This window comes from Engraulis encrasicolus, chromosome 17, assembly GCF_034702125.1.
Source record: "Engraulis encrasicolus isolate BLACKSEA-1 chromosome 17, IST_EnEncr_1.0, whole genome shotgun sequence".
Lineage (NCBI taxonomy): Eukaryota > Metazoa > Chordata > Actinopteri > Clupeiformes > Engraulidae > Engraulis > Engraulis encrasicolus.
This window is the reverse complement of record NC_085873.1, coordinates 2056340-2128428: the sequence shown is the minus strand read 5'-3', so window position 1 is coordinate 2128428 and position 72089 is coordinate 2056340. Positions and strand designations below refer to the sequence as shown.

At 42.8% G+C, this 72089-nt stretch overlaps 2 protein-coding genes across 4 annotated transcripts; both read right to left on the bottom strand.

Annotated features, from left to right (window-relative positions):
* Positions 1-19732: 19732 nt before the first annotated feature.
* LOC134467594 (5-hydroxytryptamine receptor 1A-like) lies at positions 19733-21062 on the bottom strand. The gene has a single exon (XM_063221436.1). The coding sequence runs from the start codon at positions 21060-21062 to the stop codon at positions 19908-19910; it is 1155 nt and encodes a 384-aa protein (XP_063077506.1). The 3' UTR covers positions 19733-19907.
* A 2887-nt stretch (positions 21063-23949) lies between these two features.
* Positions 23950-71564, bottom strand: LOC134467686 (5'-3' exoribonuclease 1-like). Of its 3 annotated transcripts, none has more exons than XM_063221540.1 (40): positions 71347-71564; positions 70057-70289; positions 66682-66779; positions 66222-66331; positions 65640-65750; positions 65153-65238; positions 64946-65033; positions 63703-63871; positions 62599-62666; positions 61914-62051; positions 61363-61432; positions 60217-60325; positions 59624-59713; positions 56747-56903; positions 54938-55057; positions 54579-54748; positions 53548-53665; positions 52773-52868; positions 51666-51769; positions 50636-50764; positions 47854-48016; positions 47153-47272; positions 46724-46822; positions 46381-46496; positions 45113-45256; positions 42858-42947; positions 42475-42610; positions 40862-40918; positions 33111-33243; positions 32769-32838; positions 31305-31515; positions 30632-30730; positions 29878-29970; positions 29431-29523; positions 28977-29093; positions 28130-28265; positions 27528-27706; positions 26621-26734; positions 25509-25620; positions 23950-24258 (listed from the first exon to the last, which is right to left on the bottom strand). In XM_063221540.1, exons 1-40 carry the CDS (start codon positions 71419-71421, stop codon positions 24035-24037), a joined length of 4845 nt encoding a protein of 1614 aa, XP_063077610.1. In that variant the 5' UTR covers positions 71422-71564; the 3' UTR covers positions 23950-24034. The 3 variants fall into 3 exon arrangements, with proteins under 3 accessions (XP_063077610.1, XP_063077611.1, XP_063077612.1); XM_063221541.1 differs by having other exon boundaries at positions 29446-29523; XM_063221542.1 differs by lacking the exon at positions 28977-29093 and having other exon boundaries at positions 29446-29523.
* Positions 71565-72089: the final 525 nt, after the last annotated feature.

Here is a 72089-nt window from a genome sequence, read left to right as displayed (position 1 = left end):
AACCATATCTGGTACCAGGCAGTAACAGTGCTATCAGGTTCATGCCTAAAGTCAAGGTGTGACTGAAATAATAATGATACCTAATGATGAAGTAATAATAATATTAATAATAACATTTATATATTTTAATATAGGTTAAAAAAAAAAAAAAAAAAAAAAAAAACGATGCCTGGATTCCAGAACTGTTTTAATTGCAACAGTAGAATGCCAGTGAAAGATGGACATACACTGTGTGTGACATGTTTGAGCCCTGATCATGCACTAGCTTTAAGGGCAGGGAGAGCGGTCTCCCCTTCTCATCACATACTCTACTGAGTAAGGTGAATAGGGCTACATGAGATAATACACCATCCTCCCAGGCGTCCACGGACTCAGGTTCGATACCAGCTACTCAACCCTCTCCTCAGCAACTGTCTGAGACCTATGATGTTCTAGCAATAAAATGGCGTCTCTGGTGAAGGGGAATTTGTCCTTGGCATCCGGTCAACAGTGGTTGATGCACCAGCTGGCTGAGCGCCATTAGCGCCACTAGGGCCTGGGCACCAGGCAGCCCCATTAGGGCCCGAGCACCAGGCTGCGCCATCAGGCACAGAGCGCCAGATGGCCCCTTCAGTGCAGCCTGCAAGGGTGTCACCACAGCAGCTGTCCCCACAAGGTGGTAATAATAGTGTGGAGCTGCTATGAGTGCAAGCATCCGATAACCTTGATGCTGGATACATAGATGGCTTAACATCTCCCCATCATTCTGATTTGAGCTCAGACCTCTTCCCCCGGACTTTGTCAGGGAAATGATGACTGTGTGGGAGCAACCAGAGGCGGCTACCCCCATGCGACAGTGGGCACAGTTTGCCAACATCCACGGAGCAGATAACGTTGGTTTTTGGCAACTATTTTGCGATGGATGACTATTGCTGCTCTCGTCCTCCCTCCTACAGCTCTTGTGGGGAAGGTGGCCCTGCCGCACGTTTTCTCCCACACTCAATTGGAGGTGTGGGAAATGTGTTCTCCCAGTTCTTGGGTTGTTTCAACGGTAAGGTTTGGTTACCGGCTACAGTTCAGGCGCCGCCCACCCATGTTCAAGGGTGTTCTTGTTTCTCATCAGCCAGACCCAGAGCGGCAGCTGGCCTTACAGAGGAGATAAATACTCTGTTAAGGAAAGGAGCAATAAGGGAGTTAAGTCGCAACGAACGGCGGAGTGGCTTTTATTTGAGCTACTTCCTAGTTCCGAAACTAGATGGTGGATTCCGTGCAATACTGGACCTAAGGCCACTAAACCAGTATTTACGCCCGTTGCATTTCAAATGCTGTCACTGACCCAAATCTGTTAATTGATTCAGTGCGGGGATTGGTTCACGAGTATAGGCTTCAGAGGTGCCTATTTCCACATTGCAGTCCACCCTGCTCATCGCCAGTTTCTCCGATTGCGTTGGAGGACAGAACTTTCGAGTTCAACGTCCTTCCCTTCGGCCTATCCCATTCACAAAATACATGGACACAGCCTTGAGCCCGCTGTGTCAGAGGGGCGTCAGAGTCAATTATCTATCTCAATTACGACTGGTTAAAATGTTCCCAGTAGAGTCAGCAGGCAGGGCAGGACACAGCAATGGTAATGGAATACTTACAAATGTTGGGCCTGTCTCTCAATTCAGACAAGAGCCAACTGCCTCCCTCACAACAAATCACCTTCCTTGGAGTGAAACTGGACTCTGACGATGGTGGCATGTCTCTCGGATCAGGAGGTTATTGCCCTGAAACAATGCCGGTCACAGTTCATGGGACGGAGGAATGTGCATGCTCACCAGTGTCAGAGGCTGCTGGGCCTCATGGCTGCTGCATCCTAGGTTGTACGCCTTGGCCTTCTAGATATGGGTCCAGTGCAAGTGGTACCTGCCCAAGTACACCCAGTACTGGACAGGGGAAAATCTGTCCCTCTGCCACCTGTGTGCCTATGAGCCCTCCAATAGTGGGCCATACCCCAGAATTTGTGCAGAGGTGTACGACTAGGCAGAATCTACCAGCGCAAAGTTCTGACCACAGACGCATCGCTGTCAGGCTGGAGGGCAGTCTTGAATGATGTAGGAGCCAGAGGAGTGTTGGAAAATTGTCCACATAAATATTCTCGAGTTGAGACTGATATATCTTGCCCTCCGGCACTTTTTGCCAGTACTCCAGAACAAGAGTGTCTTAATTCGAACAGACAACATGTCGGCCATAGCATATGTGACCGCCAGGGAGGCCTGAGGTCCCAGGCGTTACGCAACATGGCCCGGGAACTCCTCCTCTAAGCAGGCACTCGACTCCACTCGATCAGAGCAGTGCACCTGCCGGGCACTCTGAACACAGCAGCATACCTGCTGTCAAGGGGTAAGCCACACCCAAGTGAATGGCGATTGCACCCGGAAACAATGCATCTGATCTGGGTTCATTTTGGGAAGGCACACAGCAATCTTTTCGCCTCAAGGGAGTCGACCCATTGTCCACTCTGGTTTTCCTTAAACCAAGACGACGCACCACTGGGGGTGGACGATCTTCCTGAGAGTTGTCTTAATGGCTCCATTTCGCCCCCATGTGCCATGGTTTGCAGAGATTCAGATCCTCCTCTCGAGTACCCCATGGCAACTCCCATTGCGCAAGGGGAGAGTTGTGGCACCTGACACCAGCCGCCCTAAATTTGTGGGTCTGGCCGTTAGAAGGGACACCCTCCTCGCTCGGGGGTTGTTATTCTCAGTTACAAGAACCTTGCAGTGTGCTAGGGCCCCATCGACAAGAGCTGTGTACTCTTAAAGATGGGCAGCCTTCAAAGCATGGTGCGAACAGTGGCATGAGTGCCCCCGGTCCTGCCCTCTAGCTTCAGTCCTGGAATTCTTGCAAAAGAAACTTGGTGAAGGCAAGTCCCCTTCAAAGCTAAAGGTTTTTCTCTGCAATATCCGCCTGCCATAAGCGAGTAGATGGCAAAACGCTCGGAGCTAATCCTCTGTCTATCCAATTCATGAGAGGAGCTCAAAGACTGCGCCCAAGGAGGCTTCAATCTGTGCCGCCATGGCAGTTCCACATTGTCCTCAGTGCTCTGGCGAAGCCCCCATTCGAGCCCGTTGGGAGTATCAACCTAAAATGGCTGTCTCAGAAGGCGATTTTTCTTCTCGCCATCACCTCAGCGAAGCGTATTGGAGAGCTACATGCGCTGTCCACTCATCCTGACTGCTTCCATGTTCAGCCAGAAGGCACCGGTGTGGTCCTACGCCCTAATACAGACTTTATGCCGAAGATTCTTTCAACACAGAATCTCAACCAGGCGATTGTGTTGGACTCCTACCGCCCTCCTAACTCTGAGCCACCTCATGGTCGCTCCTGAAGGGAGTCCTTTTACAAGAGGTTGCCCGGTGGCCTGCTGGGCTTCACCGTCGATCTTCACAAGGTTCTATAACCTCAACATGTTATCTCCCACATCCTTTGGGAATTCGGTTCTAAGCTTGTGACAGATGGTCACATATTCGACTGTGTTTAACTTGAGTTCTGTTAACCAGTCACTCTAGCCCTGTTGGTATGTGGACATTCAATAAGGGTCTTTGACTCTTGCATTGTCCAGTGTCTTTATTCAATTGTCGTATGGTTGTCCGCCGCGACGTTTGGGCATACATATTCCAGCCCCTTGGGCTAGCCGTCTGGCAGCCTTTCTTGAGTGAAACAGAACGTTGGGTTACGGATGTAACCTTGGTTCTGTGAAGGAAAGAAAGGCTGCCAGACTTCGTCGTCGCTCTGGACTTCGCGTTCAGGATTTTTATGAGGACGAAGTATGCCGCGCTGGGACTTATATACTGTGTACAGTAGCGCGGCATACTCACGTGATGAAGTTTTGATATAAGTGTACCTCAGAACTCGCGCATGCGCGGATTATATTCCAGCCCCTTGGGCTAGCCGTCTGGCAGCCTTTCTTTCCTTCACAGAACCAAGGTTACATCCGTAACCCAACGTTCTGCTTATGCTGCCCCAACCGCCTTGAGTGTCGTGCCACCTGCAAACAGAAATTGAAAAATAGTAATGGTGCCCCAGTGCCATCATTGTAACCGTGGATAATACGCTTCTTTTTTAGTTTCCTTCAGCATCAACAAGAACAATCACAGACAGCAGCCTGGCCCCCTGTCCAATGCTAGAGGCATGTGATGCTGTGTGTTTGACACAGGTAACAGAAACATAACACAAGGTAACACAAAGCACTGCAGGCGGACACATCACTCCCATTATTGTGAAGTGTTTTGAAAAACTGTTTCGGGCTCACATCACCTTCAGTCTCCCACCTTGGGTGGACCGCCATCAGTTTGCCTATAACCGGGTTGGCAGGTGAGGTCCACAGTCGCCGCCATCATAGCAGCCCTTAATGCTGCTGTGTCCCAGCAGGGGAGCTATGCCAGGCTGCTCATTGTGGATTTTAGCTCGGCATTCAACACCATCCTCCCCAACAGACTGGTGACCAAGCTGCTAGACCTGGGGCTGTCACACTCCATCTGTCGGTGGATCCTGGACTTCCTGATAGGCCGTTCCCAGAGGGTAAGAGTTGGCTCCCACCTGTCCTCAGCCCATAAACACTAGCAGGCACCCCCAAGACTGTGTGCTAAGCCCACTTATTTACACCGTATACACTCACGACTGCAACCCCTCTCTCACCCAATCAATAGTATCATCAAGAGAGATGATGACTGATTACTGATTACTGATGACTGATTAAACTGATTACCAGGAGGAGGTACTGCGTCTATCTGTCTGGTGCAGGGAGAACAACCTGATCCTAAACATTGCGAAAAGACAGGAGATGATGGTGGATTATAGAAGGATGAAAACTAAAATCCAGCCGCTGCTCATTGATGGGGCCTATGTGGAGAGGGTCTCTGGGCATGCATCTGAGGGACAACTTGACCTGGAACATCAACACCACTGCCACCATCAAGACACACCCGAGACTGTTCTTCCTTAGGATCTTAAGTGTGTATGTGTGTATGGTTTGTCTGTGTCTGTTGTTCTAGTTATTTATTGCAGTTTTTTATTCAGTGTTTTAGTGGGCCGTTGGTCTTACATATATACTAATTTCAATTTACTAATTTCGTTTTGTCTGCAAATGACAATAAAGACATTCATTCAACTGTACTTTACTCTACTACAACACATTCCCACACAAGAAATTCAATTTACAAATCACATTGCTGAGCTTCTGCAGAATGATCCTCTGTGTTGCTGCTTCCCATGTAGATCGTGTCGATATGAAACACTGACTTGTCAGTGATATGAAATGTGGAAATGAATGCTAATTTACAGAAGTTTGTGGTTAATGATGTGACTTAAGCCTCCTTCTAAGAAACTGTATTATCCGGCTCATCCTTCCTGCCCTGGTGCTGACCTTGAACTCCTATTTAGGCAATGTTCCGTTCCCATAACTTTTGGCACCTATTGTCTACATATGGCCATATCTGACACAGGCCTCCACTTTGCCCGGTCTGTACAGTAAATAATTGCATTTAATCTCTATAGCCTACTTACACTTGTATAATAACAATATGGTTGAATCTAAAATTAAAAAAGAAAGAATCTAATGTAATTATTGACCCACATTTTTTTGTTCGACTCAGTATTCAATATGTACTCTACAACTAAAGGCAGTAGGGAGTTCCAGGCTACCTGATTGCCACTCCATATATGGATTCGATGAGCGATGGTCAGAGAAGTTTCAGGTTCGTGATGACGCAGTTTCCTGACTTCATCCATCTAAAGTTCTCATGAATTTTATTTATATTTGTCTGCACTGGCTACACAGAAGGTGTGAAAGATGTCATTAACACTGCACATCCTGATAGACCACAACGCCCCCATTGCCTGCTTTGTTTATCATACACCTATGGTTGATCAGATGACCTGATAGACCACAACGCCCCCATTGCCTGCTTTGTTTATCATACCCCCCCCCTGTTTCCAGTCAGAATCTTCACTGTGCTATATGTACTGTTCAAAATGCAAGAGACCAGAAAAAATATAGATTACAGGACATTTGAAATTATTTTGCCACATAGCCTATGTGACACATGGTGTATTTAGATGGTTGGATTTGACACAACATTAACAAATAAATGCAAAAAAAGCAAAATAACTTCACTTCGCACATACAGTAGGCTACATACCTTGAACCTCATTACGTGCACCCTTCCACCACTGGAACACTATAGTCATTGAAAATAATTTACATGTATGGTGCACCATACGTAGTATTAATTCTGCTACGGCATCACACAAAGCCATTAGCAATACATCAATACATTGCATTTAGCAGTTCTCTGTAACCTGATCATTGTCATTCAGGTACAAATTTCTAACAGGGCCCAGGGGCCATGTCTTCACAGACTATTTGGAAGAAAGAGCACAGGAAGACTACAGCAGGTGTCAAGCCTGCCAAGAGGCACAGGAAACTGATGACACGATTTATGGTAAGGTTTCTAAAATTAGACCCTAAAAGATTATTTTAAAGTCTTAGAGGAGGAGGGCTGTGGGTGGTAGATGGCAAGTCACTCTACTCTTCACTATTACCTGCCCCCCTGGTTCTGTCTGTGTGCGCCCACAGTGTGCCACCTGTGTGCCACCTGTGGCTGGCGCCAAACACCTCATGTGCATCTAGCCTTGGGCAGGGGACAAGACTGCTCTTGTTTTAAAGTGAATGAATGTGCCTATAGGGCTTTCGATGTTTGTGTTACTCTTTTAGGTCAGCAGTCTAGCCTAGTAAGCCAGACTGGAGCATGAGCAGTACAGCCTGGCACCACCGCAGCATTAGCGAAGCCGTGGGACCTATGGTTGACATTTAACATTTGTGCAGAACCTCTCTTATAACCAGTCACCAAGCTCATAATGATCAGATCTTAATCTGTTATTTCAGGCTCTCTGTAATGTCATAGCAGTCATGATGTATTTGAGTCTTTTTTGGCTGAGAGCGAATGGGGCCACTGACGAGCCCATCTGCACAAAGAGGCTACACTGTTCCAAACGGGGGGCAATCACTATTCCGACATAGCGCTATTCCGACATGCCGCTATTCCGACACTTTTTAGGGGTTAGGGTTAGGGTTAGGTTTAGGTTTAGGTTTAGGGTTAGGGTTATGGTTAAGGTTAGGGATGTCGGAATAGCGGCATGTAGGAATAGCGGCGGACGGTGGAAAACGTGTCGGTATTCACAATAGACATTAACGTCGGAATATCGACATGTCGGAATAGTGACATGTCGGAATAGTGCCACGTAACCGTTTCAAACTGTTCAACTGTACTTATAAGCACTTGATAGGCACCATGTTAAGTCTTCCTCAATGACTCATAGATTCAAACAGAAAGAAGAACCTTGTTATCAGAGGACATATTTTGGATTCTTTTGGATTGTCTTTGATGGTGCAATGCTAGACCAACTCGCAAGTGGGTTTGTCTATGAGCAGCAGCCGACAGGGTTTTCATAGCCAATGAAATTAAAATTATGCTTATTGAGAAAGGTAAAATAAAACCCTCTATTTAAAATAGAGATGTACAGGATCCAAGATCCGGTTCCGGATCCGGCAGGATAATAGGGTTTTTCAGACTATCCGGATCCGGCCGGATCTTAAGCAGTGGATCCGGTATCCGGCAGTTACCTAAAAATCAGGATCTGGGGCATCTCTAGCCGAGGCTTTTCAGTCAGTCTTTCACAACCCCAATCGCTGCATGGAGTGAAAGCCCTTTGGAAGCGGCCGTTGAAGGCAGTGTGGCAGTAAACCAATGAGTCTTAAAAACTGATTGCGCCAACGTAATAAAAAGGGCCCACATGTGCGAGTTGGCTATGTGTTTCAACCATTTCGTAGGATCCGGTATCCCGTTCCGGATCCGGCAGGATCTTAAGCAGTGGATCCGGTATCCGGCAGGATCCTAAAAATCAGGATCCGGTGCATCTCTAATTTAAAAGCTATTTATTACAGGACTCAACGTTTTAGCCTCTGGCCTTTCTCAACGCACACACAAAGGTGCACAACACACGTGCGTGCACACACACACACACACACACACACACACACACACACACACACACACACACACACACACACACACACACACACACACACACACACACACACACACACACACACACACACACAAAAGTGCACAAAAACGTTACAAAAACAATGTGTTAGTGCGTTACAAAAACAATGTGTTACATACGTGCAATTGAACAAGTTTTGAATTAGGTTTTCTGAGTGTGTACGTCTCAGATATTCTACAGTTAACATAAGCACATGGTACAAAGAATTCTTCATTTTGCAATTTTTAGAAACATTGACGTATTTCTTCTCTGTTGTCTTTTTCACTTCCTTTTTTTTAGTGTTTTTTTCTCCGTCCTTTGGTTTTCTCATGTAAGCTGTCTGTGTGGGACATATTTTAAAATACGGTCATGTGGGTGGTGATGGATGTGTGGTATTTCCTTTGCACATCAAAAACTCCCTGCTGGCTACCTTTCTGATCATGCCTATTAATATTATACAGTGGTGATGTGGTTGTGGTAGAGACACAGTCACAGTTGTTAGGCACAGTCAGGGTGTGTGGGTGGGCAGTGCCCTAAACTGTATACTGTACTGTATAACTGTTTAACTGTATCATGCGATTATATCACCACAATACATTATAATTATAGGGCTGTCAAATGATATTTTTTTATCCCAATTAATTATGAAAGAGGAGAGAGAGCAAGAGATGTGCTTAGTCTTGCTACGTCTGGTGGAACGGTCTTCCAGAGGCAGCAAGACCAAGCACATCTCTTTCAGCCTTCAAGAAACAAGTAAGACTCACCTCTTTCGTGACTATCTACTTCACTAATGCTTGAGCTGCCCTAGCCCCAGGCCAGACTCTTGACATTATGTGTGTGCGTGTACTCTACTTTACTAAAGTAAGGAGGGGGTTTGATTCTAAGGGCCCAAGCACTGACAGGGGCCCTTAATGGGGCCCAAAATTTAAATCTTTCATGAGGCCAAAAATTTCTGGCAGCGCCAGACATACCACACACGCACACTAGGCCTAGCGTAGGTGTAAATGGGGCATACGCTATTCAGCGTAGGTGTAAATGGTACATACAGCCTTTTGGCTCCAACACTGATGCCAACTTCTGAGTTAGGTTGTTGATTTGTTGTCTTATTCAATAAAGCACTGATTCTTGAAAGTTTGGCAAAAACATGTCCCTGCAGTAAAATATTAATTCTGTTGAAAATCAACTAAATTTTCACAAACAAAATGAACCCAGGTAATGGCCAAGGGGTCTGTCACACGAATACACAGTTGTTTGAAATATTTAAGTGTAATTTTATTACTTTTCATGGCTATAAACCTGTCCACACCCTGTAAAAACGCCTGTCCCAAGGACTGGCATCATCATTTCAATTGACTTAAAATACAAAAATCACTAACAGAATTGAACAATATCACCATGATGTGGAAGACCATATTAAAGTGGTTCTACAGATGTGCACATAGTGGATGTAAAACAATATTTACTATTATTTACTGATTGCTCAAAATATGTCCAGCATATTGGTCACCACCGTCAGATTTTTTCTAAAAGACAATAAAATCAGGTATGCACAAGGTCATTTTCATTACTGAGGACCCCTTTTCAAACCTTTAGCTCTACTGCCTACTTCACCATCACTGAAGCTCCTGTAAGTTTATTATTTTGTCCTCAATTTGTTAATTTGTTTGGACACTGGTACTGTCCCAACCATAAACTGTCAACACCGTCGGGGGTTTTAACAGTGTTGGGAGTAACAAGTTAAAGTAACTAATTACTGTAATGCATTACATTTTTGAGTAACGCAGTAATGTAACTGATTACAGGGGGAAAAATCGGTAATATGTCCTCGTTACAATGCAAGTAACTTGCACATTACAACGCATTTTTTCACCTACATTTTGTGTGGGTATTTTGTTTTCTTTATACAATGTTCGTGGATCACCGCGAGATCAGCTATTGCATCTGATAGTAGGCCTACGTCCGCGCAGAGATTTTAAAGTTCCACGCAGAACATTGCTTCCTCTTTCACGCTTCGTCTCTCGAAATGGCAGGCTGACAAAGGATGACCGATCCAGAAGATCCAGCTTGCTCGTTTTCAAGATGGGTATATGCCCTCTACTTTGACTTCTTTGAAAATAAGGACGCCAAGAACATTTCAGTTAAATGCACACTGTACTTGAAACCCAAACCGCGTTCCACGTCGAAAAACAGTAGCCTACAAACAATTTGACGATTTGAAGAGGTGCCATAGCACCACCAAATTAGTCAGGAAAGGAGGGGATGCATCCCATTCTCACGAGACAGGGACACGGCAGGGTATCCGACGGGGGGATGAGTAGGCCTACGTTGCACCCCCCTCACTTTTGTTCAACTCAACATCGCTAAAATTGAAATAAATCCATTTGAAATAAAATATTATATGTTCGCCTGTCTAAGTAATGAAATTGAAAATGTTGTTGTCGTTGCATCACTCTGTAGCCTATCACTGTAAATTCCAGCGTAATAGTTGCATGAGTAGAACTAGCTGTTTGCGCAAAGTCGCAGAATATGCTGGCCGTGGTGCTGACTGAGCGCGCATAAAGAATAATAGTTCTAGAGTTGTGAGTGAGTGACAAACTGATCTCCGCACAAAGTCACATGATTCAGGCGAGCCACGAGCTTGCAAACTGACTGGCTGGTATCCTCGCAATCATTTTTTTCGCCTATAATTTTGTTCATTGATAAGACATTTTCCCCGGTGTGCTGTAGGCTATATAATTAATATTCAAAATGGGCCTACTGTAGCAATGCATGCATCTGCTCTTTTATCAATAATAATTTTCAAACTCGTAGTGCAGTGAGGTGGCTTTATGTTTCCAAGTGCAAAGGAGCCTGTGCTGCATGCGTCCGTAATAGATTTTTTTTTAAACGGCGCTGGTGTGGTAAGGTGTGGTAAGAAGAGAAAGGATTAATCATTGTATTGGTGAATCAATATTGTATGTGGGTAAGATGCAATTCCTGAAAATGTTGGTTTTCAGTCTGCAGGCTTCCAAAACGATTTGTGGATGGTAGGTGAAAGTCATGCCACCTCATAGATGTGCACTGTAGATTGCCAAATCCTTATTTCCAGTCATTTTGGCTAAAGTAACTAAAAGTAATGCAAAAGTAGTGTAATGCCTTACTTTTCAAAAAAAGTAATGTTGTAATGTAAGGCATTACTTTTAAATGACAGTAACATGTAATAAGTAGTGCATTACAGTTTTTGAGTAACTTTCCCAACAGTGGGTTTTAATAGTATTGTATTACATTAATGTTAATAAATATAATTTTTTTCAGAAAAGGTATGAAGCACCCAAGAAACAGAGCGAAAATGAAATGGCTAATGTGAACAAACAATGCATAATATTTAAAAGAGCGTTTTTTTGTCTCACACCGTCAGATGTCACCACCGTCAGATTTTGTTCTGCTCATCATGTTGTTCCATATTTTACTAAATTGTGCTGGTTAATGAAACATTACTAGGCATGTTAGTAATAATTGTGATCCAAAATGATACTCTAGCTACCACTGAGGTGCATTTCGTCACCTTCTTAAAATAATCGCCTAAGTCATTTTTTTCCAGGTTTGTCAGGGAACACAAAAAATCCCTCAGAATGGGGGAGGACATGAGTTAGGCGAAAACGTGAACTTGACCAAAAAATGACTTAGGCGATTATTTTAAGAAGGTGACGATTTGGAGGTTTTTTTGTCAGAAAACCTGACGGTGGTGACATCTGATGGAGTTCACCAAAAAACACATGTTTTACGTGTTTTTGACATGTTTTAAGAATATGCATACAATAAGTATCTACAGTTATGTTGAATTGTTAAAGTAATTCACTTTAATACAGTAAACATGTGTTTTTACTTCTAATTTTGTCTGCCGCTGTTGACAAAACAAGAAAGAGCCCATTTTATGAAAAATGTTAAACATGGGGAGCTTGGCCAATGCATTCACTGCACAGCCAAGACCTACATCTATGATAATACACCTCTATATTTTGGATTTGAACAACTTAAAAGCTGTTTTTACCACATATTCAACAACCAGTGGCTTACTTCCTAGATAATCTAACTAATGAAGTAAAAACACATGCTCATACTGTGCACACACAAAAATAAAGTGTTTATGCAAGATGCCATTGACTTGAGAGGGCTATTTATTTTGCTAAATGCAGGTACTAATTAGGCCACTTTCACCACTCTCAGATTACTGTCACCACTGTCAGTTCTTAAGTCACCACCGTAAGAAGGAGTTTTGGACATTTTAAAGGAATGTGCTTACAACATTTTCCTTAGGAGTTGTTGAAATATCAAAGTAATAGCCAATTTAAGCCTACACAAATATTTGTGAAATTACAAAAAAATGTTTGTTGTATTTAGGCGTTAAGTAAGCATCGTATGACGGTACATATTTTAAAATTAGAACACATGAAACAGTATTAAAATAGAACAAAAGTGAATTTTCAACATTTAAAGGCATATGTGTGAACCAAAAAATACACATAATCACTTAAAAACTCCAGATACATATGCAACCAAATCAATACAATTTTAATAACTTATAATTGTGTCTGACGGTGTTGACAAAAAACAAGGTATGATCGGAGAAAAGCCTGATTTCTGAAAAAAATACATAATGGGGAGATTTCTGAAAAGCCAAGACCTTAGTCTACGAGGATATACCATATAATTGTGTAATTCACTTTGTTTTTTTCTGTCAACATTACAACCTGTTTTAGCCACTTTCTCAAGAATCAGTGAAAGGTTGATTTCTGATGTGTGAGAATTCATTTTTACCACTTTAATCAAGACTAAAAAAAATTAATCACATCGCGATTAACACGTTCATTTTGACAGCCCAAATGATAACATTACAAAACTATTACTACAATGAATACTATGTTATCATTACATTATCACTGTTGCAAAACGGACAAGTATTCCCAGCCGATCACACTCAGGACTTCAGGGTACTAGAATACGCTCTGGCCACGATGCCAAAGCACCAAGGTTAATGCCCTGGTTGTCGGAGAACAGACAATGATTACTCCATCACTCTTTGCTTCTCTTCTCTTTTTTTCTATTCTGCTCAATTTTTCTACTCAATTGCATTTTACTCTATTCTACTCTATTTTCCGATTTAAAGCAGTATGACCAGCATTCCTACTCCTCCTATTCGCCCTTTCATTCTATTCTATTCCATTCTATTCTATTCTGTTACTCATGTGAGATGTGGGCCAACACAGGTAAGGATAATAGCAAAGCTTAGCCCCCTAAAGGACTTGTGACTGGTGGGAATGGGTGTCTTTGGCCTTGTGAAAGATGAAAGATTCGTAGAGAGCATGCTTGGTAGGTCTCAAAGGGTCCCTGTCAGTGCCAGGCACTAAGACAAGGCCTAACCTTCCCGAGGCGCTGCCCCTGCCTGGGGGCGGTGGTGTTTATCAACAGAGGAATGTAAATACAGTACAGCACCTCCTGCACTAATGAATAGAGCCACGACCTGAGAGCAAGGGAAACAGGGCTGCCACTACAGGTAGGCATAAGCAGAGTAAGCAGAGTGCTTAGGGCCTCAACCACTTTGCCACCAAAATTGATTTTTGATGATTTTTTTTTGTTAAAATTACATCACAAAACATAAAGCTATTAGTTGTCAAAAGGCCCATCATTTTTTGGGCATACTGGAATTGTGAATACTGGAATCATTATTATTATTACTATTAAAGTGGTAGTAGTAGTAGTAGTAGTAGTAGTAGTAGTAGTAGTAGTAGTAGTAGTTGTAGTGGTAGTAGTGAGTAGTATTTGATTATGAGGGGGGGCCTCCTGACCAGTTACGCTTAGGGTCTCCAAAACCTTAGCAGGGGCCCTGGCGGCAAATCTCTGTGTAGTAGCTTGAATAAGTAGAACACCCTGCAACCAGAAGTATAATCGCAGTTCTCCATTTCAAAATGATATCACATTACATAGCTGCTGCTTTTATCCTAAGCGACTTTAAGTATTTTAGTGTATTGGTTACCATTCCTGGAGCAATGTGGGGTTAGGTGCCTTGCTCACAAGCACTTCAGCCATAGATAGAGGTGTAGGAAAAGATAGGGGTGGGATTCAAACCTGCAACCTTCTGATCTTAAGCCCACCTCCTTAATCATTAGTCCACGGCTGCACCCAGTTCAACAATGTGCTGAAGACCCACCTGTTCAAAGTAGCATATGGACTTAATTCAGCATATGGACTTAATTCTTTTATTTTTTAGTTATTATTTACTTGTATTTTTTATTTTATTATTCGATAGAAAAAAAACAAGCTTTGTGGCAATGATGTAACAGGGATGATGTATTATGACCTTTGTGTGTCCATGATATGCTTAAGAGATGCCACATGTAGAGGTGTGGCACTGCACTAAAACTCAAAAACATCAGTGAAGTAAGTTTAGTCCACCCTCTAGAGCAGTGTTTCTCAACAGGGGCGCTACAGCCCCCCAGGGGGGCGTTGATGAGCCCTAGGGGGGGCGTTGAAAAGGATGCAGCTGAGTGGGGGCGGTCTTAGTTCCCATTGTGGTGCATTAGTCTATTTCATTTTTCAATACTAAAGGGGTCGTTGGCAGGCTTATGATGAGGTCAAGGGGGCGTTGGGAGGCTTATGATGAGGTCACAGGGGCGATTGTTCAAAAAAGGTTGAGAACCACTGCTCTAGAGGCAAAGCAACACACAAAACATCAACTGCTCACATGGTAGCAAAAAGCACACTAGAGGGCTCTAGTCAACCATGTATGCACACAATTAGTTCAGTGGACAGCACATCTTCCAGTATTAAAGCGCTGTGTGGGATGGTGGCCAGAGTAGGTACTGCAACATATGCTGCTCATTGAAACTGTGCTGCCACATTTTTCATGAATATTTACTTAGTAATAAACTAATATTTACTACTATGGCAAAAGTACAGTACGTTTTGCAGCTAAAAAGATTTATTTCTGAAAATTAAAAATGGTGGACATGGAAAAGATTCAATTTTTCATGTGTGAAAAGAGCAAATTTTCCAGTCCTAATGAATACTTAGAATCTGATGGTGGTAGTAAGTATTCGTGGAAAAGGTAAAATTTGTGAATGGGTAACATGAGTTCTGGAAATAAACTATTCAAATTATTACACAGTCAATCCAGTGAGAGGCATATTTAACTATCTTCTGGTTGATCTTATAACTGTTGAATCAACACAGCAAAATTCATTGTGTCCAATTCTAAAATCAGGTGTCAGGCTTTATAGGTCTATTGATTTTGGATGGTTTATTTAGATTTGTACACAGTATAATGCAGTGTTAATTCACTGAACGAGTAGGCCTACTCTGGGATCAAATACACTAGAAGGTGTTACACTGCCTCTACATGTTGAATTAACACTGCACTTTTTTTTTACCGTGTCATTTTAGTTTGTTGGCTTTTACCAAATGCACCATTTCATTTGTCGACCATGAAGTCCTGCCGTCCCATTTCTTCTGCCATTACAAGTCAGTTGTTGTGCATGGTGGTGGGCTGGCTTGTTCATGTCAGGGACCAGACAGTAGCCGGAGGGTGTAGCACTTAACAAGGTTTCAGTCGTATAACCACAGCTGCAACTCCACCAAGTAATGGACACTGACATTTGGTAATCTAATTGACCAGGGGCCAGAGGTGCCACTGTGGTTTGGCCATATGTACTCTCGGAGCAGCCTTGAACACCTAGTGTTGCGTTCCAATATGCAACCTTGCATCCTCGACTTGTACTTGTGGCCTCGTACCAGGAAGTAATACGTCGTGATGACATCACCGACAACAGCATTATATGTCAATATCTCAAAAAAGCTCAATTGTAAAGTATTTTTCCCATTTTCAAAACGGATTGTAAATGAAGAATAGCCCCCCAAAAATTGTTTTGGCTAGGCTGACAGTGAAGAAACTTAATTGTTTTCTCCATGGAGGAGGGACATCAGCAAAATGTGAGGCAACAAGCCCAAATGGAGGACGCAAGGTTGCATATTGGAAGGCATCCCGAGTGTTGTCATGGTTGCACCCTGCTCACTTCTGGGATTTTTGTAAAGATTTTAAAAAGACATTAATGACTTTATTTGAGACAGGACAGTAAAGAAGGTGACAGGTAAATAGTGGGAGAGAGAGAGAGGATGGGGAAGTGACCTTGGGCTGGAATCAAATCCGGGTCCCTGGTGCAACAGTGCAGTGCCTTAGCTGTTTGATCCACTGCCAAGGCCAATTACAATGATTTTTATGCATCGTTTTCAACCACATGGCCCTCTTTGATCAATCAGCGAAATGTCGAGCAATTTGGGGCTTGTTAAATGGTTATATTTATGATTGTTGTCAACATGGCATGTTCGGTGTTAGCTAGCTAGCTGTATACCCATAACTTTCCCTGATTGTCGCTCCCAACGCAGGACGCTCCCCGGTCAGCTCGCTCCAATAGAGCTCGAAAGTCCCGCCCCTTAGTTCCGCATTTCACGGGACCTAAGCTGACCATCTAACAACATGGTAGCGTGTAAATATCTTCCGATCACAGTCATTATATGCGCTGGGCTCCAAATATGCTGTTTAAGAGGCTAGATAAAGATTATTCATGCAGAAGCATCAATGTTTTGTTCCGAGGCCGTTTGCATGAAAAATGTGAAGAAACACAGCTTTCTAAAAAGTTTGGGGGTTCGTACGAAAAATTAAACAAAAATATCAGAAACAACATATGTGGAGCTCGTGGCACAACTCGAAGGGGAACGAAATATCATTTTAATACCGCCATTGGATTACATGCTACGATTTTCGGCTAAAAACGGCGTTGAGGTCCCATGAAATCGGGGGAAGTGACGTCACTTTCGAGCTCTATAGAGCTCTTCAGCGTTGACGTCAACTTGTATGCGGCGTTTGGACTTCCGGTTCGATGGCGATTTTTTACATTGCAAAACGCCATAGAGATTCAGGTTTGGCAAAAATATAAGTTGCACGGCAACAACGAACATTAGCGTGTCCCTGCATCCCTTTCTCATTAGTGGAACGGATCGTATCATCATGTTGGTGTATTCACATGTTAACCCCTTAAGGCGCGGCTTTATAAATTCATTGTTACCAATATGGTAATGACCATGTCGTGGTACATTACTAAAGGGCCTGTGTTGTGTCATAGTATTGTAGTGTTATGGTAGTTACATTTCAATGTCTATTACAGCGTGCCACTGGAGGTACGCCGCGCATTAAGGGGTTAAGTCATGACGATTATAATTCAATATTGCTAACCCCTTTCTGATCATTAAAACTTCCGAACTACATACTTTCCTTTGGTTGCCATGGGTACATCCCTCCGCACGTACATGCCGTTAGATACAGGCGCCGCTTCTGTAGTCGCCAAAAGCTTCCGGGTTTAGCATATGGACGCAACATCGTATTTATGTCGAAGTTTGACACAAAATGATCAACCATGTCATACCTACAGCCTATTTTTAACACCCTCGACAGTTTGCGGGGGTTCGCTAAGCGCGTGCTTGCACTCGGAGCTTATTTGAAATTTACCCCTATTCATTCCCAATGGAGGCCGGAAGCCGATACGAACCAGGAAGTCCTTAAATGCTAACATGAAAGACTACAATCTACTACATGCTTCCGCGTTACTGAAGAACTCTATTAGCCAGACTATCGATCCCATCTATTTAGTAAGCTACTCAAAGACTTTCAAAGCTCCCAAATGTCTCGTTTTTAATGGCATGTGTCTTATTATAAATTGGGGCCGCAATTTCATTCTACACCTACAGTAGTGGTCTGATAATAGCGTGTGACTATCTGGTTCTGTAAATGCTCAACTTAGCTTACCGAGCTAGTTTAAAACATCGAATGATCAAATGGTAATGTGTTGAGATCTATTTGTGTCCGATAAGTTCATGGTGTATTATTACATCAATCCATGTCAGCCACGAAATGTATTATCATCCAGTCTTTTTAAATTAAGTAAACACTTTAGTGCTGTACGTAGCACGGACGGACACCATGCTTCTTCTTAGAAAGTTTCCTGTTTACTAGGTAGCCCGGCCCCCCTCGCGATTTGATTGGCCCTGTCATCGGATAACTTTCAGCCTCGCAAAACGACCGGGGTCCGCTAGACTGCCCCCGGGAGCAAATTCAATTTGCGGTCGCTAGGGGCGTCTAGATTTCTAGGCTAAACCACTGGTGTAGTGTAAAGAAAAGTAGAAAAACAAACATCACTGCTGCACCTCCCAGCTGTTCTGTTCCATGGTTAGATCTTATGGCTGCAGGGCAGGGGCGTTTTGAGTCTGTTTATCTTGCCCCTTACCATCCACCTGACAGCTCTACTCTAGCAACTGAAGTAGTCAGTGACAGGGATGAGTGATTTGATTTTTAAAAACCCATTTGTTTTGAATCGTGACGTTAGTTAAAATGGTACATTACACACACTCCATAGAAATTGACACATTGCAGGGGTGAGTGAAGTGTGTGCCTACCAGGGAAGTCGGCAAAGGAAAAAAACAGGTCAGTCGTCAAGGTCCCTGGGAGAAAGGGGGCCAAGAAATGGGTTGCTACGGGTTTTTTTGTAAAGACTTTTAAAGCCGTTATTTGAGGCAGCGCTGTAAAGATGGTGACAAGATAGCAGTGGGAGAGAGAAATGTGTGTGTATGTGTTGGTATTACATTGTATGTATTGATAAGAGGGCCCATGCAGGTGACATTGGGCGCCCAACAAAGGCTGCCAGCGGTCCTGGTGCCTCCCGATTTCCATATGCTCCATATGTAAGGTGTGCTCCAGACAGTGTTCAAATGGATGATCTCCTCTGTTGTTTTGATAACCACCCCTTCATGTAAAGAAAGGTGTGGTGATGCAATTGTAGATAACGTTTGACTCATAACCTTTCATAATGGTATGCATGAAAACATACTGTTGTTTCTAGAACAATTACCCTTTAATTATATTTTGCAGGCTTTTGTAAGTGCTGGACTATTTTCATTCATGGGTTTATTATGGCGCATTTGATGAGTGCAGTATGAGTATGACCACATAAACAGTTTCTGCAAGCCAGAGAGAGAGAGAGAGAGAGAGAGAGAGAGAGAGAGAGAGAGAGAGAGAGAGAATGTTCTGCTCTGATGCACAGCAGGCCTGTGTTATTATTCCATTACATCGGAAATTCACAATTTCAGCGAGCTCAAGCACTTGAAATGTATGTGCCAGCGTGCATGCATGTGTACTTGTGCATGTTTGTCCATTTGAAGCCTCCCAGGGACATAAGGGATTGGATAGTAATGACAGAGAGCCAGACGGCTGGTCTGGTGTGTAGAGAGAGACAGATGTTTTGTTGAGTGTGTGTGTGTGTGTGTGTGTGTGTGTGTGTGGAGTAAAGGCAACTTTTACTCCACATACAGTATTTACAATAGGCCTACACAACATTTACAGCCCACAGAACCTTGAGCAGGATGATGTATCTGCTTTTACAAATAGCGGTCATTACATTTCACTTTAACAGAGACAGATTATTTACATTTCCCACGTGCACTTATCAAGCCAGCCATCAAGTCTATTTGCAGAAGGCATTAACATGAAAAAAAGCATTTAGCCTGACAGTTTATCCCCAACATTTTAGTAAATCGTCCTCAGTAGACCTTAATACACGTACAGGAAATTCATATATAAACACACCAACATAAATAAGAAATCCCGAATTCAGGTAAAATAACATTGTGGTAACTGTCGGTCCATGGTGCACAAACGCGCAGCCCTTGCCCATGCGTAAAGTTTTGGACAGCTTCCATCGAGACCTCAACGTTTTCTCTTCACGCGTTTACCTCCTCAGTGTCAATCTCAATTATTAACACTCTGTTCTGGGTAACAAATTCTGAGCTAGTCTCGGGGTGCAATATTTGCACTGAAGTATTTTCTTGATGGCGTTTCTGAAGTCCTTGTTGAAGTAGGTGTATATTATTGGATTCAGCATAGAGTTGGAATAGCCGAGCCAGTTGATCACCGCGCCCACCCCGACCGGCACCGCGCAACGGGATTTACAGACCGACACGAGGAAAGTGACGATGAAGAATGGCAACCAACACAGGACAAAGCCCCCCACGACTATGCCGAGGGTTTTCACTGTTCTGCGTTCCCGCGCTTTTGCGGCTTTTCGCTTGGCTTCGCAGTTGGCGCGAATTAGTCCATCTAAATCCAACGCCGATTGCGTAACCGGGATGTTACCTGTCGAGGAGTTATTCCCTGATATGTTCTCCTTCACACCGAACGACTTTTTAGTCGTCTTCTTTATTCTGAACATGGCTGCTTTGAATATCTTGAAATAAACAACCAACAGAAAAACAAGCGGTATGTAAAACGCGCCAAAGATTGTATAGATTGTGTACAATAGGTCTTGACTGATCGTACACACACCAGGATCATGTTCCGTGTCCCTCCATCGCAACATAGTTGGTAGTGCGACAATAATCCCGCTCAGCCACGTTAGAGCAATCACCAGTGCCGCTCGCTTTGGGGTTCTTCTGTTCATGTAGTCCACCGGGTTCGTTATGGCCAAGTACCTGTCCAGCGCTATTGCGCACAGGTGTAGAATGGACGTGGTGCAGCAGAGCACATCTAGAGACAGGAAAATGTCGCACGTTTTCTGCCCAAGAGTCCATTTGTTCAACACTTGGTACATCGCTGCCAGAGGCAGAACCAAGACCGACACCAGCAAGTCCGTGACAGCCAAAGACGCTATTAAGTAGTTGGTGACACTCCGAAGAGATTTTTCCAGCGCGACCGCTGAAATGACGCAAACGTTACCGAAGACAGAACAGATTACTAGAAGTCCCAGAATCGAGGACACGACAACGCGATAGCTCGCGGTACCTTCAAGTAGCTCTGTTGTATTAGATGTGATATGAGTCCAGTCCATGGCTTCTGTGTATTCACTCTCGGCGCAGCTCCCAATATTGTTGACGCAGTGCAAGGCAACTCTGATCCCGTGCGCATCAAGGCGCATTGATTATATGGACTCGGATCAGGTAAGGGATCTCCCCAAACAGATAGAATTGTGAAACATTTATTGTGTAAAAGCTGAATTTTGCGAAATAGTTCTTCGTTATGAACCATCGAACAGCAGCGCGCTTTTTCTCCACACAACCACTAAAAAACGCCACATGGTCCCCCAACACAGATGTGTCGATATGCCACAACACGATGCCCCTTTTGCATTTAACCCCATCCGTTGGTTTGTGGTATTATTGTTGTTCATAGCAATCCCTTGGTGATGAAATACTGGATATTGTGCATAAGTCCTTTGGCGAGGAAACCTCACTAGGATGCAGGGAGTGTCCACTGTGGACACAAGGAAATCACATGCCCCTTCATGCATGGAAGAATCTGTTGGAGGACCCTAGCCAAACATATTCACACAATGCTAATGTGCTGTAGTATGACAGTATGACACTGGTGTAGGCTTACTTTAAATCTATCATTAAAAAATAAAGTGTGGTTTGTGCATTCAACAAAATGATAATGTCTGAAAAATGTCTATTCAAATGCATCAAATGTGGTTGGCATCCCCTTTATCTTCAGTATGGTGCAAGACCATTGATTAAGTTGGTAGGTCTACTACCACCATTCTGTCTGAAAAACTACGTCAAGCAAAACCACTTCTGCATGGCTCTTCCGCGAATGCACTGGGCAGACACAAATGTGGACGTTCAATATGTCACCCATACCAACTTAACTTCCTCAATTAAGTTAGTTTTTTATAGTCCCCTTGGGGCAGGGGCAATTGCATTTGTAATGAAATCGCGTTGGCACCAGACATGGGACACAGACAAACACATCAGACAAAGACAGGAAGGAAAAAAGAGAGCATTACCACAATACTAAACCATTCGCTTGTCCAAGACAGCTGGATCACTGGGTTACATACTTAACCTTATTTAGTGCTTTTATCACTTGAGGAATGAAAGAAAGCGATGAAAAATGATGTCTGGCTGGAAAGAGTTTAACAGGCCAGTGATTTAAAAAAAGACAAAGACCGATAACATCATTGAGTAAAATACACAATGTCTCTCCATACTTAGCAGAGAACTCCCAAGTAGATTCCTAGCAGTAGTGGCAATCTTCCTGACCGCCGCCACCACATGGAACTTGAAGCACTCTTACACTGATGTATGTGCACACGTATGTAACAATAACACTTTAGTAGGGATCACATGTTGGCCACAAATACATGCCTAATGACTGTCTGCACAAGTGACTTACAAAACTTACAAAACTGTTTAGGGCCTACTAGGGCCTTATTACGATAATGTCATTAATACATCTAAGAAATGAGTGAATACACAACGAACAAATGATTAACTTTGAAGGTTCATATGCTAGCAATAAATATGGTCTATAAGTGTCTTATAAGACGTGCAAAGTGCAACAACATGGCCTCTTCAGCTATCTTTTTCAAAACTTTTTTTTTATTTTTTGTAAATAAGTCTCTTTCTGGTGGGGCAACCACTTTCATGGCAATGAGTGGAAGGTGGGAAAGTCCTTTATCGTCAAATGTGCAGCTCCAGAATTAATATGAATGAAAATGGACAGTGTCGCTGTCAGTGTTCTGTCTCAAGTGTCTGTGTGTATGTGTTTCCGATAAAGCTTGGGTTGTAGTCAGGTGGTGAAATATAGTGTGCGTGTGCACATCAGTACCACATTATGACGTGTGTATGTGTGTGTGTTCATCAGTACAGTATTATGCAACGGGGGAAAAACACTAGGAGTTGACATGTGTTTACTCTGGCATATTTGTTTGTATTATCTCCTGTACATAGAGACCCTAGATCAGTGACATGGCACGCATGGCATTTGCACATATGCTTTATCTGAGGGTTTTCCCCCCTATTCACTTCAGACTAGACTCAAGATGCAATCTACAGATATTAGTTATTCATTTTACATGAGTTATTCTGGTTTTATTTATATTTAAAAATAGAATCAAGATCAAGACATTAGTTATTAATTATTAAATATATTGTAATTTAATATGCAATTAAAAGCATTAGTTATTAGTTTTACATTAGTTTTTGCTTTGATATTAGTTATACATGCAGTACTGTTTGTTAGTTGCTTGGGTACAGAAAGTAATAGTGCTCAGAGCGTCGTGGGGTTGGATGGTTTGGCTTGCTTTGGTGATTTCAGCTATACATCCAATGTCTTCAAGGTGTTGCAGGGCTTGAACCTGTGACTTACCTGATCCCAACACCGAAAACATTTACGGTATGGTGTTAACCCAGCGAGGGATTTCCCAAAAAACAAAACAGAAAAATGCGACCTCTGCCCTGGGACCAGGAATTTACCTGCTCTCAGACAAAATTATTCTGCCCTGGGACCAGATAAGATTGAACAGCCAAATTCACCATTACACAATAATAAACAAGATAATTTTGGTCGAGAGGGTGAATCACATGTCTATTACACGTCTATTACTAGACTGAGGTAAACCGCTAGGACTGATATGGCGTGTCACTGTATGTGGCTCTATGAAGGAGAAGAGGAGAAAAGAGTTACAGAACAGGGCAGTATGAGGCAGAGAAAAGAGAGATTGAAGGAGGATAGGAGAGGCCACATGAAACAGGCAGGAAAAGCAATGACAAGAGAGATGGAGGGATGCAGACAGTACTGAATTTTACTTAAAACTCTCTCAGGCTTTCACTGTCATCGTAATACAAAGCCATAATAATCATAATTGAAAAATATAAACTAAATAGCTGAAACTGAACAACTGAAAATGGCAAGTCACATGATAACAGCAGATTCCAAGCTGAACTGAAAAGAAAAAGGAACATGAATATGACGTTTTACATAGACGTCGGCACATTAACTCTTAACGCATACTTACATCAAATGAACATGGTGCTACTGTCTGATAACGCAGTTCCGTCGAGCATGGCAAACTCAACATGGCGGATCACATCGTTCACCTATAGAGAGTCAGGTTAGCTGCCGGAGCTGACGAGGCACAAAAGTATTCCGGGTACCAATGGCCATGGCGGGCAGCGGTGGTGGTGGGGGGACCCTGGCACGGCCCCTGCCCACAGGGAAGGCTCCACGGTAGAAAGGTTGCTGGCCCTGGTGGGGGTGGGGGGGTAGAGTCGGGCGGACCCATGGCCGAGCAGGGGCAGGGGAGCCGTAGGCCTGGGGAGGCATGAGGAGGGCTGTACAGGAAGACAAAAAGAGACAAAAGATGACAATACACTTCCAATACACACATTCAATACACTTCCAATACAACAAGACTTGGTGCATATCCCATGTGATGAGGAAAAACTTTTTGTCTTAATGGAAAAAAACGTCAATTTTTTTTTTCAAATATGATAATGAAAATAAAGTGCTCTAGGCATCGACAATGCAACAAAAAAAGAATCAATCATGGTCTCCTTAATGGGGTGTGACTTAAAAAAAATCCCCATTGAACTCATTCATTCTGAACCCTGACTGGTCTCTTTAAGTTACTTTAAAAGATACACTGTGCAGGAAATGGTCAAAAAAAGGTACTGCAACTATGCTGCTCATTGAAACTGGGTTGTCTGTTGCCAAATTTGATCTTTTCGTGAAAGCTTACAAAGTAATAAACTAATATTTTCTAATATGGCCCAAGTACAGTCATTTTTGCAGCTAAAAATGGCTATTTCTGGAAATTCAAAATGGCGGACCATGGAGAAGATCCCCCTTTTCATGTATGAAAAATACTATTTTTCTAGTCATAATGAATACTTAGAATTTGATGGTGGTGGTAAGTATTCATGAAAAAGGTAACATTAGTGAATGGGTAGCATGAATTCTGGAAATAAACAGCTAAAAATCTCACACAGTGCCCCTTTAAGTATATTGAAGTATACTTGAAGTATATGGGGCATGGCAGCTTAGGACCTCACATCACAATATTAATTAGTAAATAATTAATTAGTTTCATCATCAACAGTCTCCATTTCAACCTTCCAGTGTTCCTCAGATTCACTTCTTACTAGACTCCTTACATAAATAATATGTCAAAACTTTAATTGAATCTCAAGCCCACTAATAATATGGAACAAGTGTGTAGCGTGTTTTCTTGGCTGTGGAGTAAAGGGTGTTCAGCATGGCCCTTAACAGAGTCTAATAGCACAAACACAGTAAAAGCATGTGGAACGACAACGGTGACGTACTGTAAGTAATTGACTTAGCTGGGACAGAAGAGACAAAAGCGATTAGGGTGACAAGAGGTGATTTCAGTGACTCGAGCACCAGTTTGTAGTTGAACTTGAGCGAATAGTATGCTAATGAGCTATGATGCCGTTCTGCGACACCTGCTGCCGCCAATCGGGATGTCGAAATGCTTGCATTAGGCTTTTAACAGGCACACTCTGTCGCTTTATCGCTTGTGCAGCTCTTTTGCCTCTTGTGGTGTGTTTGCATGGTAACTCACCGGGACGCTGCTGGGCATGCATGGTGGGCTGGGGAGGCGTCGGCCTCAGTGGTGGCACTCCTGACAGCATAGCAGGGGGGCGGGGGAATCCAGAGGCCACAGACAACTTCTGCTGAAAACAAAGACAAAGACAGCATGATTGTTTCTGTTCATTGGAGTTTTTTTTAAATGAATACAATCAAACAAGAGCAATCCGAGATGGCAACCTGGCCCCCTGGCCAACACTAGAGGCACATGTTTGTTTGTTTGCAGGCAGACCGTATTGGCTGTGGTGTGTGTGTGTGTGTGTGTGTGTGTGTGTGTGTGTGTGTGTGTGTGTGTGTGTGTGTGTGTGTGTGTGTGTGTGTGTGTGTCTCTCTCTATTGGATGAAAGAATGAATGACTGAATTGAGTCTCATCTCTCCTTTCCCTCCCCTCCTTCTCCTCTGTGTTTACTATGTTTTTTTAAGGGCTTGTGTGCCCTTATGCATATAGGATAGTCAAGAGTATGACAGGAAGAGAGTGGGAGAGAGAGAGATGGGGCAGGTTAGTTGTGGAAGGACCCAGGCTGGACTCAAACCCGGGTTGTTTGGGGGGGGGGGGGGCTTAGCGCGCCACCATAGTGCCCTGCCCCTATTTATGAGTAAATAAAAACATGTAGAGTAGAGTAGAGAGTAGAGTAGACTTTTATTGTCACTATATAAATATAGTGAGATTATGTTTAGTAGCAACCCACAAATGCCCACAAAATAAAAGATATATTCACAGAAATAAATAATATATAAAAATCCATGTGCATCTCACAGTATCGATAGTCCTGAAGTATTGAGGGGGGGCAGGTGACGTATTGAGTTCAAAACTCTAATGGCAGTGGGATAAAAACTGTCCCTCATTCTCGTAGTGCGGGCACGCAGAGTCCTAAAGCGCCTGCCAGATGGTAGCATGGTAAAGAGCCTGTGACCAGGGTGTGTGTGGTCTTTAAGGATGTTTAATGCTCTGTTTGTGCAGCGTGTATGGTGGATCTCCTCAAGTGTGGGTAGTTGGCATCCAATGATTCTCTCTGCTGTTTTAATGATGCGCTGTAACATTTTCTAAATGTAATCAAAAAAGGGAAAATTGTATTGGATGCTTACCAATCTTTGCAGGGCTATGAACGCTGCCTTCTCTTTAGCGACGTCTTCTGACTGGCAGTGGGGGCCGTGCACCAGTAGACCAGTGGACAGCCTCACCTGGCAAACCACCAGACCCTACACAAAGGCATAGGCAAGGTCATTTTTATGAACTGTATACCACAGTTCTTACAACATAGGTATTACAATGTGCAATTGCAATCAGCAATCTAGGCGGTAGATGTATAGACAGTCAAAATAATGTGGGCTATGTGTGTGTATGGGTGTGTGAGAAAGAGAGAATGTGAGAGTCCGTATGAGATGGGTACAGTGCAACAAGATGCTGTGGTTTATGTTATTATTATTACCGTATTGGCCTGAATAGAAGTCGACCCTGAATATAAGATGACCCCTCCTGTTCATGCTCATGTTTTTTTTTGTTTTTTTTTGGGGTAGGGAATTGAAGACTAAATCTAGTTCCAAATAGGAAACTTATTTGTTTCAAACTGCTGAGGCTTTTGTTCTTCCAATTCTAAATAGAACACATTTCACAATATCATTTCCATGAACACTTCATTAAAGGAGCACAGATAGCTACTCTGCATAGACACCCGTTTCCTTTCTTTGCTATCTCCTGCGTGGTTACCGGTCAGGTGCCAGCACAGTAGCCTTGGCCCGACCGTCCTAAGTGCAACACAACATTCCATACACTTCCGGCGCCAGTCAGGCAACCAGTCCAGTACAGATAGGCTACTTATTGAGCAGACCATAAAAATACTTTGATGACCTGCAGCTGTCAAAGTCGCCGTTCATTTTCTGCATCCAGAAGTTTTCCTTTGTAGTGTGTGTAAACGTGTGTGGATTGACAGCGGGAGTATGTATGGGACAGCGGTACAGTGCAACAAACTGCTGTGTCTGTGTCTGTGCTGACCTGTGCGGTGCGTAAGTAGGTGAACTCCGGTGGCCCCATGCCACAGCTCATGCAGAGACGGCCCAGCTCGGCTGCTGCCTCTGGGCTGGGGAGCAGTGCTGTGGGCCCTGGGGGCCGAGGGGAACCAGGGCAACCAGTGGATTCTGGAGCAGGCTGGGGGGCGTTCGTAAAGTTCACAGCTGTGGAAAGGTAACCAGATGAAATAAAAAAGGATGAGGAGTGGAAAGGATGACTGTTTGGATGACACCAAAACGTTCTGTTAGAAAACATTAATGCGAGTTGACTGCCCATTTTTCAAAAGCATATTGTATGGGCATTTTGAGCCTTTATTGGATATAACTTAACCACTCCCTTCCACACACTCCCTGGCTTAAGTGTCGTTGAGCAAGGCACCTAACCCCGCATTGCTCCAGGGATTGTCTCCCCTGTAAATAAAAAGGGCAGACAGGAGTGGGGTAGTATTTAGAGAGAACCCAGGCCAGACTCGACCCTAGGTCCCCTATAGCAGGATACTACAGCAACCCTAAACTTTCCTTCACCCCATGTAAAATTGCTTCCCATCCAGCCCCTGAATATGATACTTTTGTTAAGTAATAGAGTACCAAGTTTTTTAGTGGTGCGCTTTCGCCGCTTCTGCTGTCGTGTGATTGGCTGAGTGGTACTAGGTGGTGTGTCAGTAGAGGCGGGGCCAGGGGAGTCATCGATCTTCAGTATCTCCTTCAGAATCAGCGTTCCCTTCTGTGACACACCCCACAGAATCAAAAGAATTTGTAAGTACAATGCACATAACAGAAACATTCCAAGAGGAAGTTCAAACCACAGAGTCAAATGCATCACATGCTTAATATGAGGCTATCAAGTCTGTAACCGCAAAATATCAGTAATGGTTGGAAACCAGTATGTTTTTTCCCCGCCTTATCCATTTTCCTTTTCTTCCTTAAAGGTGCACTGTGTAAGATTTTTAGTTGTTTAATTCCAGAACTCATGCTACCCATTTGTTACCTTTTTCATGAATACTTGCCGCCACCATCAAATTCTAAGTATTCATCATGACTGCAAAAATTGCACTTTTCATACATTATAAGGGGGATCTTCTCCATGGTCCGCCATTTTGAATTTCCAGAAATAGCCATTTTTAGCTGAAAAAATGACTGTACTTGGGCCATACTAGAAAATGTTTGTTTATTACTAGAAAAAAATCATGAAAAGATCAAATTTGGCAATAGGCAGCCCAGTTTCAATGAGCAGCATAGTTGCAGTACCTTTTTTGACCATTTCCTGCACAGTGTACCTTTAAACAGTAACACTACAAAATAACTTCATGTATGTACTGTTAAGTTTGTGCTCGGTGAGGAGCCATCGTTAGACAGGAAATCATTGAACATCATTTTGGGTACAGTACACAAACTCGACACAAGGTGGCAGGACATCAACTATTACAACGTATACCAGGGGAGAAAGCGGCTCGCCCGACTGTCCTTCCTCCTTGGATGGACATGGAGGAACAACGTCATATCCTTTGGTGATCTTCAGATTTGCAATAATGTCTTCAAACTCAGAGGAAGTCTGAAAAGGTCAAACCAAAGATTTTCAATATGGCAAACCAAGATAACACGTAGCATGCGCCCCAATGCAACGAAGTGGGATCATGTCCGGCCTCCTAAATGTGCGTGCCTTTCCAATTTAACTGCATTCATTCTGCTAGCCTCCTAAAGGGCCATGGCTGCCATAGGATTGCAGCTTAGAACCTTATGTCATATCGATGCCGGAAGAACTCCTTATGGACCATCTCCGCCTAATCTATAATCCCTGGTCAAACATCAATATCATAAGTGTTTGTATGTACCACATTGCAGTTCTGACCAATTGGTAGGATATGGTGTTTCCAAAGAGATTCCAATACCTCCAAAGCTCTCACCATATTTGGCTGCTCCTGAGCGGATGCTGAACTTAAATCCTCACTTCTCTTCAACAGTCTGATGCCACCTCGTGAATTCTATGTTTTAGGGCGTAAAACACAAACGTTATTAGATGTGCGGTAGTGAAATGATTTAACTGAATTCTGATTGGATGCCTTAAGGGTCAGAGAGGATAAATGTGGAAGATGGGTAGACGATGAGCAAGGTCATACAGGGATGTCAATGGTCATATGTGTTTGGGAGTTGATGGAAACTGAAATTACTGCACTGGAATGCAAATGTATTTCATTATTTAGACCAGGACTGCCAAACTCAAAAGTGGCCCAGGCAGTGTAATTTTATTTGGCCTGGGAGATCATTTCAAATGTGTATTACAGGTGGCCAATGAAATACTGTCCAACACAATGCAGAGGTCAGTGAAGTGAACGTACATTCTTGTGGGAGTGAGCTGGTGGTTTCCCGGGTCCTGCAGAGCCCTGAAGGGACTGCCATACACTGCTGTAGTCCTCTGCCTTACCAGTGACCTGTGTGGGCACACACAAACACACACACACACGCACGCACGCACACACACACAAAAAATGCATTTACACATGCAAACAGAAATGTATTAAGGCATCAACTGTAAGCAATCTAGGACATCAAATCAAATAAGAATAGGAGAGATGGAGATGTATCTTAAAGGGACACTGTGCACTGATACGGGGCTGCCTATTGGCAAATTTGATCTTTTCATGAAAGTTTACTTAGTAATAAACTAATATTTTCTAGTATGCCCCAAGTACAGTCAATTTTAAAGCTAAAAATGGCTATTTCTGGAAATTCAAAATTGTGGACCATGGAGAAGATCCCCCTTTTCATGTAAGAAAAAGTGCAATTTTTTCAGTCATAGTGGATACTTAGAATTTTATGGTGGTGGTAAGTATTCATGAAAAAGGTAACATTAGTGAATGGGTAGCATGAATTCTGGAAATAAACAACTAAAAATATCACACAGTGTCCCTTTAACTTTCTTTTTGTGATCCTCATTTAAAAAAAACAATACAAACATGAAAACTATATACAGCAGGGAAAGTGAACCCATAAAATCCTGTAATTAAATATTTTCAATAATAGATGACAACAAATGGAAATACAGATACATAGTTCTTCAAATACAATGTTACATGAAGTAATAGTTTGTACCTTAACTTTCTGCTGGTTTCTCTGATTGAGGGCTTTGAGAGGCAAGTGTCTGTTAACCCTAGGATCAGCCTTGAGATTGGAGCCTTTACCCTTAAGTAGCTGCAGGATAAAAACAACACTTCATCAGGCAACATAATTTGAATGCATATTTTAGAAGACTTATTTGGATAGGAAAGTGAAGATGGGAACAGGAATGTGCTTGTATGACTTCATACAATTGTATGACTCTGAAATGTATGGATACAGTCCTTCAGGATAAAGGAAGTCATACAAGATATTCATTTGGATCTTAGCATGACCAGTACTTCATTTTCTGATGTTATGTAACATATTTGTGTATTTGAAGTGACATATCTGCTTAAGTGGAAGACCTGAGAGATGGGATTGTCAGCATTTGGTACTATTAATTGCTTGCATATTTGGAAGGATTGGGATCTGTCTCTGCCTGGAGAGTTCGCCAGGCTAACCACACACACAGTATGAGGCACAAACCAAAGTTTAAGAAGATGCTAGTGACCATTGGAGGGATGAGGGTGGAGTGAGGTAGGGCATTAAGTTGGAGTCTGTGTCGAGGTTGAGAGGCAGTACAATACAATACACACACACACACACACACACGCACGCACGCACATCCCTTGACAAACAAATGTTCACACTGGTGCTCGTACTGTACCTGTGTGGGGACGAGTGTGGAGCGAGGGGGGTGGGGGAGGCCGGTTATCTGCAGTATCTTGCGTCGAGGCCGAGAGGAGAGGGAGGCTGAGAGGGGGGAGGGCTTGACGGCGGCTGTGGGCTTATGGGAGCCCTGCTGCTCTAGGCGAGCACCATGGCTGACGTTTATCAAGGCGCTCGCAGGCAACCGGTACACACGACCTCCAGAACACCTACAAACCCACACGCGCACATGCAAGCACACACAGACACAGACACAGACCATTGACAGTAAATAGAATGGACGCCAAATCAACGCTATTTGCCATTCAACGCTTTGAAGCCAGATTTGGGAACATTCCAACTTACATTCCACCTTAGCAACGCCAAACGCAGGTGCTGATTGGACAACAACAAGACTTCTAACGGTCAATCAAACCATGTTCTGATGCTCATTGGTGAATTTAACTTTTAATATCTCTCTAAAATAAAACATCACCACAAAAAATCACCACCCTGGTAAGTTGGAGAGCAAGGGGACCTACTAGTTGAGCGAAAAATGATCCCCCTGGAGTGGCATTTAAGGGAGATACAGGGTTTTATGTCTCTCATAGGAATGAATGGGATTTGGCCATTTTTTGGTCTTTTTGGGTCCAACCTTGGCTCCAACTTGGCTTCAACAATGAAATAGAATTTTGGCCTCCATTCTATTTACTCTCAATGGCACAGACACAGACAGTGCAAATGTGAAACAGGACTAGCTGGAACAGTCAAGTCAAGTGAAGCAGAACTAGCTGAAACAGTCAAGTCAAGTCAAGTCGGTTTTATTGACAATTTCTTTACATGCACTGGTCATACAAAGAATTGAAATTACATTTTTCGCTTACAACGGTATGACTAACTGTTTCGACACTTATTTACTGCCTTTGGTTTGTATCAGACATGACATCGTACAGGACCTCAGCTAACTGTGATGCAATGTCATGTAATGCATTGTAATGCAATGCAATACTACCCAAAGGAGGCATGGTCAGAGAATAGAACAGAAGATAGAAATAGAGGAAAAAACACTCAAATTCAACAAGCCACAGGAGCAGTCCACACTCACCTGAAGCTAATGTAATAGAATACAGTCAGAGCCTGCAATGCAGCCATAGAGTCTGTAATAATGTAATGTAATGTAATGCAGCCATAGAGCCTGTAATAATGTAATGCAGCCATAGAGCCTGTAATAATGTAATGTAATGTAATGCAGCCATGGAGCCTGTAATAATGTACAGCAGCCATAGAGCCTGTGGTAATGTAATGCAGCCATAGAGCCTGGCCACACTGACCTGATGGTGAGTCCTTCAGAAAACTCCTCATCGAACATGAACACTAATCGAACACTAGTACAGGACCTCAGCTAACTGTGATGTAATGTAAATGTAATATAATGCATGTAATGCAAATACAGCCACACAGTCTGTCCAGTGTCCACACTGACCTGATGGTGAGTCCGCCTGTGAACTCCTCATCAAACATGACATCGTACAAGACCTCAGCTTCCCGCTCGGCTGTGGAAGGAGACGCGGAAACGGATTGTAAATTCTGATATTCTCGTTTTATTTAGTCCGATGGAACTTTTCTCACACGGTATTCTATTCCCACATGGGAAAAATGTAAATGCCTTATCTTATGAATGCTGTGTTATTTTTAACAAACCTGTATATGACAACATAGAGTACATGCTGCTTATGGCAGCTTTAACAAAACAATCAACAAGTGTGATCTTATGAACAAGTTTTTATTTTTCTCAGTAAAAAGGCGACTGTACAGTTCTATATACCTCCTCTGATGCCGATGACGGTTCCTCTGAGGCCGAGAGGAACTGAGAAGCCCTCCCTCACGTTCACCACACGATCCAGCAGCCAATACTGCGCATCTGGGTCAGGCACCACGCCATGCTGCTGCTCTAGAGGCTACAGAGACACGCACACACACACACACACACACACTATAAAGTAGCCTACTAGTACAACAGTTATAGAGTCGCAACAGACTAGCCAGGTAAGCCAGACTGGAACATGAAAAGCATAGCATTTAATTTCGCACCCACTCCATTGGTGAAGTTGTGGAAACAGTCGGTTTATGCTCAAACAGATAACAGGCCATTGCAACCAAGACGATGCCGTGCTAAGCCCTCTTCAATGAATCGCTACTTCTTACACAGACAGAGTGATGTGATTCTAGATTGTGACAGGACAGTGTGAGAGCAGACAGGAAATGTGCAAGAAGATAGAGAGACAGGGTAAGGTTGGGAAATGAACCAGGGCGGACTTGAACCAGATTCCCCAAGGGCATGCAAGCCAGTATGTGGGGGCATTACCATGGTGGGCCATGGCACCCTGTCGACGAAATGGTGTGTCGTTTTGGATTACGCCATTCCAACTCGTAAGGTAAAAATACTGTCTTTTCTGCAGATAGGTGGGTTCGTCTGTTACTAGGCTAGCACCACAAAGGATAACGCATACAGTAGACCACTGACGAAGATATATAGACAGCGGCCATTTGATTCAAAAGTGAAGCAATGGTGGAACAAGGAAGTAGAGCAGCATTTCCCATGCATCTCTACGGGAGACTTGAAACGATGCATCTCCTATAAAATTCTTACTGAGTCTACTCTGTGTTGTTTGGACGGTAGTTTACCGTCCGTTTCAAACAATCCAAAGATTTTTTCGGACTGACCCTTCATTTCAGAGTGCTATTAAATTGTTTGAATGACCAATGAGCATTGTTAGTTGAGTTGTTAGTTTTAGGATGTAGGATTGTTTCAGAATCATTTAGATTGACAGTCAAACACGATGAGCAGGCGGTGTCAGCCTATCAACACTTGTTCTCGGCGTTGCTAAGGTACTCTTCCAGATATTTGAGGTGGAAGTATTCTTGCAGATCAATCGCAATCGAGTTCTATAGAAGCCCCGCATGAGATTCTAATAGTGGGCCCACCTAGGATTGCCACCTCTGTCTGACAAGAAACCTGGACATTTCAACAGCCCTATCGACCATTTTTCTTTTGAGTGCTCTTCATTGAATGTCGAAGGAAAATACTTTTCCTCAGAGAAAGACCATTAAAGGGGACATATTGTGAAAAAACACTTTGTTAGGGCTTTCCTACTCTTGTTTTGGTCTCTACTGGTCTTGCATACACTCCAGATGTGAAAAAAAACCATCCAGCCCCTTTCTGTGAGTCACCAGGCGAAATTTGACACCGCCTCCTGTGAGCCAGTTAGCAGTTCCCCACCTGTGTGACGTGATATAGGGGCCGACCAATGAGGGTGCTGCCCGGCGGTGTCCAGGCCTGCCCCCAACGGAAATCCCCACCCACTAATTCATGGAGTGAAGAACCTGCGTGTCCGCCATTGTTGTATCTTAGCTTCATCGCTAACGGGAACCGAGCTTTGGCAAGCAAAAGCAAAAAAAGGTGTTTTGTTGTCGGTTGTGGGGAACCACACAAGTCTGTGCATCTTCTTCCAACTGACCAGAGAAAATCTGCGTGGCTAAATTTCATCTTTGATGGCAAGATTCCACCAACACTTGGAAAACAAATTACAGTGTGTGCGAACCATTTGGCTGAATACTGCTTTGGAAACTTGGGACAATACCATGCAGGATTGGCACACAGACTTTGCCTAACCGAGGACGCGGTCAACTGGCCGTGATGTGTCGACAGGTGAAGGACCTGTAAGTATCTTCAAATGTGTTCCCCCTTCTAGCTACTGTAGTGGTGTGACAAGGTTACTGTAGTGAATGGTGTGGTAGGTGCTATGCGTAATCTTATGCTAACCAAGCCACTGATGTTTTCTTGTTTGCCAACCAGTTAAATCAGTAGCCCAAAAGTGGACTGCAAAAGTGTCTGATTGACGTGAAATTATCATACTAGTAATAACTACGAATAAAACTTTGATGAGCAGTGTTCTAGGCTGGTTGTCCAGACATTCCACGTCTCCTGTCACGGAGTCTGACAACAAAGGTCACCAATGGCTGCGAGTCAGATGATTATTAGAACTAGAGCTCTAGTTCTAGAGGGATTCTCTTTTGGCAATATGGTAGTGAGAGCGTGCAGACAAGACCATAATCTCCCTTTTGATGTCTGGTGATAACCATGCAACTTCACTTAGCCTAGATAGCGCAGCTAAGTTAGGATGAAAATCTTGAAATTATAGCCAAATCTACATCTGATTCTGTCCGTCTCCCAAAGCCCCCTCCTCCTAACTTGTATAATGATGTCGTTAATCCGCTATTCAATATCCCCTCGTTGCTGTCCCCAAGCACACTTCATAACAATTGTGTTTATGGCGATTGTTATGAGGTGTGTCACAGGGAATTTCAACCTCGCCCAGGGCGCTTGCCCTGTCCACTTTATGTGCAAACGCAGTCTGATGCGCAAAAACATACAAAAGAAAAGAAGAGCTCTCAAATTGACCTATGTAGGCGAGACATTACCGTCATTGGAAGTGGTTCATAACTCGTGCCCATATTTTGAGCGATTGTTAGTTAGGATGAAAATCTTGAAATTATAGCCAAATCTGCGTCTGATTATGTCCGTCTCCCAAAGCCCCCTCCTCCTAACTTGTATAATGATCGTCGTTAATTATCCGTTATTCAAGTCAATAACCCCTCGTTGCAGTCCCCAAGTGACACTTCATAACAATTGTGTTTATGGCGATTGTTATGAGGTGTGTCACGGGGAATTTCAACCTCGCCCATGGCGCTTGCCTTGTCGACTTTGTGTTCAAACTAATCTGATGCGCAAAAACATAGGCAAGAAAAGAAGAGTGCTCTCAAGTTGACATATGTAGGCTAGGCGAGACATGGTATAATTTACCGTCATCTGAAGTGGTTCATGACTCGTGCCCATATTTGTAGGCTATGTTTCACCTTTCTAAAGAATGTAATCGAGATAGAACAGCAAGTTGTAACGGATAAACATGCTCTTTTCTTGATATAGAGAATTCTACACACAAGTAGCCTGCCCCCATCATTTAGGCCTACTGATGAGAGTATATTATTATAAAAAATGAATTTCAAAACTAATAATCAATCTGCAGGCACTATTCCTTTTGATTGAAAGCTTTTATCACAAGCAGAGTAGGCAGGCAGGCTATACATTGTTTTACTTGAGTGCAGCTTCTCAAAATGTCTGTCTTTGTACTCTCCAAGGCTCCAGCCCAGCCACATCTGATTCCTCCCACAAGAGAGGTCGCCTGTCAAACCACCAGAGAAACGAACCGCTGGCACCAACTGTCCATAGGTACACTTGGACCTCACTTGGACACACTGGATAATACCCTGGATGTGCACCCTTCAACTGTTCCATGCAGCTTGTAACCTATAAGGTATTATGCAAATAAAGTGTTGTAAGCAAAGCATGCTGTGGACCAAACGGTGTCCCTGTTACAAGAGGTAGCCTAAGAAGTAGCCTTCATTTATGGTGTAAGTACAACCTTAGTACATTATATTGCATACACTAGTTATTCCATTGTACCTACTGAGGAGGGAGAAAAAAAGGAACAACCCAAATTTGACCCAGTCAGTGCCGATTCAGGCACATTGCTCTGTAGATTACTGAAGACCAGAGTCTGAAGGAAACTATGGCAGGTGTTTGTTTACATATTGTTTTACTTTGGTCAGCTTTACCAACCTATAACTAAGAGACATATGTTAGCCCTAAATGTAGAGAAAATGAATAGGTAACCGTGGGACCTCCAAGCATACTAGACAGTAGCTCTAGTGTCATTTTTATTACGACTGTTGTCGGCCACAGCCATGCCACATAACCAATACATAATGATAAACCTCGCACTTCACATAACTTACCCTCAGCTGACTAGATTCCCCACTGCTTCCTTCCCCACTCCTCGCACCCTCAAAACTCGAACACAGAATACAGAACACAGGCGTAACACAGAACACAGACTTCATGTGTTCTGTGTCACGTCTGTGTTCTGTATTCTGTGTTCGGGTGTTGCGTATACAAAATGTTAGTACTCTGTACAATTTCCCAGACCCTATGTCAATTACAAAGCATAACTTTCAAGACTGGTGTAAACTGTAGTTTCAGTTTCTTTTGATTGAAAGCTTTTGTTACAAGCTGAGTGTAAATTATACTCTCATGCCATGTCTCTTTTCCAAATGTATGTCTCTTTGTCCTGTCTCAGTAACAGACCAGCCAGATCGGATTCAGCCAGAAACAGAAGTCTACTGTAAAACTGACCCACCTGTGACTGAAGAATGGAACCTGACTGAAAGTGCTGGCCTGGCATACAGCTGTCTATGAAGTGAAGGTAATTTGTCTGAACTCTCTGAAATGTTTTAGTTATTTTGTCATAACCATGTCATCCTTTAGTGAGTACTGTATTGCAGCAGATTCATTATCAATTGCAGCAAGGAAAAGGCTTCATGGAATGTCAATTAATTACTTTGAGGGTGCCGACACAAATGAAAACGTTATATGTAATAGAAAAGGGGTGCATCTTTCAGCAAGTGTCTTTAGTCAGTAAACAAAAGACACAATGCAAGGTACGCCCCTATTTTATTACACCTGAATAGAAAAAAATAGAAAATGGAGATTTCTATTCAGGGCGTGCAGTCTACTTTATGCTGCTGCAAAGACTATGGCCCGTCCACAGATTCCCTCACTGAGCCTCCACCTCCCCTCAATTCAACACCAGTAAAGACCCATCGCCTGCAGCATCATCTTACAATTACAATTTGCTCCAGAAAGTGTATGTTGGCATCCCTTGGGAAGTGAAATGTTAATTGCATAGATTTTTGACTATTTGCATTGTATACACCACCATTTTCACGTTCGATTTTTCTCTTTATTTCCTGGAAGTCCTCCATTTCAATGAGAATGCTGCACGAGACCAGGCCACCACGTCCACAGATCCCCTCTACAGGATCCATTACTCCAATGCCATGAAGAGGGAGGCAAGAGTGAAGCCCGTATAAAATGAGGCAACATCTGGTAAGTATTTCTTATTTTAATTATATAGAAAAAGTAATAAAAATAAGACTTGTAATCTGAATTAAAACAGTTAAAATAGTATATTTACATAAAAAATTACACTTTGAATAGTTCAGCAAAATTAATGTGAAAATACAGTAGAAATACAACATGTCTTTCATTGCATAGGATGCGTTGAAGACGTGGGCCTGAGAAGGAGGGGGTGATCACCAGCTGCATCTTCCGCTTCAACGCAGGGGAGGCAGTCTGAAGCCCATGTATTGCTGTTGACTATCTGGAAACTCCCGACGAACACGCAGGACGACACATGATGGAACCACGATGGCGCCCAAGGAATCCCCAACACCAACTGACAAACATCCTGTACGCCAGATATCTGTAACGGCTACAAACAAAATGTGCTTTTAGATGACTTTCATAATAAAAAATGATTTTGGTTTCTACACACGTTTTGGGTCACTTTGTATTTGAACATATTAGTCATACACAAAATGTACCAGTCATAGGGCATTCTTACATTTCATTGGTGTTTACAATATGGCCTTTACTGATATAAAGGCATGATCACAAGAACAGGGGTGATAGTGAAAAAAAATCCTGAGCTTGAACTTTTCCCCCTGCTCTAACGACGACGACAAGATACTGCATAGTGACGTAACGTAGGCCTATTTTGACACATTATTCAAACATTTAATAGCCTGTGTATGACCATAATTCAAGCCTGATAGTAGAAGAAAACCCTGCACCTGTAACACTTTATATAAGAATAACCTAATGGCTAATTATTATCAATGCTTTTATTTTGCAAACTCTGTCAAGCCTGAAATCAGGCATCAATCAGCCCTGCAGGAAGTAAGATAAGACTGTTTGCTGAAAATGTAAAGTTGTCATACATTTGTGATATGGTAGAAGTAAGGAGTGAACATACTGCTCTATGCCCCGTAGCCGTACTGGTCCATGATCTGCTCTGTAGATGTTGTACATGGCTTGAAGCACATACACATTGAGGGACGTGGCATAAAATCCAGGATGGTCGATAACACACTGAGGCTGAGTGCCCTCCACCTGCTCCATGCGCCTTGTGACCTGTTAGGTAGTAGGATGATACAGGTAAGGTGAGTATTGCAAGCAAATACTATGGTGGCCCTGTCACCTGAGGAGGCCAAAGTAGAATTAGCCTAGTGTGGTCAGTACTAACCGGCACATGATATTTGTTACAGTTACTACATTGCATCTAATGTGGGGATGAGACGTTACTGGGGGGATGCCCTAAAAATATTCCCCCTATTTAGCCAGTGCAGGATCACACAACAATCTAGCCTACTGCAGACCAGTTACTCTACCAAGGTATTGTGCTGGAAGGAACCCATGGCATGTGTATTATTATTTACTTATACTTTTACTTTGGCCACCCTTGTTTACGCTAACCCTACATGACAAACACCAAGAGATACGCTACACACTAAGTGATGGAGAAAACTAGTTACCTCTGGGACCTCCTGACAGCACAAGCTCTCGTGTTCAGTAGGCATTGCACCACTGTTCCCGCATCGGCACCTATGAAAGGACGAAGGGAATGAGTCAAATTTCCTCCAGCAATGTACAGTCTAGGTGATCTCCTTGACCACGTCCCCTGTAAAGCTAAAGGCTTTTGTATTGTCATGTCATTGTAATTTCTAAAGTTGCTGTACGAAGGCACACAAGCTATTTGTCTTTCTGAAGGTTCCATACCATTTGAAATGATAGCGCCTATGAAATGGTACAAAATATCGCCTCGCCTAGCCTTTCCAGGCAAAACACTGTTCAATGTTTACATAGACTAAAGATAATAGAAATACAGAGGGATGCAATCATATTGTTTGGTCAGTATCTCTAATAGGACGATTACAGTAGGCTACGTTTACTCTGCTAGTAGCTGGCTAGCCTGTCTGCTGAAACTTGAGAGATCAGCGATGCAGATGGAAAGAAAGTACAAAATTGACTAACCATTCAGATACTGGTTTTGGTATTCGTGGGGATCTAGGTGGCTCCTCTTCCTCTTGTTCGGCGTCTGGGTCTGACAAGGGGTCAAGCACGTATGGCTGGATAATTGCCGGTCTGTTAAAAGCCATTGTGATTTGGTGGTGCTACGCTCCAGTTCTCTCGCGGCCAACCTGGCTGTTGGCTGCGCCGCAAGCCAAGACGGGGCGTGGCTAGACCAGGGACCGAGCAGAACCGCGCAATTTATAAGTGACTGGCGCTGACAAGATTTCAAGCTGGCGAAACTTTGGTGTTCTGATGATTTTGAATAAATAACTTCATGGACGTGTTCTGTATAGCCCATAGACCAATTCTAACTGCTGTATGAAGGGATTTAATATGTCACCTTTAAATATAGGTCAGTTAAGTGTGTGTGTATATATACTATGTGTGTGTGTCTGTGGTGTGTGTCTGGTAATTGCAGTCATAGTTGATTTCCCTCATTCCAGGTACATGCACACATATGGCCTTAGAGGTAGTCGCTATTAGCCTGTGAAGAAAGCATCAGATTGAGGGGCTTCCTGTGCATGTAACTGTATGGTGGGACTCACCCTGTACAGCAGATGTGGCTTCACAGTCACCCGCACTTTCTTGTTGCTCCTCTTCACCTAGAAACGGCAAAAGTCAGAGGAAATTGGAAAGAGTCAGGAAAGGCGAAGTATACACGGTATTAAGCATACACTGTGTGCAGAATTATTAGGCAAACATGTTTTTTGGCCATATTGTCTTTTTTATGCATATATTCCAACAGGAATCTATATGAACATGAAAACCTATTGGATTTAAACATTCCGGGCTATGCATATATGTATAATAAGATGGGGGTGTGTTCGAAGGTGCCCAACACCTTATATCAGGTGTGCATAATTATTAGGCAACTTTGTTTTATTCAGGGAAAATGGGCCACAAAATAGATCTAACCAACTCTGAAAAGTCTATAATCAATTTTGTCTTCTAGAGGGATGTGGTTGTCTTGAAATTGGCAAGACGTTGGTCACGTTAGCACAGAACTATCAAATGCACCGTTACAAAGTCATCAGTCTCATAAGAAATGTCACTGCCAAAAACTGAGAAGATTTTAACGTGAAACTACAAAAAAAATATTACCCTGCAGTCCTATCATATTCCAGAAATCTACACAGAGTGTCCAGAAGAACAGGGTATTGAGCACTCAGAGACATGGCCAAGGTAAGAAGGGATGACACTAGACAACCATTTAACAAGTTAATTAAGTCAGGACTGGGCCAAACATACCTGGGGACAGAGTTTTCAAAGGTATTATGGACGTGGGAAAGTAACTCTTTACAGACAGGGTGGATAAGCGCATGGTTGGGTCTTTGAGAGGGAGAAATTTGCATCTTTGAAGAAGACAACGGTATTTATGCAGTACTTTGCTGGCATTTAAGTGCAACTCAGGACCTCATCTGAGTGTGCACATTACTGATCTAGCCATAGGCTCATCTACCTGGTCCATTAACAGTCACTAGTGCATAAAACCATTGAAAAACCTGTCTAAAGACAATTCTTTACCCAGTCTTGACTAAAGTTTCTTGTTGAGTGGTCTTCAGGTTTCAGCCTGTTTTACCTTGGCCATGTGTGAGAGCTGAATACAATGCTCTTGTGGACACTCAATGTAGGTTTCAGTTCTGGAATATAACATCACTGCTGGGTAATAGTTTTGTGGTAGTTTCATCTTCAATTCTTCTCAATCTGGCAGTTACTTTGTGAGCACATGTCATGCGACACTGATGGCTTTGTAACAGTGCATTAGATGGATGTGACCAATATTTTAAGACAGCCACACCCCTCTGGAAGACTTCAAAATTGTTAATAGTCTTTTCAGAGTTTGTTTGATCTCTTTTGTGGCCCATTTTCCCATAGGAAAACAAAAGTTGCCTAATAATTATGCACATTAATTATGGCCTGATATAGGGTATTGGGCTCCTCCAATCACACCGTCTCTTATTATACAAATATGCATGCTCAATTCTCGTTTGCAATGGGGATGTTGAATAGGGAAAGGTCCTCCTACATTTGTTGTGGCTAGGCTGACAGCAGGAAAACCTTATTGTTTTCTCCACGGAGGCAGGGTGTCATCGAGGCCACAACAAGCACAGATCGAGGAGGTGAGTCACGACAATGGACCCATTCGCCCTTGTCTCACCTTGGCCTTTTCCAATTCCTCCTCGAGCTTCTCCACGATGCCGGTGTCCAGGATCTGGAGGTCACATGAGGTCCTGGAGGTGGTGCTGACGGGGAGGGTCTTCAGCCAGCTGGTGATCTCCTGCACCTTCTCCGCACTGCACACAAAGCAAACACTTATTACGAAAGAAGGTCACTGGAGCATCTCAGACATGGAGGATGATTTTGTGTTTTTATTTAGAGCAGTGCCAAACTAATGTTTTGATGTTATTGTGTCTTCATCAAAATCAAAAGTCAAGTCTTGGTAAGATAGATTTGGATTATTATTTACACCCCTAGGTAAGACATGGTTATATATTAGTAGTAGTATATTTCTCGCTAGGAGAAATCCTTTACTTGGCGTACCCGTTCCCATCCTCTCCAGACCAGATGTCATCCTCATAGAAGATGTCCTCATTGCTGTTATTAGACACATAGTCAAACACCTCAGAGAACCTGGGAAGGGCAAGTTAACACTGATATTAGTCCATTGTCCTTGGTCTAACATAAAGTACATTATACTGTATGTAGTTAACTATACATTACATGGAATTTGAGTGAATATTCTGCCTTGCATTGGACAAACAAACAAACACACAATGTACTAGAAACACCTTACATTCTAGATATGCACCGATCAACCAATGTATGATCGGCCGATGTTGCCTAAAAATAACTTGATCGGCAGCCAAAAGGCAGATTGCAAGATATTACATTTCTCACATACCTTTTTACCTTCGCCAAGACAAAGTCGGCGAAGGTTATGTTGGCGAAGGTTATGTTTTGACCGCTGTGTATTTATTTATTTGTGAATATGTTTGTTTGTATGTACTTCGTATAACTCAGACAGAACTGAGCCGATTTTTATGAAATTTAGTGGGATGATTGGTCATGACCCAAGGAACAATCGATTAGTTTTTGGGAGTGATTGGGTCAAAGGTCAAAGGTCAAGGTCAAAATGTTTGTTTGTACTTCGTATAACTCAGATAGAACTGAGCCGATTTTTATGAAATTTAGTGGGATGATTGGTCATGACCCAAGGAACAATCGATTAGCTTTTGGGAGTGATTGGGTCAAAGGTCAAAGTCAAGGTCAAAAAAGTACATTGAGCCGATTTTTATGAAATTTAGAGGGATGATTGGTCATGACCCAAGGAACAATCAATTACTTTTTGGGAGTGATTGGGTCAAAGGTCAAGGTCAAGGTCACGAAAAGGTCAAAAACGTAAATTCAGCCGATTTATATGAAATTTACTGGGATGATTGGTCATGACCCAAAGAACAATCGATTACTTTTTGGGAGTGATTGGGTCAAAGGTCAAGGTCACGAAAAGGTCAAAAACGTAAATTCAGACGATTTTTATGAAATTTACTGGGATGATTGGTCATGACTCAAGGAACAATCAATTACTTTTTGGGAGTGATTGGGTCAAAGGTCAAGGTCAAGGTCACGAAAAGGTCAAAAACGTTTTTCTTTGCCAAGCACTACATGCCAGAACAACGTCTGCATGCGGAATTGAATAAGAGGTCAAGACTGGGTCAAATATGTAATATTACGATATTCCGGTCCGCTTTAAATGAAAATAACACCAAAATTTGGAGAATGTTATGCCCCACACTCTGAAGATGGCCAGAAAAAAATAAGTGGCGTAGGCGAAGGTTTGCGCTCTACTGAGTGCCCATTCTAGTTTTGTTTTGCATTTACATCTGACACTGCGCATAGAAGGCCTATCCTGAGGCACTGGCTCAGGGCGCAGTTGAAAAATCAGTGGTAAAAGAACGCATCTTTCCTTCTTTGAACTTCTGTGCATCTCACCTTTACATTCACCATTCATATCTGCATCAACATGAGCTTATTTCTCAGAGCCCCACATTTTTTTCCAGAGATCTGTGATTTGCTAATGACTTGACACATAAACACGCGACAACCTCTCATTGTCAGCCACATTGACAGACAGACGTACAGACAGACAAACCAACGCGACCGAAAACATAACCTCCTTATTGGAGATAAAATGGCTACAGGTGAGGGAGAAAGAGGTTGTAATATTTCAGTTTCAGTTCAATCTTAAATACTTAAATAATTTGACGCAATAATTCATTTTACATTACATTGAATAATACTGTACTGTAGATACACTACATTACCACATTTCTAGTCTGAAAGACATTGTACATTTCCAATTTGAAAGATGGACTACATGTGTTACATAGCCTCCATAGGTTACAGTGCATATTAAAATTATGATTATGAATGGTCTACTTCCAAATCGAAAACATCGATTCCAAATCTTTCTGTGATCGGCAGCGATCGGTGATGGGCAGATAAAGATTTTAATGATGGTTTAACGGTGATTGGTCCAAAAAAGCTGATCGGTGCATAATACAGTCCATGGTATATGAGTGGAAATTATGTCTTACATTAGACAAATACACACACACACACACACACACACACACACACACACACACACACACACACACACACACACACACACACACACACAAGCAAGCACATTGTGCTGGGAACACCATACCATGGAATATGAGTGTAAATGATGTCTTGCATTAGACACACACACACCCATGACGCACACACACACAATAAAGATAAAGACGAACCTCTCAATGTACTCCGCAAGCAGCTCCTCTACTGCGGCAGAATAGAGCCACTCCTTCTCCGTCTTCTTGGTATAGCCCTGCACTTCCTCGTTCTTCTTGTTGAACTTGAGGTTCAGGCCCACGTTTGCATACTTTTCATGGGGGCTGTTGAGACGTGGGACATGACATCCAGGGTCCATTTCAATATGTAATCTACTGTCCTCCCTTGCAATTGTGGCCCCGTGATGACATCATGAGACGTCATTGACGATAGAAGTTTAATTCGATATCTTGCAAAAGCGCAATAACAAGGTAATTTTCTCCTGCAATCAGGATGTTGAAAGAGGAAAGGTCCCCCAAAAGTTTTTGTGCCTAGGCTGACAGTAGGGATACGTTATCATTTTCTCCACTGAGGTGGGGCTTCAGCGAAGCGCTAGGCCACAAGCACAAGATGAGGACAGGAGTTTGGATAATGGAATGCACACCACAACATGTAGCCACCAGTGGGAGCATTACAGATTATGTGGCGTCGTGACCTCGGAAGGCCTCTAGGGCTCACCGGGAAAGAGGCAATTGCCTCAATGTGACTAACCTAGTATAATAAAGGAGAAATAAAGCAAGCCTAGGCCAACTCATTGATCTAGAATCAAGCCTGTATCAGACTTTTGGCCCTCATGATTTGAAAGGGTATTGTGTCATTTCATATGACATATGACATGGAAGGCCACCAACATAAATAACGCACACAATGTTTTATTAACCAACTTTTGAATTTCCCTTTCCATGACAAAATGTCTTGGGAATTAGGAGTAGGTGTTTGTTGTCAAGGTGGCCACGTATATGCCAAATGGCACATTTGTTATGCTCAATAAACAGCCATGGGCAATCGACGTAAACCTTTCCTATGAGAAATTAGCCTGGCAAACCAGACTAAATGTGAGATTAAATGTGAATATTTAGTCTGGCCCCGATCAATGAGACATTGGGAGATTGCTGATGGGAACAACCCGTTGTTTTTCAAACCATGTCTGTGCCTATAGGCCAACGCTCTGACCAAAACCCCGCCCGATTTACATCCAAAGATTCAAAACAAATCTCCTGCGTTGTGATTGGTGCGCCAGTTTCAGGGCCTGGGGCATTGTCCGAGGCTAGACCCACTCGCAGGGAAAAATAATATTAGCTGCTGGTGGGTGGGGCTAGTTTACTAGGCTAATGAGAAATTGCATAGGTAGCCTTTAGACTCTCATTTATGAGACCGTCTGGTGTTATACAGGCAAGTTTTCACTCACTTCTTCTTGGAACCTCTTCCCAGGTAGATGCTTCCGGAGAACCTGGAGACGGCGTGGGGGGTGATGCCGAGACGAGTGGCCAAGATGTAGGCAGGACTGTATTTCACAGAGTATCTCTGTGGTTCGGGAGTAAGGAGCACAAAGTCAATAAATTCAATATAAAAATGAAAGCAATGGAAATTGGCATCAGGACATCTGAACTAAGAGATATTAACTGGACAGAGAGATCACACAAGATTTTAGTAAGAATTAAATTATTCGATCACAGCAGCAACATTAGGGTAGAACTCCCAACAGGTGTAAGTGACCCTATAATGGGATGGCCCAACCAAACAGCACTTACATGCTGGTTTCGTATTAAGGCATCGAGCTGAGGCTCACAAGGGGTAGAGAAGACCACTCGCACTCGTCCCTCGGTGATGACATCACTGGAGTCTTGCACCTTCAGAGGACACAGAATTGGTGCAGAATTGGTCAAAGATCACAACTTGGCCCAATAAGCATTACAATGCAAACAACACAAATTAGGGCTAGACTATAGAATGGGGCAGCCATTCACTAATTGGTTAAGGAGTCTGTGTTAGAATTGGAAGGTTACAGGTTAAAATCCAATACCATCCATGGCTTATCAGTGCCCTTGAACAAGGCAACTCACCCCAGATTTCGTTTGGTCGTTTCTGGTGTACATGTACAGATACCCTCACTTTGGATAAGAGCGCAATGAATTTTAATGAAATGTAGTGTAATGTCAAGATATTAGGTATGAACAGACCTCTCCCATGGTTCCATAGAATGGGTTTCCCACCATGAACACAGTAATGCCAGGGGGGTAGAGTTCCTCCAGGGTCCGAAAGCGAGTGGTGGAGGAGGATGAGTCAAAGGCCTTGATGTCCTGGGAACAGAAGAAGACCATGAACAATATAGCCTTTGGAGGAGCAAGGGACATCACCCTAATCCTTCTAGAATTGTACTTGGACATTCTACAGCTCATATCCACCTCATTATCCATGTAATGCAATAGAATGTCATGTAATGGCGGCGCCATTATTATCTGGGTAGCAGATGCCAACACTAAATCATTGATAAGGGCTCCAGACAGCCAAACCTGCCGCAGTTTGTGATATGACATCATAGTGAAAACTCAAAATTTGGCTGAAGTTCAAATCATGTACATGTGATGGTACTGCTATAAAGAAAGGGAAAATGCTGCAAAAAAGGAAACACTGACAGGAAGGCAGACGACATTTGGGCAGATGAGCGCTTGCAGTATCTTGACAATGGGCTTTGTGGGTGTGGCTAAATTGGCTTAGGTACCATATACCCAGGTACCAAGTTCGAGCCTGACCCACAGAGATTTCCCGAACCTTAACTCCATCTCTCTCTCACTCTTTTCCCATCACATTCTCTAGCTGCCCAATCCAAATAAAGACACAATAGTCATAAAAGGCACAAACGTCCAATAAAAAAAAGTACCTTGACGACGGTCTGGTAGGCATGGGGCAGGATCTGCTTGGCCCACTGCTTCTCCAGGTGCACCTTGCCCTCCGGGGTCGGTGTGTACTTCCTTCCCACCTGCAGCTGGGTGTACAACACCAGCACGGTCTCGTTTATAATCACACCCTTGCTCTTTTCAAACCTGGACAGAAGACAAGTACTCAATTGTTTCATCTTTGTATATTTAAGTTTTCATTTTTATTTCTTATTCTTATCTACAGGCCCGGAGTGGACCCTTTTCTCAGTCCGGGAATTTAATTCAAATTCAGGCCACTCTGATATGGAGGACAAAATGCACGCCTCCCTCTTAACATCTGACTTCCCTATCGCTGACTTCCCTATCACTATTACCTTAATTTAACAATTAAATTAAATGTAGGCCTAACTATTTGAATTAACAATCAAAAAGTAATGTAGGCTTCATAGACAATTATTGATTAAACAGTGGTTGCCTGTTTAATTTGGTCTCATTTTGATGCATTTTCAGCAATTAGTTCATCTTAAATCCTTACCCGTTTCCACAGTGGTCCTGGGCTCCATGCCTACTGCATTCTGCATACAGCCTATCCTTTCATTCACTTATTTGTTACTTATTTAATTATGGCTTTGTTAAATCATCTACACGTTTTAATCTACACATATCATGGTTTTCTTCTGTAGACTGTGGCATAGCCTATTTTATAGGCCTATCATCATAAACATCTATTTTGACTAACTATCTTCCTCTGGCCCTTCAGTACTCCTACCCTCATCTGGATCATCTGCTGTGCTGACGCTAGAAAGCATCCCATAGGCTAAAGAAGACATTTCATATTGAGCTGATGCTTACGCACCTGTAGAAATGCTGCACGCTATAACAGCGAGATGAAATAGGCTACAGTTGCAGAGGAGCTAAGCATGACGGCGACTTTGAAACTGTTTACCAAAAACAGCGAATGTAAGGATTCCTTTCCTTGAGGATATACACTGCAAGCACGGGATGTAGGCGAACGTGTCTGCATGTATTTGTGGCATTGCAACTTGAAAATAGAATAGATTCCCGCGGGCGTGAAGGGGGTCTCACATTACAATGAATGGTCATTCGCTGAGGGCTTGCCTTTCACGATGCTGATTCCGCAGATAGAACGTGCAAACTCTCCAGTAATTAATTTTTAGAAAGACAACTAAACTGTCCCTGTGCGCGCGAACCAAGAGCAATATTGGTATACAGCACTTATAAATGATTTAAACAGCATGTTTGACGTGCATTTAATAACAAATAGTATTTAACAATAAATGTAATAGCCCCTGTTTAATATAGGCCTATCTATTGCGTTAATAACTGATAGTGCTCGCAGGTGGTAATGCAAGGTAATGCGTGATGAAGTGTTTGGCAACTCTCTTCATCAAATGGAATGTAGCCTAATGTAAAGCAACAAGTTTTCGGTTCTTCTATGAAAATAGGAATACACTTCAACCATAGCATAGGCCATAAAGCCTACATTGTGACATTTTAAAAGCTGACAGTAAGTTGACAGTTGATTTGACATCGCAAACATCGCCACGTTATTTGGCTAGAGATTTGGCTATTTGGCTAGAGTCTAATATGTCTATTGCGTCAACCTGTGCGCGCTGGTAGTAGGCTACAAATAAAGCGTGATGAAGCGTTTGGGAATCTGTTCATCAAAATGGTTAACTGGCAAGTTTTCGGTTCTTCTCCGGAAGTAGGAATGCACTTTAAAGCATAGATAATCCTATAGCCTACATTGTGACATTTTTAAAAGTTGACAGTAAGTTGACAGTTGTGACAGTTGCAAACGCTCGCCACGCGTTAGACCATATGATAACCTATATGATAAAATTCACAACCAGGCCAATTATCTATATCTCTTTCAGTAACCTACCAGCTTGTCTTGAGAAGATGTCAGTTAATTTGGCACATTTGGCTGCCACTGCCTTTCTTTTTTTTATTTTAGCCCTCTTTCTGCTTTCCATCACTGACGCTCTGTTTCGCGCCAGTGTGATTTAAAAAGACGAGCTTTGGGCCAAACCTTCTGAAACACGTGGGAGGGGTCGGGGGGAATTATACTGCTTACATGGTAGTAGAACCACATAATTTCTAGGAAGGGGCTCTTGACCTATTTAATCCACTATGATGCAACTGGCGGTTGCAACTTAATTGATATTAGTGCAAGAATAAGACACAAGAAGTGACCAAAAAAAAAAAAAGTTAAAATTAGTTGTCGCCGTGGGCCACGTCGATGGTTTGGGCCGGGAAAACTCCCGATCACTTTAATGTCCACCCCGGCATTGCTTATCTATCATTTTCAGTCTTATTTCTCACTCAAGTCCACCATCAGCCATTCACCTACAAGTCCACCAAGTGTATGTGCTCACACAAGAATAACAGCACCCCATTCTATGTTTTCTGGAACAATTGACCATGAATGAATTACACATCGCTGCAAATTATACGCAAATTCAAAAATTAAGACATTACAGAAATCAACTGAACCAAAGAAATGAGTGATCATGTCAACGTGGGGAAGATTCAGTCGACTTAAGTGCATGGGATCCAATAAAATGCACATGCAAGCAAGTCAGAATTAGTGAGGATGGACACTGATGAGTTGGTCAATGGATCAGAGGGTTAAAGTTTCATCCATGGCTGAAGTACCCTTGAGCAAGGCACCTAACCCTGCACCAAGAAAGTAACAAGTGCCCTGGAATAACTATAAGTCACTTCGAGTGCAATGCAATACTGTGGTATTATGTGTCTTACTGCTCTGTAAGGCCTTGCACCTCCTTCTCCCAATCTTTTTGCTCCTTCTCGTTCAGGTACAGCACTCTGACTGGGGGTGGCTTTTCCAGGTACAGCTTGGAAACACCTTGAGGCTCTTCCAGGAAGAACCTATTAATAATAATAATACATCAAATTTGTATAGCGCTTTTCTAAATACCCAAAAGACGCTTTACAGAACATGTAACATAAAACAAAAACATGAACAGACATTCAAAGACATACAAAGACTAAAACACAACACAACGGCAATGGAAAGTTCTTTTATTAATGACCAAAGAGAGCGAGTTAGCAGAACAACAGAAAGAGAACATTTTCCCCTTTTTTGGGAGGGTATTTTTGGGCCTCCCTACAGGAAAGTGAAGAGCAGACGGCAGAAAAAGGGGGAGAGAGAGACTGAGACTGGGTCAGTGTGGACTGGAACCTGGGTCCCCATGGGCATGCAGCCTACACATGGCACGGTGCATCACTGAGCTGCGCCACAACACTCAGGAGAGAGGCCAAGGAAACGGGAAAAAATGACAGGTCTGATGACACTGGTGTATTACTTGCTCTCTGAGAAAAAGAGTTGTTGTAGGACACTTAAAGTGATACTGTCCCATTTTTGAAAATAGGCTTATTTTACACTTCCCCTTGAGTTCGATAATAGGGTGGTAAAATTTGCACTGCCATACCCAGAGAGCGGTTGAAAGTACAGGAGAAGGGTAAACCCCTATTATTGAACTCAAGGGGAGGTGTGAAATAAGCTTATTTCCAAAAATGGGACAGTTTCACTTTAAGTCAGAACATCAAGCAATATTGTCTTTAAGCAAAATGTTAACCAAAGTTTCGGCAGTAAAATATTCCATGAAGTTCTGAGTGTGCAACAACATCTCCTTTCACAACGTTAACTTTTGGACTGCTGAATGCACCTCACTGTACGTTCACAACCGAAGAAACTAGTGCCTTACTTGCTCTCCCCAGATCATTGTGCTCCCCTTAGATCAAAAGTCGCATCAAAGTGATGCCTTACTTGCTCTCGCCATCGGACACAGCCACCACTCTGGCTTCCTCTAGATGGGGCCAGTTGACGAACACCGCCTTCCCCAGGAGCTCCACTGCCACATCATCACACACCTGCAAGCGTGGCATAGCTATAATATTACAGCATAGCATAGTATTGAGCCGTGGCCTAGTGGTTAAGGAGATGGCCTTTGGATCAGAAGGTTGCAGGTTCGAATCCCATCATTCCACTCCATGGCTGAGGTACACTTGAGCAAGGCACCTAATACTGCTCCAGGGACTGTAACAAATCGCCTACCCTGTAAATGACTAAGTCACTTTGAATAAAAGCGTCAGCTAAGTGTAATGTAATGTAAAAGTAAAGATCAGAACATAGCATGGCATAACATAGCATACAGTTGCATAGCGGAGCAGAGCATAGTGCTCCCCTTTGATCAAAAGTTAATGAGTGCAGTTACATTCTGGTTTCGATTGGAATAGTCGGTATTCGACTGTAGCGAAGGGGAGTAGAGTTGCCCAGCTGGGACTCGAACCCAAACCTTCTAGGGTAGTAAACTGGGGCTCTGACCGCTACACCAAAGAGCCAGGCTCGTTGGCGTGACAGTCAGAACACACCCACAACCCTTGTGATGGTCACTCCATCACATCGACTAAAAAAAATGCCAGAATATTCAGTCGTAATCTCTACTCTCCCATCCTAAATACTGGCACAAAAGTCTATGAAATAGTTAAGGAAAATGATTTGATGAGTTGAATCTTACTCTAATCTAATCTAATAAACATGGTTAGTCATGGGTGAGCGGTTAGGGCGTCAGACTTGCATCCCAGAGGTTGCCGGTTCGACTCCCGACCCGCCAGGTTGGTGGGGGGAGTAATTAACCAGTGCTCTCCCCCATCCTCCTCCATGACTGAGGTACCCTGAGCATGGTACCGTCCCACCGCACTGCTCCCCATGGGGCGCCACTGAGGGCTGCCCCCTTGCACGGGTGAGGCATAAATGCAATTTCGTTGTGTGCAGTGTTCACTTGTGTGCTGTGGAGTGCTGTGTCACAAAGACAATGGGAGTTGGAGTTTCCCAATGGGCTTTCACTTTATGGTTATCTGCCTGGTGTCTTACCGGATCCCCGTCTTGGTTGTCCAGGATGTCCAGGATCATGTTGTCCCCTCGACTCTGGTACTGGAACACCACTACCCCAGACCTCTTCTTGTAGAACTACAACAGCAGAGGACAGTTACGGTACTTTATTGATAACAAAGAACATTAACCCATTCATGCCTCAAACACCTGAAAAAAATGCCTGCTAATTGCCCAACCCATTTTTTGGGTATAGGTACCGTCAGCCTGTAAAACCCTACATATCTCAGCCTCTGAAGCACATATAAAAACACAACATCAGTATTTTAAAGCCAAGCCCCTCATCCTGCATTATAACATTCAATCATCTTCACCATTTTTAATCAAGAAAATCTCAAATTTCATGAGCTTAAAGCTGTATCATGCAGCTCCCGGCGCTAGGGTCAATGTTGCGCTATGCAGCATCCAGCATCAATGGGTGAGTGTGTCCAGCAGCCTACACATCATAATCATTGCGGGTCAATCAGACACATTGCACACATGCAATGGACTAGAGATTTACTTGTTTTTTTTCCCTGACATTATTTCTTTTTCTCTACAAGTCTAGGGCCGTATTAAACCATCAGACGGGGCCGTATACAGCACCCAGGCCTTGGGTCCTAACAACAGGTGATTTTGGGGTAGGCAGGGAATCTGCCATTGAACAAAACAACAACAGGTCAAAGGTACTAAAAGGTATTGAAGGGGGGAGGAATAAATATAGAGCCTGGAGTGGTCTCCTGCAGGGTACACCCATGCACTCACTAGCACTGCTCACCTTGTGGGGAATGTGTTTTAGGGTGGGGAATCCACAGAAGTAGAGGGCCCCCCTGTCTGCCCCGTGTGTCTCACGGCTCAGGGCTACACGCCAGGCATCCATGGGCACCGAGGTAACTCTGAGAGGAGACAAGCACACCATTCAATCAGCCTTGAGGAGGGACAAATTGGATTCATTAGCTATAATCCAGCGTCACATATTCCAAATGACTAGGCTTTACCTGCTGAATTCACCAGGGTGATTGTGTGGTTGAATGATAATCTAGCTGAATTGGACAGGTAAAAGAAGGTCATTTGGAATATCCCATTTTTGGAATATATCAATTTTGCCCATCACTGTCAATTAGTAATCACACAATCAGCATTCAAACGGCTGTGAAAAGTCTATATATACGGGTGATGGTCAAATAATCACAATATCAATCTATTGTACAGATGTGTTACAAATTGAGTGAACTATTCCTAGCATTTTCATGACCAGTACTGGTGTACTGTACACGTACACCAGCAGTCAGATTACACAGAGATGAGAAAGATAACATTATGCATAGCTATGGTTATAGATAACATGCTGTATGTCTATATGCTGAAAACTGGTCTGTAATTTTGCTGCATCTACATGTTCTTTATGGTCATCTTAATGTTCGCCGTCCCCTCTTAAACAAACTCAAAACATCCGTGGACATCACCATGTCTTATGCGTACTTCAAGACTTTACTCCATTCAACATCCCGAATGCAAATGAGAAAATGAACTTTGAATTCCGCTTTTGGGAGACATTGAATTAAACTTTTATCGTCAATGACGTGATGCGATGTCATCACGGGGCCACAAGCACAATAGAGGACGGGAGTTTAGATAATGGAATGGACACATGCGTGGCGAATTCAGATGATTCCTGGGATTGACCTCTATACCTATGATTGGCCTCTATGCCTCCCCTGACCATTCCCCCCCACCATAACCTAACACCTGGGCCCCAAAATGTTTGTGTGCCCGTCACTGTTCCTGAGCATTAGGCTGCCCACTTACTTGACATGGCAGTGAGCGACGCAGGGGAAGACGCCGGGTAAAGGGGACTCAAAGGAGTAGTCTAGGTCTCTGTCGAACGTGTACAGCGCACACTCCGTATGCCTATTCCTGGCCTTCTCCGCCCTAGTCAACTGGCCATTATGAGGCTTCATAGCAGCAAGGAGCAATCTCTGAGGGAGGACGAACACAAGCACAAACACTTTACTTTCACACAGTTAAAAGGCCAATGTTCCCAGACCCACACTACTCCACCTGAAAGCCATGCAGAGGCCAGTCTGTCCACTGTACTGTGGCCCTTTAATGTAATGTGTAAATTAAATAAAAATATTTGTATTATTGTTGTTGATATTATCATTCACCTCATCTATGAATGGGATGAGGACCACAGCCTCCCAGTCCTGCTGTTTCCCATTGATGTCTGTGTTGAATTCCTCTGGGTAGTAGTGGATGATGGGCGAGCTCCTGGATGTCATCAGGTGCTGCAGACAGAAGCCACAAAGGAAGAAACACCAGCACAGCAGGAACAAAACAGGAATCAGACATGGCAGTCAGAAACCACACAGGCATAGAGGTAGAAAATAACACTAGAGGACACAGCAATTTGCGACAGCACTGGGAAATGGCAGCTGGAGCTTCCAAACTTCCGTAGGTAGTGTAGGTAACTTCAGGCAATGCAAGTCAATGGAGATCACGCCCACCCCTGTCAAGAAATTAACTAAAACTGTGTAAATATGAAGTAACACTTTAATCAAAGACCAGATTTGAAATGTCAGGCTAAATATCTACTTAAATCATATGAGTCGATAAAATACATTTAAAAATCAAATAATATATTTTATGAACATAGTTAGCAACACACTTCAACTATTGTCCTTGTATAGTGTGTTGATGGACATTTTCACATGATTAAGCCATTTTTGACAGCGGTGAGCCTCGTTCTCCGTTAATTTCCATTTCTCTGATCTACCTACAGATAATGGCCGCTACAGATTGCCGTAAAAAGGGGGGCGGGGTCCTCTCTAGTGTTATTTTCTACCTCTATGCACACAGGACAGTTTAATATGGGGAAAGGGTGGGGGGATTATTATAAATATTTCAGTTCAACATTTTCATCCTCTGAAATTCTATAAACAACTTGAAAATAAAAACTGAATTTGGAAAGAAAAAACACACACACAGGAAAATGTCAGCAGGAACAAAAAAGGAATCACACATGGCAGTCTGCTGGCCTGGTGGCATTGTGTGAGTGTATTTGCCTAAGATATATACTGTATGACTTGGTGTGTATTTAGGCATCCAGTAGATGACACACACATGCACCGTGGGCAGACGGGTGGGCAGACAGAGACAGACAGACAGACAGACAAACAGACAGACAGACAGACAGACAGACAGACAGACAGAGTCATTTCAATACCCAGCCCAACCACCTTCAGGGGGCAAGGTAACAAAATAGGAATCAAGTGGGCAGTAGTGAAACAGTGGAGTACGATGAGCAGAAACATGATAATACAGACGCATTGTATTGCAGGCACACATATTAGAATACTAGATTTGCACTTTGATCTCAAACTATTCAACTTTTTTCAACTTGTGAAAGACAAAAAAGCTAAAGCAAATCAGCTACACAGACCAGCGACCACTGGAGTAACATGAGCAAAACAAGACACTGGTAAAAAAAAAGATCTGGACAATAATTCAGCTGCAGAAAAGACAATTTATTATTATATTTATATTGTATATCATTGAGTGCGCTTATATGCAGTTCAGTATCCTAAATATGAGGCTTGATGAAATTCGGGATAAGGTGTTTATATGAGTACAGAGTGTTATATCCCAATCTACAGTCTTGGCCGTTACAGAATTGTCTTCAAATGCGTGTAGCCTGGACACCAGCGACAGTGCTCTATTGGAAGCCGCTGTATCTAGGATAAGATGTTTCCATGTGTCGATATCCCGGTTTCTTTCGGAATACTCCACCTTACACATCCTGATTTTTCAAAGTCTCGAATAAGGGCTTATTCGGGATACTGAAGTCGGGAAAAGGTGTTTGTATGTTCAACGCAACATATGCTTACGCAAATTTAGCATACTTTACATCCCAATCATATTCGGGATACTGAACTGCATATAAACACTCATTATTATGTTAATATAGGCAGTGTTACCTGGTAGCACTTGGGCAGAAGGTCTTTGCTGGCAGATGGCAGGACTCCAAGCAGCTGTTCGAAAGGCATGAAGGGCTTTGCCAGGTCGAAGGTGAACTTGAGGTCGCTTATGTTTGTCACATCAGACAGGAAGGGGGCGTAGTGGTGCGGGTAATACCTGCCACATGACACACATGTTAAGCCATTCCAGAGACATTAGTTATCCATTACGCCTTTTGGCATGGTTGGGCACGGGTGTTACCCCTCAACTAGATTCATGCTAGGTACACCCTTTTGAATCAACCTTACAATAATTAACTAGACTGCCTGTGCAGTCGCCTTCGACTGCTTAAGGTATATCCCCGAAACACAACGCTTCCAGTCCCCCATCATTCCTACCACTCCCGTCCACCATTTCGTAGACGTATATGATACATACAGACGTGACATGACGTGCATAGGCTTAAAACCAAACGACTATTGTGAAAATGAAGCAAAAAATGGGGCAAATGGTAATACTGTTTTACAGTGGCGGCTGGTAGTCTGTCAAACAGGGGAGGCTGTTCAATTACAATATGTCCAGAACGCAAAAATAAAGGGGGGGGGGGGGGGGGGGGGGGGGGGGGAGAGATTTTGACACACATCTTACATTGGTCCTGAGCCACATATGGCCTCACACACTAAAGGACTCTTGTTGAAACAAATTTGTTAATCATTAATCATTATCCCCCTTGTAGCCTATTCATAGGGAAATGTTTTTATTATTATTATTATCATCATTAGGCCTACCTCCGCCACATAATGATGTGATTTAGTTTGCCTTCGTTGTCTTTGTTCATTACTGGGTGCACGGCTTAACTTACCACTAGAGGTCGCAAAATCTTTAATTATTTACCAGACATTGCCAACACAGTAGGAAACAAGGACTCGCCACTCACGGGACTTGGCAGTTAACCAGTTGATAAGACACCACGAAAGCTCAAAAGAAACGGTTGTTCTTCCCTACCTTTTCCACCAAGTCAATATTAGGCAGTGCTCTGCTCTGCTCCTTGATATTCATTTTCTCCTCATAAGGACGACTGGAATTCGCCAGAATTTAATCCACAATGCTTGGCATTTTGCATAGCTCTCTTTCTTGCAAGCTAGCCCTAACGAAAAGTAGGCAACTTCAACTTTTGAATTGGGAGATTAAAAAGGATAAGGACATGCCACTATTAAGACTTTATTCGCAACGCTAGTGTCACTAGGTTTACAAGAATATGTACACAAAAACTGGAGTACACCGCAATGAATAGCTTCCCCACTGGTTACCACGACGAAACTTCTCAGTCAAATTAATAACATATCCGCATTTCGAAATGAAATCAACCACTGTAGCCTACTGACACGGGGTTCACCCAATCACAAGTCGGAGCTCCAGTCTCCGGTCCCTCCCCCCTCCTCTCTCTTCTCCATTCACTCCCAGTGAGGCTCAGTCTCAAAATCAAAAAAATTTCACGGCAATAGCCAATGACCGTTTAGCATTTTGCCATTGAAGCATACAATCCCACATGCCATTGAAGTCCATTGAGACTCGACTCGCTTGCGTTGTCATGAGCGGAAAAAAACTCGTGCGAGCCTCGGGATCTTATAACAGATTGGTTTCATCTCTAAGTTGAGCACATGCATTTTCTATGGAGCTGGGTCTGAAATAGCAATGTTGTTAAGTTGTGTAAAGCATTAGTTTACATACTATTCTCCGTGATTTTGGACAGGAGGCGGCGCCTCCCTTGTACTCAAAGAGGAATCGCCTCTGCTGTTTTAATGGTTCAGTGGATATACCACATTAGGTACAGTGTAATAACCAGTGTAACAATATTTAATACAATGTAATACCAGTGTAACACCGCCATTTTTTTTAACTTACATCATGTGTTTGTGTGTAAGTGGTATTACATGGTATTGCATATTGTTACATTGGTATTACACTATATTACATGGTATTGCATACTGTTACACTCGTTATTACACTGTACCTGATATTGCATATTGTTACACTGGTATTACACTAGTATTACATGGTATTAAATATTGTTACATTGGCTATTACACTGTACATAATATGGTAGGTTCACTGAAATGGTGAACCATTAAAATAAGGTGTTACCGGGCAAATCAATCCACCCAGTTATGGGCCAAATGAAAATTCCGCCATTTTGAAAGTGTTGTCTTTCAAACTCGAATCAGTTCATGAACCTACCCTAGAGCATTCACACACAAAATCTGGGACAAATCCATCCACCCGGTCAGTAGTTATGGACCAAACAAAAATTCGGTCATCTTGAATTCAGCCATCTTGAAAGTGTTGACCTTCCAACTCGAGGCAGTTCATGAACCTACCCTAGAGCATTCACCCACCAAATCTGGGACAAATCCATCCACCAGGTCAGAAGTTATGAACCAAACAAAAATTCGGCCATCTTGAATTCAGCCATCTTGAAAGTGTTGACCTCCAAACTCGAATCAGTTCATGAACCTGCCCTAGAGCATTCACCCAAAAAATCTGGGACAAATCCAAGCATCCGTTCAAAAGTTATCGCGTTAACACGAAAGACCTTACGCGGCGGCGGCGGACGCGGCGGTGGCGCACGCAAAACCATTACATCCCTGACGCTCCGCGTTTCGGGGATATAATGAACACTAAGTTCATGCGCCCAGCTACAATTGGCAAACCAATTGAGACACTCGTTCCAACGGACAGGATTAAACAATGGGACATCTAGTATTCCAGATCAATGAATTAATGACTGAGGTACACTGAGCATTGTACCGTCCCCCTGCAGGGAGACCTTTCACAGTGGTGTTACATAATAGCCCTATAATGATAAAATAAAATGACTCCTTCAATAGGTCCCTCACCAGCTCCATGACTGGACTCCATGGTAGTAGTAATGCAGAACCCACTGGATTGCTTCAACGTAGCACTTGGCTTGGCTGGCTAGAAATTCCCTGGGGAAACCAAGAGAAGGGTGAGGCAAAATAAATACAGTAGGACATCAAAAACATCAATTCCAAGCTGAGAGTGCTTTTCTTCCTCTACAAATTACCGTACTTTCCGGCCTATAAAACAGTACTTTACTCTCATGCTTTGAAGCCTGTGGCTTATACCGTAATGCAACTAATTTATAGATTTTACATATGAAGCACAAAGTTAACAGAGTTAGCTGCAAAACTCAAGTTTTGTAAATATTCCATATGACTATGTAGACACCTGTGGATTATACAGAATGCGGCCTATTTGTGTACAATAATTTCTTTCTTCTTAATTTGAGTGCGTGCACGGCTTATAGTCTGGAAATTACGTACACAAGCAGCAAAGAATAAAAGCAATTTTGTCATTTTTGGTCCTCCATAACCCGAATATGAGTTACAATATATTAAAATATTAAAAATCAACTATATAAAGTGCTATATTTTAAAATGAATCACATACTACGGTGAGGAAGACTTACTCTGAAACAACTTCAATGCCCATCTTGGACATATAGTACACTCGCTTGTACTGCCGGAACTCTTCCTCAAAAATCTCTTCTTCCTCTCCGCCCTTCCCGCATTCTGTGGCTAAACAAAAGACACTGGTAACTATGGTCACTTACTGTAAATTGAAGTGTCTAGGAAGTAAGTAACATGGCAACATGAGAATGCGTAGGAATAGAACACCGATTTTTACCATCTTTGCCAGTGTGCACCACGCTTTTGCATGTTATCTCGTAGTCTACAATGTCTGGTGACAGGTTGGGTTAGGGGTGGTTTTGGTCGGGGCCAAATTTGTCTTCATCCTTGCTTGTTTCGCTGCTGTTGGCAAAAGCTGCAGACATGTTGCTCTTCTGACAGGTTAGGGTTAGGGGTTGTTTTGATAAGGCCAGGGCACAGCTTAGCAGTTTTTTCAGAAATTCACCACAGCCACAATAAAGCTACTAAATTCGCTCAATGCTGGTCACAAGAAAAGGCGTCGGACCAACACGCAGAATGCATTAGCTTGAAAATAACATGCCTTTTTATGATGTCAGTCGGACCAAAGTCACTGCTACCATCTTAACAGGGGTACCGTGATGGACTGACCCATCACTAGGGTTTTGGCTGGTCCGAGGCCCAGTTTGGTACCCCAGTAGGTCAAGGTCCAAGACAAGCAGTGGGATGGCTTTGCTGTGTGAGCCATTCAAGGGACCACAGTATAGGATCGGTATGGGTAAATATTATCAAAGGTCATAGATATGAACATTAATAGATACCATGTTGACCCCTACTTTCTGGAACAAACGGCTGAAGTCAGATCACCGCCATGTTTGGTCGGTATAAGGCTACAAATTGGTGATGAGACAATGCACACATTACCCTGTAGGAGGCGGCAACATCTACGAAAAATATCATGATACTACCTCAAGGCAGCAGCGCCCCGAGTTGGGCCACCACAAAAAGCTGATCATGGCATCATCTAGCATTCATATCTATGCCCAACGTTTCCCAAAAAAGCAGATGGGAGTGCCCTGATTGTCACACCAACGAGCCTGGCTCTTTGATGTAGCCGTCAGAGCCCCAGTTTGGTACCCCAGTAGGCCTGGGTTCGAGTCCTGAGCCAGCCCCCTTGGCTACAATACCTTTGTTCTGGCCGCCTCCACCATCCTTTTCTTTGTCAATTGTGGTTAAACACTGCGAGTCCTCTTGGCACTGATTGCACAACAACAAAATCAACAACAACATCAACAACAACAGAGCAGATTACAACATGGAAAAACATGCATGTAATTACTCTCATGGCTGCACACTGCAGGATTAAAAAAAAAAATCATTTAGTGGCAGAATTTGGTATCGACAAAGTGTTAAAGGTTTTAAAAGGTACATTGCCAGTGCGGTAGACTAACACGGCTGTGGGCGCATAGAGCTGTGGCAACATAGGGTATTTAGGGAACATGGATGAGATAAGATGTGTGAGCATATTGCTGCAGGAACATAGGGCTGCAGGAAAATGGGGCTGTGGGAGCATCAAGTTGTGTGAACATAGAGCTGTGGGAACACAGAGCTGTGGGAACATAGGATCGCTCCCCAAAGGAATGGTTGGAGGAGTATGGACATTGTTTTATCAATTTTTATTGATTGCAAGACACATAAAAGGCATGTAACCCATACCCATGTTGAGCTTGTAACAGACCTTTCTCTTCTTGACTGGTTTCTTGCTGTTCGAAACCTCTGAAGCCTGATGAGCAGTTTCCTCAAGGCATTTGTTCCCCATTTTGCTCCTGAACCACTTGAGGTCATCAAACACCTCGCTGAAGTGCTCCCGATCAAACTGGACAGGGGAAAACGTCAGCACAGGTCACAAATTTCTCAAGTGTCACAAATGATAGGACAATGCAGAGGCAGGCACATGGCAATCTATTTGAAAAGTCCATAAGTCTGGATTGCAGCCCCGGTGGTCTTATTTTCCAAATCTCTTTTTTGGACCTTTACATTACCCGTTACACATGATGAGTAGCATTTCTGCAGTCTCCTCAGCACGCTAAGCCCATTTGTGTCCTCTCTTGTGTTTCTAGCTTGTTTCACTACTTTTACATCCGTTTGAAACACATTATACATTATGTAGATTGCATATCTACAGTGACTTCATTATAATAACTGGATACTGGTTTCAAGCACTTAAGCACTGTGGGGTTCATTGTTCAAGGACATTTCAGCCATGGATGAGGGTTGTAAGGAGACACATTCTTCCTACTGTTAAGGGTGGGATTTAAACCTACAAACCTCTGATTTGACGACCGACTGAACTCCATAATCATTAGGCGAATTGGGTGTCCCAGTGTTTCTGGCTGCCCCCAAAAAAGACTTAACCAGCTTACCTCTGATAGCTTCTCCAAGTACTTCTCCAAGTTGTCCAGATTCAAATAGCCATTCTCATTGAGGTAACCTAATGAAGATGACAACAGAAAAAAATTGTCCAAGGAAGCCAGAGGAATCAGCGCTCCCCTTTGCTTAAATGATGTCTGACACGAACATGTATACTGTAATGTACACAAGCAGGCTTGTGTATCAAGCTTTATGAAGTTCGGTGCAGCTCGCAGGGTGCACAGAAAAAAAAATGTGGAGCAAGATAATTGGCATAATCTGAAGCTGTGCGTTTGAGTGTGTGGATGTGTGTAACTGTGTAGTGCCCTCGGCAGCACACCGATATATGTGCGGTACAGGAAGGACAAAGCGCTGTGGTGTGTGTGTGTGTGTGTGTGTGTGTGTGTGTGTGTGTGTGTGTGTGTGTGTGTGTGTGTGTGTGTGTGACCCTGGCATCAAAATGACAGAGGTGAGGTAGAGTAGTGACAGAGTGTTGTGGTGGATGTGTGTGTACTATAGCTAATTCACCCTGTAGCATCATAGGCATGACACTGATATGGTGTGTGTGTGTGTGCTCGTGTATGTGTGTGTGTATGTGTGTGAGTGTGCTCACGTGTGTGTGTCACCCTGTAATGGTGCTGTAAGTGCTGACATGGGTGTGGTAGAGCAGCACCAGAGCATTGTGGTGTGCGTGTGTGTGTGTGTTACTCGCCCTGTAGTGTGTACAACTGACTGATATAGATATGGTAGAGGCATGCCAGAGCATTGCGGTGTATGTGTATGTGGGCAGTGTCCTGGCATAGGTGTGGTAGAGCAACACCAGAGTGTTATGGTGTGTGTGTGCGTGCGTGTGTGTGCGTGCGTGTGTGTGTGCGTGTGTGTGTGCGTGTGTGTGCGCGTGTGCATTTCTCACCCTGTACTGTGTAAAACTGACTGATATAGGTATGGTTAAGAAGTACGCCAGAGCGCCATGGTGGATGTGTGTGTGTGTGTGTGTGTGTGTGTGTGTGTGTGTGTGTGTGTGTGTGTGTGTGTGTGTCACCCTCCAATGTGGGTAGTGTGCTGACACAGTTGTGATCTGACACAGGTGGTGGCGTTGTGGTGCATGTGTGACCCACCCTGAAGTGTCGGCATGACGCTGATGTAGGTGCGGTAGAGGTGCGACAGAGCGTCTTGGTGGATGTGTAGGTACGGCAGGTGGGGTACGAAGTCATTGCCCACCAGGAAACCCATCAGAACCCAGTCGTCTATAATCCGCTCCAAATCGTACTCAAATGGGACCTCTTGCTGACCAAGGTGAAAAGAAATAACATATCCTGATCAACGCACTCCATTATATAAACAAATTAGGTCATGGTCAGAAAAGGACTTAACGCATTAAGACACGGCCCCTGTTATACATTTGCTGGGTACCAAATTTGCAATTTGGTTGGCAATAACCAAGACATCAAGTACTACTACAGGCCCTGTGTCATGTCATAGTAGTGTAGTACTATGGTAGTTAAATCTTTTCTGTTACAGCGTTCCACTGGCGGAACAGCATGCATTATGGGGCTACATTGGCCATTACATAGTGGCTTTTGCCTCCAGCACGCTCCAGACGGATTATTGCATTATGTCAAACCTTTTTTGTTTTAAAGTATATTTGGGGCTTTTTCTGGCCATTATTATTATAGGACAGCGTGAGAGTAAACAGGAAAAAATTGGGAGAGAGAGATGGGGCAGAGCCAGGAATCCAACCTGGGTCCCCGTCCGCAATGTAAGCCCAAATATGGGGGCTCAGTGCGCTGCGCCACAGTGCCCCCCTCATTATGTCAAGTCTTATCCAAGGCATTCAATTCATTTTCAATTAAATGCGTCCACCAGTTATCCCTGTATTCGCAAAGCCTGCTGGGATTCCGGCATGACAAGCGGGGGACCTGCGGCACGGCAAGATGTTTGGCTCGCTCAATGTTCATGCAAAAATTACAGAGGCTATCCAATGACAGTAGATGATACCCGTGTTCATCGCAAAAGCGTATATCTCTCCTTACAAGTGGTTCTCTGACCGTTATTGTACTATTGGATGTACGAATTATAGTCTACAAAGAACTATGAAGTACATGCTTATGGTGGCTGGGATCAAAGAATTATGTGCGATTTTGACCACAAGCACAACAACGCGAGGGCAAGCGTATGTTTAAAAAAAGCACACGTCCTGAGTTTGGTAAGAGCACATTAAGCTGCAATTTAGGACTAGTGGGTTGAGTCTAGCCTGGGTCATATCCCAATCCTTCCCCATATCTCTCTCTATCCCACTCATTTCTTGTACCATTCTTCACTATCCTGAAAAGTCATATCATGGATGTGGATGTACCGTACCTTGAGGTCTGCAAACTCGTAGTCTATGTACTCCCTCAGAAGCGACAGGTGCAGCAGATGAAAGGTGGTCTCCTCTGGAGTGGTGATCCTGTGCACAGGGAATCATTTCACATCAACATGTATTTACAGGGGTCGCGTTTACGCAGCCTGGTGACAGACTAGAGAAGGGTGACCTTGGTTACACCACCACCACAGATGCACACGTACCTTTTCTGGTCCTTTCTTGTTCCAAAGCGCACCTCCTCTCTCAAGAGGGAGAAGTGGGGCTCATGGGTGGTGAGGCCCAGCATGATCTGCCATCAACACAAACATGGCTTACTCAGTTATGCAATACAAATAATACATTACATCACGTTACATTTGGCAGGCACTTCTAGCCAAAGCAACTTAGAAACTGGACATGCTCAGCAAAATTCAGACATTTTGGGAATATAGAGTACAGCAGCATACAAGACAAACAACCAACAAAAGAAAACAACTTGTGGCAATACCCAAATTAGGGGGGACTTACAGGATATGCAGACATGACAAAATTAGAGCATGTTATTCAGGGTGACTGATGAGTAGAATTGGTTTAGTTATGGACAAAAGTGCTCAGGTTGCAGAACAAATGCAGATATTTATCAAAAGTGTCATGCTGCTACAGACATACCATAGTCATCAGTATAGTATGCTGGGGACAGGAGAAACCTACCAGGTCGGCATCTAAACCATACAGGCAGTGTCGCGTGTTAGGATCGTGTCCTGGCTTGGAGGTCTCTGAACGGATGAATTCCATAATTTTGTGCTCTCCTTCCCCGGGCGTCTGTGAAGTGTTGCACATACATTAGAATGTGTTGTCACAGGAGAGTAAAACATACAGCATGCAAGACCAGGACCCCGTTTCTCGAAAGCATCTTTGCTAAACAGTTAGCAAAGTTGTTGTTAGAGAATTACACCCCAGGTGCGCTGCGTTAACACACCAAACCTTCAATGGGCTACACGTCCAAAAGTGGGGACCCAGGTTCGAGTCTGGCATGGGTCCTTTCTCGATCCTATCCCACCTCTCTGTTCCACTCTCTTCCTGATACCACCTACAACTGTCTGACTGTACTGTTACGCCGCGGACCTGGGTCAGATTCCAGCCAGAGGTCATTTCCCCATCCTCCACCATCTCTCTCTCACTTGCTTCCTGTCACTCTCCTTACTGTCCTGTCAAAAAAACCTGACAAAAAAAACTGATAAAAGCTCAAAAACAAATCTTTGAAAAATAAAAAAGGCGATGTGGAATCTTCACCTCATGGCCCGACAGGTAGACCTTCACCCCCTGCCACAGCCGGTCAGTGGAGAGCTTGCTATGCACAAAGTACTTCAGCTGCTCCTGTAGTTTGGCCATAAAGTCCGTCCCTGTGGACAAAAAAGAATGGTTACATTAAAACAGAGCTGTCAACAGTTTAATACCAAAATCAAATCAAGGACATTTTTGTGGTAGCGGCGTCAAAACAAATGACTCTGGCAGTCAGAAATTACAGGAGAGGACCATAGAATGCATTAGGAGAGTACTAAGAAATGGCTGGGGTGAAGTGTGGGAGTAACCGGTGTGTGGTCATGGGTAAAATAAACAAATAAAACGGTCAGTGTGAAAAAATGGTCCCATACCAATATCACAGAATTGTCTCAACAGCCATTTGAAAAATCGCACCTTATTGATATTCATATGTGTGGAAAGCTATGACACAGTAAGCTTAATTCCTTACCTGGAGTAATGCAGTTGGAGTCAAATCTGGCCTCTTTGGGCAAGACTTCCCCCTTTTCCATGGCTTTTTTGATCTTATCCTCTGCCTCTTTAGCCGTCCTGCATACAAATGTCAGGATTCATATTTAACTGTTGTCCCTGGGGGATTCTTAAAATTATACTTTGCTGGTCTGGTGCTGCAGAACACAGTGGCATCTAATAGTCATTCTATAAGTAGGGGTATACTTCAAGTCCATGTCCTGTATTTGTCAATTTCACTAACTTTTAACTTCAACCAAAGATCTTTTGTACATCAACACATATTTGTCTTTTATATAACACAAAACGTCAACAAATAACATCATTTTCCTCCAACATTTACTGGTGTTTTTTGATGTTTTTCTGCTGTCCGATTTTCAAAATGTCACATTCAGTCTTCATGAACATGTAAAAAAAACTTTTTTGTATAAAAATATTTACAAATATTTATTCACAGAAGTTATTACAATATAACAAAAGTGTTTAAAAGCCTATTGTTTTTTTATATTATACATTAAGGTAAGCGTACCCAATAAGCCCATGTACCCTTTAAGCCCACTTTCAACTTTGAGGTCAATTTAAAGAAAGGGGAAAGGTGGATTTCGTTGTTCATCACCCTATCCAATTAAAGGGTTTAGTAACTGACAAAATGTTTTTTATTGCAAACAAATCACATTTTCTATCGTTGAGTTATCCCCATCCAAGTGAATCCAGTCACAGGACTACTGACAAGAAGTTGCCTCAAAACTTTGCTGTTTTGGGACATGTCAGAAATCATAGAATTTCAGGTAGTTAAAGTCAAATGTTTTGAAAATACTTTCATATTTAGTGAACTAAGAGGTAAATGCAATGATTTTTATTAGGGGTGGGCATAGATTAATTTTTTTAATCTAGATTAATCTCACTGTAATTATGAAATTAATCTAGATTAATCTATATCAAAATGGCTCATTCAGAATAGGCACGCTAGCGAAATAATGCCGGAAAAAAACCTTGCTGGTTTCTTAGGACAGATACCGCATTAGACCAGAGCTCATCTCTTTTTTCCAAAATGCATCTCATCTTCAAAAAATGGTCATGTTGATACTTGCTGATGAACAAAAATCACTGCAATATTTGTTAAGTGTGTCGAATATGTTAGGAAGCATTTACAGTTATAAGATACTGAAATTTCAAAAAGAACAGCGCTATATAAGTTGTATAGGCGAATAGGCCAGCAGATAAATCTATCAAACATTTAGGCTATTTAAACAAAATGACCTCAACAGTTCAGCATTTCTAATGGGGGGGGAGAGAGAGAGAGAGAGAGAGAGAGAGAGAGAGAGAGAGAGAGAGAATCTGCCACTGACTGTTAAAAGAGCAGCCCCTCCTTTAAGAGATGGAGGAGCTCTGCGCACAGCAGCCCGCAGCAGCTCCAGGCTACTGGATTTCTAGAACCTACAGCACTGGCCTTCGGGGAATTGGCCTAGTTCTAAACCTGTTGTTCTCAGAGTTAGAATGCCAGAGGAGTAACAACTTGAAATTAATTCAGTTTGCAAAAAAAAAAAATCAAGCGTGACAACCGCGAGTTTTATTATTACCGTCTGTTGTATCTCCATAGTCGCAAATGCGTGATCGCAATACCATTACACAAACATTCAGCGAGAGTAGATAAGTCTTATTGTCAGTTTCAGTTTGACAATCTTCAAAATGCATATCACACGGAATGTTTTGCAATTATAGCACAGGCAAGATTTCTGGAAGTTGTTTATGTGTTCCATGCAATGCGTGAGGAAATGTAGGCGTGCTGGTAGGCTACTCACACAATGTCTCTCTATGCTTCACCTCAAACAATAACGTCTCTTTAGTCTACCACTTGGAAAAGCACTCAAACAACACCTACCACAGCAGAGAGATTAATGTTTTCAGCATGCAAACCCTGTTCATATTTAGGTCTGCTGATAGCAACAGGTGGAGAGGAGAAGCGACTGGAGCGCAGTCTGAAAGCGTCTGTCAGTCAAGCGCTATGGTGTGCTACCCAAACTCCAAACCCATATTTTGAGTATAGATTAACGTGCGATATTTTCTTTATCGCGCGACAAGAGGCTCACATTATCGCAGCACGTTAACGCCGATAACGGCCCACCACTAATTTTTATATATAAACGTCCAGTGTTTTGCCAAATTATAGCAGTTCCCTTCAAATGGAAAGATGTGTTTTATGAGCGAGCAAACGCCGATATTTTCTTGATACAACCACACACCATCTTTATCTTACTCTGCCGTAAGACTTAAGGTGGTTAGGTATGAATTCTAAGCATATTCCAGTTTGTTTGGCATTGATCTTGAAAGAAATGCATCATAAAATGTTTTGTGAAGCTGATTATTTCCATAAAATAGCTTTTTGTATAGGCGGGCTTAATGGGTACTAGGTGGGCTTAAATGGTACAGCCCATTGAAATGCATGCAAGCTGGCATGCATGCTAACCAAAAATGTCTTTGAGGGACAGAAAAAAGTGCTGTACAATCTCAAGTTGTTGGTTAAAAAGGCGTAATGTAATGAACTAACAATAATCAATAAGAAAAAAATAAATTTCTCTGTTTGGATGAAGAATTTTATGAAGTATATGAAGTAAGAGATGCCGTAATATTTAATTAGGTTTTATGCATTATTTTTTGAGCAAATCTTACATTTTTGGTCTGAAACCATTTATGTCATGTGTGCTACACTGTTCAAACTCAATTCACACACCTCACCAGGTATTTTGATAGAGAAATAACTATATGAGCTTATTTGGAACACAAGTGGGCTTAAATGGTACCAATGGTTTTCACTTTTCTCGTAAAAAATCTTCATATTGTACTTTGAAATATTCATCAACGCAGTGACAAACATTGAGAAGAGAGGTAAATCTTACTATTTAACAATTTTTTTCACAAAAACATTATGTGAAGATGATTGAAAAATAAAGAAATTTAGATTTTGGTGGGCTTAATGGGTACGCTTACCTTAAATCAGGAAATTTGTGCACGTCCCAGAAAACTGTCTCAACCGTGTTACCCACTGGAACCTCCTCAAAAAATCAGCAATGGATTGGTCCCAAGTCATACGAACATCATTAAATGTCATATCCTCTTTGGATGGAAGTGTGAAGACATATTGATAAGTTTTGAGTTCACCTATTCAATATTTTAATCAATACTTTTGTATGGTCTTAGAGACGGTTAATTTCCTGATTCTCCACCATCCCTTACTCTCCCACTCACTTCCTGTCACCATCTCAAACTTTCCTGTCTGCATAAAGGCGACACCCACCCCACTAAAAAAAACACTTATAAATAAATACATAAATAAATAAACTTTATACTTGAACCATACTTGAATCTCCGGCCCCGCTGTTGGTTCATTTTAGCCCTGGGAGCGACCCCATCCACTGCCATGAAGAACACCTTCCTGGGCTTGATGATACGGAACAGCACCTCTATGTAGTGGGAGATGTCTCTAAAGATCTTCTCCTGCGTGATGCGGAAGTGAACGTCTTCATCGTTGGGGTGGGAGCAGTGATGGATGATGCCATTCATGTCCAGGTAGAGGTTGTCAAACTCCGGAATCTTACACAGTAACACACACATGGACCAAACTATATCCATCAAAAGACTTAATAAATATACCGTAGTTGTATAGGCTACAGTCAATGGCTGGGACAAAAGTTTTTCTAAAAAAATAAATCATGTCACTTAACCGCATTTCATTGACAAAACCAAACCCATCAAAATACTACTGTTTGTATTGTTTGATGTTGACTGTATTCACAATCATTGGCTGGGACAAATAAGCTCATTAACACACATCATAGGCCTACTGTCAATAAAGTGAATATTATCTTATCTTCAGAAATAGTGCAAGCAACTCCTCAGTCAAAGTGATTTGTAGGCCTATTCTACATGCAAAGATTGCAGCACCATAAAGCATAGGGTGGCTTTGCTCAAGTCTTCATTCAGGATTCAACCATGTCCATGATCTGCTGTAATACCTCAGACCTAGCCTGGTTTTACCAGACCACATTAGGCTAATTACTTCGTAATTCAAAATGAGTGATCTGGCCTGTCAGGTTACCTCAGACCCAACCCTTTGGAATTACTGTATTTGAATTGGGCATATAGCCTATAATAGTGTGATCTCTTCTCCGTCGCAACAATTACTGCTTAAACTAGGCCATAGGCTACTGCTGCACTCATTTTTAATAGAACACAAAATCGTTTGAGTTTTATTTATGTATTTATTAATTTATTTATATTTATTCTGGCTGGGGTGTCTGCTATGTATTTTCTTTCTTTGTGATATGGACCACGCACTTCATGTAAGAACTCAAATAAACATTTACAGTGCTGGGTGTGAAAAGCAAATATTCTCTTAGTCTCTGGAAAAAGTGCTACTCTTTCAAGGGTGATGAACACGATGGCCTGTCTCAAAGCCAGGGCCATGTCAACACACTTTGAGCTGCGCGCCTCCACAAAAAACACCATCAGTAGACCGAGTCACCTAGTCTTACCATTAATTAGACGCCCTAAAACAAAATTCATTTTAGTGACAGGGTTGCTGAGTAGAAGTACCGTTATTTCAATCCCATTTCACTTGCTAACTCTGTGGCTAGCTGGAAATCCATACCTGGTGTTCTTTCACAGCTTGGCTCAGGCAAGGATATCGCTCCGAAATCCATCGGTAAAATTTAGGTACCCCCATTCTGACAACCAACGATCTTTACTCGGGTGAAAACAAAGAAACAAATGCTTAATTTGCAAGCGGTAAAAGTGATGATGAAGCTATCCAGAGCTAGAAATTGCAAAGGATAGAATTATAGTTGTGTGCGGCTGACCACTGAGGGCGGAGTTCAGCCACAGACGCACGTGGAGATGTTTGCCACTAATTGGCATGCGCACCTGTATGGAAGTCTTTTGTTTTGGGGAGGGCCCATAGTTCTAGAGGTCCTTGTGAAATAGCCATGCAGGAACTGTTTTTCTAGATGTCGTGTTAACAGGAGACCTCAGCGTTTAGCAATATTATTATGTGATATTAATGCATTTTTGGTGATGCATAATATTACATAGTTGACTTGGCACCAGTAAAATACTTCTTGGCTGTGTTGCTTGCGGCACCTAGTGGTCAAACAAAAACCAAGTTCAAGAGAGTCCTTTTGAACAAGCCTTCACGTGCAAGTGTGAGGCAGGAAAAGAGGAATGAAAGTTCCGAAAAGTATTCAGGCTCACCAAAACACATTACCGAATACCATGATAATTTCAGAATATAATAATAATAATAATAATAATAATAATAATAATAATAATAATAATAATAATAATAATCCCAAAGCATTCCACTAAACACAAAACTTTTGTTTTGTTTTTATAAGT

Coding starts and splice junctions, on each gene's coding strand:
- LOC134467686 (XM_063221540.1), bottom strand. CDS start 71,421: ATGGGGGTACCTAAATTTTACCGATGGATTTCGGAGCGATATCCTTGC. Junction 52,869..53,547: donor TAAAACACATTCCCCACAAG/GTGAGCAGTGCT, acceptor CTGCTGTTGTAG/TTCTACAAGAAGAGGTCTGG. Junction 42,948..45,112: donor CTTGCGGAGTACATTGAGAG/GTTCGTCTTTAT, acceptor TGCCCTTCCCAG/GTTCTCTGAGGTGTTTGACT.
- LOC134467594 (XM_063221436.1), bottom strand. CDS start 21,062: ATGCGCCTTGATGCGCACGGGATCAGAGTTGCCTTGCACTGCGTCAAC.